General features: G+C 39.9%; 4 protein-coding genes across 5 annotated transcripts in view; all 4 read right to left on the bottom strand.

Moving 5' to 3' along the window:
* Nucleotides 1–6,352: 6,352 nt before the first annotated feature.
* On the bottom strand, nucleotides 6,353–20,710 carry zgc:92275 (cholesterol 7-desaturase nvd). Its single transcript, XM_020636051.3, has 7 exons — nucleotides 20,191–20,710; nucleotides 14,383–14,571; nucleotides 13,038–13,216; nucleotides 12,751–12,876; nucleotides 12,254–12,373; nucleotides 11,964–12,140; nucleotides 6,353–9,728 (listed from the first exon to the last, which is right to left on the bottom strand). Exons 1-7 carry the CDS (start codon nucleotides 20,603–20,605, stop codon nucleotides 9,567–9,569), a joined length of 1,368 nt encoding a protein of 455 aa, XP_020491707.2. The 5' UTR covers nucleotides 20,606–20,710; the 3' UTR covers nucleotides 6,353–9,566.
* Nucleotides 20,711–22,942: 2,232 nt separating this feature from the next.
* On the bottom strand, nucleotides 22,943–28,700 carry LOC109985683 (bile salt-activated lipase). The gene is made up of 11 exons (XM_020636076.3): nucleotides 28,544–28,700; nucleotides 27,867–28,014; nucleotides 27,652–27,771; nucleotides 27,373–27,570; nucleotides 27,177–27,307; nucleotides 26,810–26,917; nucleotides 26,027–26,141; nucleotides 25,601–25,787; nucleotides 25,286–25,489; nucleotides 23,779–23,988; nucleotides 22,943–23,262 (listed from the first exon to the last, which is right to left on the bottom strand). The coding sequence occupies exons 1-11, from the start codon at nucleotides 28,604–28,606 to the stop codon at nucleotides 23,070–23,072; spliced, it is 1,677 nt and encodes a 558-aa protein (XP_020491732.2). The 5' UTR covers nucleotides 28,607–28,700; the 3' UTR covers nucleotides 22,943–23,069.
* Nucleotides 28,701–34,050: 5,350 nt separating this feature from the next.
* LOC109985670 (bile salt-activated lipase) lies at nucleotides 34,051–45,728 on the bottom strand. The gene is made up of 11 exons (XM_020636062.3): nucleotides 45,572–45,728; nucleotides 45,044–45,191; nucleotides 37,955–38,074; nucleotides 37,676–37,873; nucleotides 37,171–37,301; nucleotides 36,563–36,670; nucleotides 36,328–36,442; nucleotides 35,100–35,286; nucleotides 34,761–34,964; nucleotides 34,458–34,655; nucleotides 34,051–34,318 (listed from the first exon to the last, which is right to left on the bottom strand). Exons 1-11 carry the CDS (start codon nucleotides 45,632–45,634, stop codon nucleotides 34,144–34,146), a joined length of 1,647 nt encoding a protein of 548 aa, XP_020491718.2. The 5' UTR covers nucleotides 45,635–45,728; the 3' UTR covers nucleotides 34,051–34,143.
* A 4,972-nt stretch (nucleotides 45,729–50,700) lies between these two features.
* The window catches only part of LOC109985671 (bile salt-activated lipase-like), a 12,531-nt gene continuing 2,283 nt past the window's right edge, over nucleotides 50,701–60,948 (bottom strand). Inside the window, exons 3-11 of one of the 2 annotated variants that reach the window (XM_065965883.1) lie at nucleotides 59,649–59,768; nucleotides 59,370–59,567; nucleotides 59,135–59,265; nucleotides 58,343–58,450; nucleotides 58,108–58,222; nucleotides 56,257–56,443; nucleotides 55,917–56,120; nucleotides 55,599–55,805; nucleotides 50,701–50,964 (exon numbers count right to left, since the gene is read on the bottom strand). In XM_065965883.1, coding sequence (XP_065821955.1) covers nucleotides 50,790–50,964; nucleotides 55,599–55,805; nucleotides 55,917–56,120; nucleotides 56,257–56,443; nucleotides 58,108–58,222; nucleotides 58,343–58,450; nucleotides 59,135–59,265; nucleotides 59,370–59,567; nucleotides 59,649–59,768 — 1,445 coding nt within the window. In that variant the 3' untranslated portion in view covers nucleotides 50,701–50,789. Of the gene's footprint in view, nucleotides 50,965–55,298; nucleotides 55,472–55,598; nucleotides 55,806–55,916; nucleotides 56,121–56,256; nucleotides 56,444–58,107; nucleotides 58,223–58,342; nucleotides 58,451–59,134; nucleotides 59,266–59,369; nucleotides 59,568–59,648; nucleotides 59,769–60,948 lie in introns of those variants that run through there. The other variant, XM_065965884.1, reaches the window with a different exon arrangement.

Below are 60,948 nucleotides of genomic sequence, written 5' to 3'. Positions count from 1 at the left end.
CATTACTAGGAAATTTATACAAAAGTCTTAAGAACAAGTGTGGAGGCATATTCAATGAAAAGTATCACAATATGGGGGGCTCAGCTTTTCTTAGATACAAGTGTAAGAGTGGGAACCGCTGGTATAAGGAATAAAGATGTTAAGTGTGCGCATATAGTCTGTCATGCATCAAGTGCCTTAGACCTGCCTTTTATGATTATTCACACGATACATCAGTGTAATCGAGGCACAATTTGCACATTTTCCATTTTACTATTCTGTTAAAAACAATCAAAATATGACTCAGGCTCAGCATGAGTTCAAGCAGGAAGACTGTTTCATATTCATCATACAATCATTCATTAGTCATCATTCATTCATGTCACACTCTCTCCTGCTCGCTCTCTCTCTCTCTCCCTCTTTCTTCCTGCTCAGGTGATCAGCTGATTAGGGGCATTTACTCTTTGACTACTAAACCAGTCGAGTCTGCCACAACCTCCATCGACCGATCATGCTGCTGCTGTCATGTTTTACAACCTGTTCTCATCTCTATTGTTGTCAGTTTGAACTTTAAGTTCGACAATGTCGTTTATGTTTCAGTTCAACGTGACTCTCCTCCACCCAAGTCACCTCCATCCCATCTCATCAGCTTCCAGGTCCAGCTCATCCTAAGCCCACCCTGCATCCCATCCTAAATACTCCCATCAGCACCACCACCATCAGTGTCTAGACTCTAACAGGGATGTATCCTATCCTGCTCTGCCTCACTTCCCCTTCTAGTACATGACTACTAACTAAACTAAACTGTTCACTCATAACTAAGTCTCTCCTGATTGACATATTCTTTTGTTTAATTTCTAACCTGTACATATAATTTGCTCATGGTTACTTATTACATTTATAGATATTTCTGAATCTGAGGCCAATTTGGAAGTGCCATTGTTCTGCATTCTCAGCGGGTTTAGGGAGACACCTTCACTGATTGCAAAAAAGAAGTTTGAATGTTTGAAACCATTCACACATCTCAGTTGATTATTTAACTGAGTTTGCATTTCTCTGGAGTGATCATGGTCTCGATTGTTCAGTTCTTGCAACCATAAAGCAGTGTGTGCTTTGGGACATACCTTTGATTCACAAGTTGCTATCACTGGCATCCAGGATAGAGATGTGGCAATGCTGATCCACCCTATATTTCAAATACAACAAGAATTCAGAATGTAAGCCTCACATACCAAATGCATTGAAGTAATACACAGCTGCCAGGAAACACAAGCCTACCTTTTGATGTCTTCATAAGGCTGGCCATCTGTTGTTTGGTTTAGGGTAAAGGCATCTATGCTTTTTTTCCTCTGTCCGTGTCCCTCGTTATTTTGGTGCTGATGTGCAACAGTGCAAGGTAACAGGTCAGAAAAGTTTTTTTTTTTTTTTTCTGTGGACCCTAACCAGGATGACTGCTTAGATCATCGGCAAAGCCAGAAGAAAGTAATAACCTACAAAACGATCTGTGACGCAAAAACTTGAACATTGCACTTTGGCTAGGAGGAAGTTTATTAAAGTCAAAGTCCAATGCGTGCTGAATTTGGCTGAATTGCCATTGGCTGAATTTTTCACATCATCTTTTTTTTTATTATTTAAAAATACTTAATTGTTTTTTTAAATGTCTTGATTAAAACTGTATAGGACTCACATGTAACTAAATTAGATTAAAAAAAGTCAAATTAACAGAAATTTCTTGGTGTTGCTTTTGCTATCCTCGGAGTAGCTTCAGCACCCACTAGCCTCTCCCTAACAGCTTTTTATGAGCATATAGCTTTGAATTAAATCTTATACTGAAAGAATTTGGCCTTTTGATTAGATAAGAAGAAGAACATGTTTGGGAATGAAATGCTGATTAGGTTAGATACTGCACCATCAGGACCAAGCAGCAACTGCCGGTGTTGAAAGATAAAGCCTAAAGTTTGGTTTGTCAATTGTCTGCTTGAGTTTGGCTGCAAAAGCCTCAGACTTTGACACAATGACATACATTGCAATACACAATTTGCATACATTGCAATGTATGCAAATCGCAAACTCAGAGGTAGCATTGAAAAGACAGTCCATTAATCAAGGCAGGGGTTCAGTACACAAGTTGACAAATAAATAACAAATCAAGAGGGCTAGGCAAAAGTCAGGGTCAAAAGGGAAGGTGAGAATCACACACAAGGAGCTAAATACAAATTGCTGGGAAGAAGGTACACTAAGAAAGACTACGAACTGGCAACAAAAGGGAGAATACACTGGGATTAAATACACAGACAATCAGGGAACAATAAGACACAGGTGAGGGAATCAGGGCGGGGCTGACACACAAGGCAGGAACATGAGGAGCAAGATCTAAAAGACAAGAGACAAGGGTAAATACAAAAACACAACAATAACCAGAAAATGAATAATAAAAAATAAAAAAAAACACAAAAACATGACCTAGTGCTGGTTGGAAACCTTTTCAGAATTTCTAATATAACCATTCAAAAAAGCCGTTTTTACAGCAGAAATAAACATGTTTACATCCTGGTACAAAAAAATGAAATTGGTCTGATGAGCTCATGTCTCAGTCAGCGCACGCTGTACAGGGGCTTCATTTTTAGATAACTCATCAGTTCTCATTTGATGAAGGATAATCTATTTTCACAATAAAGCGTGTAGCTGACATGACTGACTGGTGAGACAGGATTTCCAGCATGGCGACCGTCGTCATGGCCCCTGCAGAAACAGATGGGGGACTTCACTCAGGCTTTGTCCATTAATATTTACAACGTATGGTTGAAAGGCTGATGCAGAAATGCAAAAAATGTAAACTGATGGATTGAACATTCACTTCTGATAATGTTTCCAACATGGTAACCTAGCCACCATCATTGGGCTTCAAAATGCTACTGCTTAAACCAGTGATGTCTTAAACCAGTGATGTCTTAAACCAGTGGGTGATCTGTTCATGTTTTATACAGTCTATGATCAGGACCAATGCAACACAAAGCTTAATTGTAAAGAAAGTCAGTTATGTTCATCTCTTTGACTAAAATCTTAACTCAACCACAAACCAAGCAAAGAAAGAAAGACATGGGAGCTCCACTTTCATCATTGTCTATCTTCCTTTTGAATGAGTAACGTGGATATAAAGGATTAAATTGTAGGGCCAAGTCCGTAAGTGCTCTATGAAAGGAGATCAAGCCGGGTGTTTGTTACTAAGAATAAGCAGCGGTAACGTCAGAGAGCATCTGAGCCGTTAAGATGAGAAGTAGGTCAATACGACGCAAAGAAAGATATGACGAGTTCTGATCCAAAGTCAAACCTCCGTTAATCCGCGGCTCCGGAGCTGCGACACGCTTCACAGGGGGGAAAAACATCGGCTGTTTGGTGACTGATAAGAGACTGGATCCTTTCTGTTTAGACATATATCACAATGGTTGTAGGATTAATCTCTCTAAGGTGAATACTTTTCTCTCAATACGTGCACAGCATCAAAACCTTTAGTTTTAATGTGCTCCTGCAAAATGACACTATTTGTCAATTCTCACACAATTTATTTTCAAAATAAAAGAATGCTATTACAGGCTTAAGTGACTCACAACGTGACTGCAATAATCAGGTCATATGACATTAAGGGAAATATAATGAGGTTATAAAATAAGGAAAAAATAAATATGCTTTGACAAAATCATAAAACTGTTCAACTGGTGTTTGTAATGTCTTAACTTTACTTCATATGTCAAGTGTGTAAATGACCTATTTGAGCTGGATTTAGTCTCTCTCTGGGAGTGATTCATGTTGTTCTCTTTTGTGTCTGTAACCTGTGCTGTCTTGTCCAGGTCTCCAGAATAAAAGAGATTTCAAGCTCAAGGGACTTTTTGGTTAAAAACATTATAAGGACAAAAGTGGTTCATTTTAAAATAATTTTGCAGGATTCAGACAATGCAAATCAATGAATTGATCATCTTTAAGGTAAGCTACAGATTAGAAGTATGGACAGCATTATAACAGGGACAATCACTTAAACCAGCAGGAGAAGCAGCATGAAGAGCACATGCAGAAGCAGAGGGAGTGTAGACTCCTCTGACAATAAGGCAGGAGGAGTAGACGCAGCATCCACACATGTACAGTATCTGTGTGTGTGTGCGCCTCCAGCTGTCCCTGCAGAGCAGAGCAATGTATCGGTGATGCATGGATGGCCTGCACCAACGAAATGGTCTGAATTTAGCTGAATGATCAAATCTTGAAAAAAATTATTGTTCAAAGACAATTTCAGGATTCAGAAACTGAAAGGCTCATGCTGGCTGTTTGAGCGGTTTAGTTCAACGGATCATGTTTTTTGTTGTTTAACATGTTTGTTGCAGTCACTAAATATAGTTTGAGTTTGGCGTCTCAGCTACGATCTCATCACTCCAACAGGAATGTTTTACATCAGGGGTGACGAGAGAGTGTCTTAAAAAGGACTTGGACTTGTAACACTTTTACAGTCTTCAAGACCAGTGATTCTCAACTTGTGGGTCGGGGACCTCCAGTGGGTTGCAAATATGTGCCTGGAAAAAAAACTTGTTTCAAAAAGGCTATGAAGCACTTTTTAAATGTGTTTGTTTTGTTCAGTTTATTGCTTCCTATGTTTAATACTGCACATACTACTCTTTTAGAAATCAAAATAAATTAGATTGGTTGAAAAAATATCTGACATTTTTCTCATGGAGGAGTTTGTGGTGGGTCCTGAGGCTAGAGGAGTTTAGAACAACTACTCTAGTCTATCCAAGCTGTTTCTACTCTACATGTCAGATTCACCTATTCTCACCACATTCACACACGGATCGCAGAGGCTGCTACGTGAGGGGGCCCATCAGTGCTAACTTTTCTCATTCATACTGTACACATTCACATACTTGTTGGCTGCATGCCACTCGAACACTCTGACATGTGGCTAAAGGAGGTATGGATCCAACCCCTAACCCTCCAGTTGGGAGACGACGGACTCTAACACTCAGCCACAGACGCTCAAAGTCAGGGCCTGCAGGTGGATGCTGGGGAGGTAATGGGGTTAGAAGTAAGAGGGCAATCCTGGTGTGGAGCAGCGCTGGCAATGTCAAAGCGGAGGAAGTAACCATAAATAAACCTGACATCCAAAGAGGATGTCAGGTTTATTTATGGCAGGTGATTGTGAAGAATGATGCATGTCAAATGTGAAAGCTGTGCAGCACGAGTTGCCTTCCTGAAATAGCTTACAGGTGCCACTCTATTTTATTTTTAATATTCCCAGTAGCCTATACTGTGATATTCAGTTGCATTATATAGCATAGGTTCAATAGATAAGGCTATCTAGAAAAATGTGTATGCTATTGCAGGCTGATCAAATTCAATGTTACTTCTAAAAAACAACACTTTAGTGAGATGCATCAGCTAATGTTAAATAACAAAAAATGGATTTACAAATCTGGATGATCCATATCAAACTTTTATCAAAACATGGCCTTAAAGTTAAGGGCAAGGATTTATGTCAAGGATCGAGGCGCCTTATTGACGATACTGCACAACTCCTCCGACAGTCTTATGTGCTCTCATTGTGAATCAGGGCGGTCTGTCTTCAGAAGGGTCCCTGCAGTCCGGCCTGGCAACTGGGTGACATGGTGATCTATCCATGTGAGCGCAGGACAGCTCTCTGCAGATGGGGCACTCGTGTCGACTGCTGTTGCTGCACAAGCTCCTGACACTTCCACTGCAGCAGGCCTGATCCGTGCCAGCCAATTCCAGCTCTTGTGGAACAGATGTCATTCGGTCAGGCCCATCTGTCGCTGTTTGCGTGTCTGCTTTGTGAATCCCATCACGGCTGTCCTGATGTTTGAGCTGAAGCAGAGGCTGTGTGCCTGAGTCTCACATGTCTTCATGCTTCTCTGTTCCCTTGTTGAGTATAAAAACTCTGAGTCGTTTCTGTAACTAGCTGGTGCTTTTTTCTCGAATGTAAGAACATTTTCATCTTCTGCTCCCACTATCCTTTATGACAAAAAGGTTTGTTTGTTTGATACAACAGCTTGATGTATGCATGTTGCAGCACTTTCTTCCCACACAATCTGCTGATGTAATGCCTCTCTAAATAAAGGTGTACCAGACCTCTCCAACCATAGATAGGAAGAGCACATGAACAGATAAGGAGCCATAATCTGAGCCTCTGAGAAGTGCCACTGGCCATGTAGTATAGTGAACATTTCACTATTCCACTCAATTTAACACGCTTAACGTATTCAGTGCCAGGGAAAGCTTTTGCCAGTTCAGGAATGCATGAGCAGACTCATTACAGGCGAGCAGACACATTTATTCTGCACATTTAAAATAAACATGACATCTGTGCAATAGCCTCTTATAAAAATAGATTTTATTATTAAGCAGGAACAGAAGTAAAGGTGTTGATCTGATATATGAAAAGGCATTGAGCGTTATCGTTACCGTGTATACGTGTTTCTTCTCTCTTCTATGTTTGTCTGATGATCAAATGGAAAATGTATGTAATGCCAAGTAATCCCACATAACCGACCTCTTCACCACAGGCTGAACATCACTGCTTTTATGCTTTTTAGTCTTACATGATCAAAAATGTTCAGGCGTTTCAACATTGTGCACCAGGAATAAACAAACAAAATCAAAATGCATGTATAACTACTGGATGCTGTCTCATGAGCAAATCTAATAGAGCAGTGACATGAACACATTTTTTATTTTAATAAATGAGTATCAAAATTAACACTTTTCATTTTACAGCCACACAATTCTGAAATGTCCAAATATACATTTATTTATATATTTATACCTATACATATAGGTTTATTTTTAAATTGTCGCATAATTGCAAAAATTATGCAATTTATTATTCAAATGGTCATTTAGTGTTTTAATGCTATTCAATCTGTGTCAATCATTTCCTTTCATGTCGTATCAGAGGTATATGATCATAATCTTTTAATATTCAAACACTTTATTGTCGCCATGTTCCAGATTTAAAAAATGACAAATGACTGTGTGCTCCAGCATGGCTGAACAAAAAAAAAACACTATGGGAAAAAGGCAAATCTCCTCTTTTTTTAATGATGAGATAAGAAGATCCATATCCTGTCTGTGCTTTTAAGTAGCTGTGACCAATAATTGTATAATATCAGTGGTTATATAAGGATACTTGCATCTGAAAGAAGTTACATTCGTATCCCCCTTATGGTGTTTTTAGCAGACAAACTCTAAAATCTGACTTTATGTAGCCACTATCACCACAGCAGAGACAAAAAGAGTTCGACTACATTCACACTGCAAGCCTCAATGATAAATCTGGATTCATGACTCAGATCCATTTTCTTTTGCTTGGCTGTTCAGGTTATTTTTGTGGCCTGTATCAGAATCCTGTGGTTTACGATTTCATGCGGAAATGGATGTTCAGTGGAATCTATGAGCAGATGAGAACGGCTGCTACATCCACACTGTTCAAACTGTCATTAAAAAAAAACTGATCACATATGAGCATACAAAATTTGATTTGGGTCACCTTTGCCTGCAGTGCAAACATAGAGACTGTAACGTGTCTCTTTCCCTCGTTCTCTTCCTCCCTCTGCCTGCTGAACAGCACTCAGGGAGGACGGGGGGCACTTAGAGGAGCAGGAAGGGAAGCATGTGGTGAGCGGCTTTTGTATCCCCTTCCAACTTTTACTCCTTTTCCTCAAGGTATTTTTATTTTTTTCCACACAGAGCGACAACATGTTGGAATGGCTCAGCAACTTCCCATCTTTTGTTCTTGTTGGTCGGGGTCTCCAGTCACTTTTGTTTTATCTAGTTTATTCTTTATCTTTTAAATATTTTGGAAATGTATATAAATAAAGCTCTAGGTTCAAACTTTTCAATCTGCGTGACATCCCTCTTTATTTTGGGTCTCAATGTTTTGACCCTTGCTTTACTTAGTGAGACTTGCTGATAATGAACACAATGGAGAGTTTGGCAGCAAAGCAGCCAGTTCATTTTTCTCTTGAGTCGGCAGAGAGCGATTGGGAAAAGTGAATATCGACCTACATTAATGTGTTAGATAACTTTTGCCTTTACTCACTAACTAAAGTAAGTGCCTGTTTTAGAGAATTCACTTTATTTTTTGTTGGTTTCAGGATATTGCTTCTCTACTAGCTTAAAACAGTTTTCAACGTCACATGTGATTTCCCCCCCCCCACCAAGAGATAAACAGGATGGCCTTTTCTCATAATTGGGGGGTTTGTAGACAGACTAGGGACACATATTAGTGTTCAGAAACCATGGTAAAGTGTATTTAGCATAATATGTGATCTTTAAAGTAGGTCCTGACCAATACGAGATTTTGGGGACAATACCAATATCGACGTTGGGGAGGGAATGACATCCATTACCGATATATCAGCATATATAGATATCTATACCGATATTCACATTTAATGCATTAATTAAACCCCCCCCCTCAATGCAGTTATCAAACACTTGTGGAAAAGATATAAAGTATAACGTAGACGAGATGGTCACTCAACTGGAAGATAACTGCGCCTGTACGTACGTCACCGCTTGACACCTAGAGAGTGATGATGCTTGTTGTAATCCATATAGCACCCTCTGCTGGTGAAAAAGTTTAATACAATGAATCTCAAATGAAATGATTTTTGACCAGTGAATAAATCTAGTAATATCGGCGCATATTTGCGATCAAATTAGCCGATAGTCGCTTGATATGGGTCGGGCTCTACTTTAAAGGTAATAACTAAAAATCATGCCAATTCTAGTCATACTATGACAACATTTAGCAAAAAATAAACCTGAAAATAATGGTGATGCGGTCCTTTAAATTGTCACTGCACATTACCGTGGCTAGAAAATCACTGTCAGCTGGCTATTAATAAACCTGAGATGTCAAACTTAAAACAAAAACACACACACACGTAGAGTGACAAGCTCAGGGAGATCACAAAGTAAAGATTCAAACTTGTAATTTCAAAGATCAGGTTCATATTTTCTAATGTAGAAGAGAAAAAGTAGCCGACACCAGATTGCGGGACTGAGAGATGAAGCCTTTTGACTGAACTCAAAACTAGAGCCAGGTGATGAACCAAACATCAAACTGACAGAAAACAAAATCGGCTGGTTACTGGTGACTGGTTATATAAGAGTCACAGTGTACATATTTGATCACATTCTGCAGAGCTTTGATTTTCTTTTGCGTAGTTGGCGTTACAACAATGGAGTTGTAGCGCTCTAGTAAAGTTTGCTTTAAATTTTAGCTGGGTTTCCTTCAGCTCTCACATTTCTGAGCTGAATCAACACACATAGTTTCACAAATCCAATCGGCACTTGCATATATAGGGCTGTTAAGTAATATTGCTTATGGAACGAAGAATTAAAAAATGAAGGTAAGGCTTTCAGGAGAGCACCCTGCCCTATCTGACAACGAATCAGGTGTCCTCTCGTCCTTGAATTCATTATGCGCGAGGGATACAAATCTCCCCTCTGAGACTGATGATTAATGTCAGCCCTGACCTGACGTCGCTCCTGCTGATCTCTCCTCCTGTAGTTCAGTGAGGTCAAAAGTCCAAAGTGTCGCGCTGGTGCTGCAGCCGCGGGCTGTTCTCGCTGTAAAACTGACTGAACCAGCGCCTGTGCTTCTGGATGGCTGAGTCCTCCTTCACCAGGAGAGGCTTGGAGATGTACTTCTTATTGTTCCAGATCATCACGTCTCGCTCAAACTGCACACAAAAGAGATCAGGAGGAGGAGGTCACTGGATGGTAAATTATGAGACCATCATTGAGTAAATATGGTTTTGAAAGAAATGATCATATGTATTATAGCTTTGCTTTGTTATAAAACTTAGAATTCATTTCAATCTGAGCAAATCTTGTTTGTTTTCATGCTCAACAAAAATAGGAACATGTTTCTATTTAAATATGGCTAAAATAAAACAAAACCTATAAGAACAATCTGTACTTTCAACTGTCTTGTTGCATTACAGCATTAAAATGTATGAGCGGGGATCTCAAGTGCTGTTGATGAAATGTCACTGCACAGTTAGTCCATCAGCGGGTGAGATTTGGCATTTTAGTCCAATCTCAAACGCTCACCTTTTAAAAATGAGTTTCCTCTCGTGGCTCTCTGTGTTAATACCACATGGAGAAACAAAATGCCAAAGCAATTTAAAACCATTCACGCAGGATTAGAGAAAATGAGCAATGATGAGTGAATGGTATCTTAAAACTATAGTGCCGGATATTAAACATCTATCCCGTTTTAATAAATGTCTCTGGAATAAACACAAACGAAAGCAACAGCGCTTCACACATTGCGATTCAGTAACATCGCCGGACTGATGTTCTTACTCAGTTCAGCTCCTGCTACGTCAGCGGTGTATGAATGGGATTAGTTACGTCTGATGGTCACTTTACAGACATATAGTTTAGTTTAGTTTATTTGCATATTTTTTGAAAGAAGAGTCAAACAGAAAACTAAAACAAATAAAAAAACAAAACACATGTACAGATGAGGTAGAAACCCATGAGGGCTTATCTCAAAACCTCACTTTAAGAGATTAAACAAAGTTAAAATAAAATACAGTAAAAATAACAAAGTAAGAATATTTACTATCACAATTAAAATTTTCCCAATTGAAAATGACATACAAACATTGAAAACATAAAAATAGAGCAAAACAGGACATACAGTATGTAGACAACATAACAAAATCAGGACAATTCACTATTCACTACAAATCTTTCTGACATCAACGCATTTCTGAGTCTCAAGTTGTATCTAGAAAAAGACAAAAAATCATTAAGTAAATAAATATGCGTGATCCATAATTTGACTCCACGGTATCTTATTGAGTACTGTCCTCGAGATGTACGACACATTGGTAGGTGTAGGTTATTGGTTTGTCTAGTTGAGTAATAGTTCACTTAAGAATTAAAAATGAAAAATGCTTTAAAGCTTTCTGGCAAGTTTGCACTCATGTATTTAACTAAAATAAAGCTACTTATTTGAAGAATATTGATATCAAAGATTGTCAATATGTTACACTTCAGAAAAAGAGGGGAGATACGTCTGCCGTCAATGTGAGAATGGGTGTGAATGTGTAGGTGTGACCTGCGGTGTAAAAGAGCTTTGAGTAATCAGGAGACTAGAAATGTGCTATACAAGCTCAAGTCCATTTAACAATTACCATTACATACACATACACTCAGACATGAGTGTGACATTGCTGTTTGCCCCTCCTGGCTCCAAACGTTATACATCATCGCCGTCTCATTGCATTATGCATTACAGGCAAGGTGAACAGGATCATAAATATCCTGTCTTAAACTGACAATATGGGAAAGGGAATATGGAAATTGTGCAACAATCATTGGCTTTGCACCACAACAGATTTTTTTATTACTTTTTCTCTATTTAAGTTTTTCTTATCGAAATATCATTTTGTCAGTTTTAGATTGTTTCATATCGGTAAAGTTCGAGTGAGTCAGCGTGATTTTACAAAGCATTTAACATTTTGGCTAGTTGCACTGGATAGAATTAGTGTTTGGGTTAAGTCCTTATTAAGGCAATAACTATCCAACTATCTCTTGGTTCTTCTGTGTTGAGAGATAACTTTTCAGTTTCACTTTTTTGTTGAATCAGTGACAGTGTTTTTTTTCCCCACTTCAACACTCAGATCATTATCAAGTTTAACGAGGACTATTTGCACCCTCTCTGTGACTGTGTGGTGTTACTTCTGGTGGCAATGAGCAAGCAGGACTGAACCGAGGCAGAGTGGGAGGCAAATACACACAATGATATCCTCACATTAGAGCGATTCTGAAATTACAAACAGAGTGCAGATAGATAAAAGTAGTATTTACATTCATCATGCACTTCAGCTACTTTGTCATTTTTGATGTCTATTCAGGACGTATGTGTTTTACAGTGATAGTTGAAGCTTAGTTTGCCTCACCTGAGTGCACTCTGCTCTGAGGATGAACTTTGGCACTATAGCTGGGATGTTGGACTGGTAGAAGATGATGTGAGAGACACACTGAAGCAGAGGCTCCACTGGAGTCACACAGTGCAGGATGACACCCCGGCCCAGGAAATTGTGCTCAAACTGCAGAAACACCACTCCTGGACCCACCTGAAACATAAACATACGTATCATAAGTGTGAGTTAAATACTTATGTGACGTGCTTTATGCACTATTGATAAAATAAACAGTTACATGAAGTTAGGGTTGTTCAAGATTTTACCTGTCTGGCCACAACATTGACATCCAGCAGAGAGCAGTGGCGTCCAAACACAGTGATGGCATGTTTCAACAACATCTTAGAACAATGTTTGTTGGGCTCTGACTCTGTTTCCCATTGGGCCTTGAATAACAGCAACACCAACAAACACACATGCAAACACACAGAAAAAGCACAAAGAAATATTGAGTGGGTATTTATCTTTTAGCCAACATGAAACATGTGCAGCACCATCTTACACCTCATTGCCACTTAGTTATGCATAAACAGATTATGAGGCATTGAGCGCCTGGGCACGTGGACTCTATAGGTCAGTACTAGTCACATACGTAAGTGGAAACCAGGTGTTTAACTAAAGTACCATTAAATATATCTAAGCTATAATATGTATGTTTTAGATCATTATGTTTCTAAAAGCTTATGAGTCCCAATACAATCTGAATATGTTGCATTTGTTATATTCACTGTTTGATTATTGACAGTAAACTTAAATTCCGTACCTTCCAGTCATGCTGTAAAAACTCCCAGGTCTTACTTTTGGTGTAACGCAGATCTACTCCACTGACAATACCTGGCGTATGCAGGAAATTAAGGTGAGCGATGTCTGCTGCATTTTCAGGAATTTCCTGAATAGAAAAAAAATCACCACCAATGAGTGTGTTCAATGCATAGTGAGCCTGGAAGAGTTCCAAGGTGAATTTTACAGACTTTCTCTTGGTGTGTATTGAAACACATCCACACACACACTACAAATAAACTACAACTCCTACACATGTTATGCACCCACCTGTATGTGAGCATTGATGAGATGTTCAGTTCTCCCCCGATACACCCAGTCGCCCTGTGTGATTTCCTGCAGCTCGGGGACGGTCCACTGAGGTTCAACTCTGTCACAGTGAAACCAAACCAGGATCTGGCCGTTGACCTCACTGCTGGGCCAGCTGCGCACTTCGGCAAACTCTGGCACTAAATGACAAAATAAAACACCAATCTGAATCATCGCAGTCTTTTAAGACATCCATCATGGGGGCGGCTGTTGCTCAGTTGGTAGAGCTCCTGCATCAACATTTCCGATGGGCAAGACACTTAACCCTGCTTCCTCAGCTTCATGTGTGTGAATGGAATTAGTTACTTCTGACACTTTACATAGCAACCTCTGCTATCAGAGTGTGAATGTGTAGGTGAGACATGCGGTGAAAAAGTGCTTTAAGTAGTCAGAAGACTAGAAAAGCGCTATATAAGCTCAAGTCCATTTACCATTAAATGAACAGCTTTATTAATTTGTTAAAACACATAACCTACTTTACCACCGTCTGTTCACAACCGGACAACAAACGATGCCTGCTTCTTAACTTGTATTTATGGACATCTTAAAGCTCCTGTGTGGAGATTTTTGGTTGTGTAAATTTTGGCGCCCTCTGTGGACAAAGCTGGACAATTCTTCTATTTCCTGATTTTGTCCTGTACATGTGTAAGTGGTGTTTTCTGAAGAAAAAATCATCCTTTTTAAAAGTCTAAAATGCATCTCATCATGAATGTTTGGCATCTAAAATGTTGATATATATATGTAAAAAAATCCTCACAGCAGCTTTAAGCTTAACTAATGCTTGAGCACTATAGTAACATAACTTCAATGTTTATCATTGGCTGAACATATTAGTGCCCCCCAGAGGATGAACAATTTCCATTTAGGTCAGCTCCCTTGAAATGCCATTTTCAAAAAAACATGTTAACTTTCTACACAATATTATGTCATGATTTTCTGTGGCTATCTTGTCATGAAGGGTATGATTCTAAATATCTTTGCTGGCCCACAAAATCTTTCTGCAATAATCAATATTGGCCTGATGTTTAATATTGGCCTGATGCGGCGGATATGTCAGGAAAACATTTGTCATTTTTCCCCAAAAATGTAGTATCTTTTGTGAGGGGCACTTGCAAGATTATTTATTTGGAGCATCTGCAAACAAAAGTGTATGAGAGTAGAGTCTTTAAATGTGCACTTTGATGGACAGGTAATGTCAAAGAGTGGTCTAAATTACAATTTATTTGGACTCAATCAAGTTTCCATAGCTCTGAGGCATGGTTATATTGCCTGAAATTCTTGACATTGCAACTTCTTCATTTCATACCTTTTTCTGCATAGGGGATCTTCACACACTTTCCATTGTTCCCATCAAACTGCCATCCATGAAAGGGGCACTCTATGCAGCTTCCCACCACTCGTCCTCCCATGGCCAGGTTTGCACCCAGGTGAGGACAGTAGGCATCCAACACGTAGGCCTTCCCATCCTGGCCCCGAAACACTGCCACCTGCTCCCCTATGGTGATCAGTTATGAAGGGAACAAACAAGATTAGAGAATTTTAATAAAATCAAATAGAACAAAAATACTTAATGACTGTTGGAGTAACCCAAATCAATTTCAGTGACTCGGTGTACATAGTATCTCTAAAGAAAGGTGCATAGGGAAATAATAGCAAAATGTTGTTATACAGGGGATTAGTGTCAGTCTCTCATAGCAGTGGGATTTAAGTATCTTTGACTTTATTAAGTGTGGAATTGATTCTAAGGAAACCCAGACAGGAGAGGGAGGGGAAAAAAAACTTTCTTAATAATTTAAATTAAATAAAAAGGTAAAAAGGTTCCCAGGAACATTTTCTAAAATCTTCATCATTAAAACAGGTAAAAAAAAAAAAGTTTAATTAGTTTCAAAGTAAAACAGAAAACCTGATTTTTTTTTCATTACATTGAATAAGTGACTAATGCTGCACTCTAATGCTGACAAAATTGGTATTACAATGCATCGTTGCGATTAAAGATTCCCCATGACAACATTTTCGATTGCACTGACAAAAAAAAAAACCTAGGAAGAAATATTAATTAATTAAACATATTTCACCAGCTTCTTATTATTTTCACCTGTTTTCAGCAGAAAAGGAGTTTGTAAAGGAAGTTATTTCCTAATGTCTAAAAAAACTGGTTAGGGTTAGGGTCCATGTTCCAAAGGGAACTCGCCCTCAAAATCTCTAAAACTCATTAGAGAATATGATAAATTTAATAATTGAAGGAATCACCAAATATTAGTTTTCTTCTTTTCCTCTCAGTGTTTCCAGAGTGCTTTGCGGTTTTTTAGAATGGGTGAGTCTGACACCACATGTTGAGACCTCCAGCTACTGTATGAACTATATAAGCTTGACTTTTGGTTGACCTGCACTACTCAGATTGCTCCCAGATTAGCACAGGCTGGGCGAACATGGCTAAGAGTAACCCTGAGCCAGCTCTTGCCATGCCTAGTCTGAAAATTCAGAGAAATCTAAAATAAGGCTGAGCCTGGTGAGGGGTGACACAGCACTGTGCTGCTGCCCTGAGACTGTCGTTGAGCAGAAATGATCCGCAGTGCAAAGTTGCAAGAACAGCACAGGGGGGAAAGACATTTTAATATACGGTGTGAAATGGATGACCGCAGAGAAAAGGGCCAGATGAGCTGGCATTCACAGCAGGACGCAGATCCTGAAGGAGGCCAAGTTTTGAAATTGGCTCAGCAGAATTTAGGACAGTAATATGTCGGGTGCTCGAGGAATAATTTGGGCTCAAAGGGACAAGGGGGGATGTGAGCGAAACATATTCTATCATCGCACAGTCTGTACCATAATCACCATAGACAAAAGGGAGTCTTTTGCAAAAAGAAAAAAAGTAATTAGATTTATGTTAACCAACATGCATTAGTGTTCTAACTGCAAAGATCTCTGGACCAGTCTTAGGACATATTTTTTAAGGTGTCACTCATGTCTTGCCTTTTTTACCCAGTCCTATCTTTGAGAAAGACTACCCCATTATTATTTTTTAAGACTATTCAAGACAGATTTATAATTAATAGTAATTCATAATATTACTGTGATTGGATGCATGCCTTCCTGCTTCAAATGTAACATTTAATTCCCATGGAAACACAGGAATATTCCAAATCAGACAATGTTGCTCTGTAATTCCATTTGAAAAAGTCATCAACCTATAATTTAACAATAGGCCTCTATGAAAAGTAATGGATGTGGGTTACAGGGCTATCTATATAATAGCCCTGTAACAAACCTTCATTTCCTCATTGTTGGTCCATGCAGCTATCTTTTTACATACGTATGCCTACCACTCCACATCTAGTTTATTCATGCCCTCATAGTGTGCACCCCTTCTTATCAGCGCTCAGTCTTTAGTTTGCTCAGCGTCATCATTTCATCACCCTCAGCAGAAATCATCAGTCTCCATCTCCACCATCAGTATCAGCACTCTGAAGACACCCTTTGATTACAATACGTCTCTGCAGAGTCTAAGCACCAATAACTTCCTGAAACATAACTACAACATTATATCAGTTATAATTCACATCCCTTTTTAACGTCTTTCTGCTATCATTAAGCTCACATTAAGATAATTATTGTAATTAAGAAAACTGCATCTGCTAATGAAGACCAGGGATCAGAATTTAGAGATCTGGAAGGTAATAAGCAGACATTTAGTTGCTTAATCAAATAGTTACAGGTTATTTTTATTGATGTGATAAGAACATAAACTAATTAGTTGATAAATGAAAATGTATTTCCCAAGTTATGAATTTAATCTATCAATCACAATCAAATGCACAGATTCCCTGCACTAGGCTTCACCTTGACATCTTCATACCCATTTCGATGGGCATCTTTTTAAAGGTTAAATGACTCATCATTGAGTAGAAAATACATTGTAATTTGTGATTAAATTGTTTAAGTTATACTGTATGCTGACAAACTCCCAAAGAGCAGGTGTCTCTATTTACTGGTGTGCATTTTTCCAGGTAGAACATTTTTCATATTCTGTTTGCTTATTTCTGGCAGGTGATGTGACGGAAATATGAAAGCAGAACACGCTCTATGAAACCTTTTTGAACTCCAACTCAAAGAAACTCTGGGAAGAGATCAAACAGACCTGAAGCAAATCAACACGGCAATAAATCTAAAAGTGTGAAATCGGTTTGAACTACATGTGCCCATGGAAACATGCCAAAATAAAATCACAGATAAGCTGTGTAACAGAGCTGCAACAACATTAAGCAGAACAGAGACACAGATGTGACAAAAGCTTCAAAGCTTTAAATGATGACTTGTCATATGATTGATCATGGTGTTTTCACACAAGCAACAAAACTCTTGAATTTTTCCTGAATTTTTGGGGAAAAACTGCATGTGTGAACAAAGCAGCGACCTCCGGGGTTGAAAAATTAAGCCTATGCAGAAGTGCAAAATATTGCAGTTATTTGAGTGTCCACTCGAGGCTAGCTCCAGGAACCAAGGAAATCACATACACAACACAGCAATATGTTAGCAGCCTGGTACAAAAAAAAAATGATATAGGTCCAATTAGCTATTGTCATTATGGGCACACACTGTAGGGGGGGGTTTATATATATATATATTTATATAACAAATCTGTTGTGATTTTATGAGCAATACGTGTTATCCACAGTAAGGCACGAGGCTAGCCTGGCACAATGTAACGGTTTGTCAGGAGGCTTAAAAGCTGCCTCAGCTTCAGCTCTCAGCCTGTCGTTAGGTTGACTGAAAGTCAGACTGAGACAGGATTTCCAGCATGGCGGCTGCTGCCGATGAGCCTCCAGAGCTGCAGGAACAGATGGCTGATGTCACTGCAGGCTTCATCCATTATATTCTATGGTGTGAACACAAACAGAATAATTTTTGCTTGACCCCTGACAGACAGAAAAATGTTGTTGTAAAATTTTTGGTGAGCTACTTTTTGGACACAACAAAAAATATTCAAGAAATTCTCACCACGAGTAAGTGTGTGGTGTTCGATGACGTTTATATATTGCAACCAATCCTTCGCTGGTGCAATTTTTTGAAGAAGATGCTTCATACTGTTTTCTGCACTCCAGTTTTTTTGTTTTTTTTTAACTCTCTCATTGACATTGTTGAATATTTTCAATTAGCCAACACAAAGCATTGCTCTAAAGGTAAAAAACTGTCAACATATAGTTGACAATGATTTTCAGCTATAGAGCCATAATGCAGGGCTGTCAAATCACCATAATCACTGAGTCAATAATGTCTGTTACGAGCTAACACAACCCTGCTGCTAATGAAGATTACAGAGACAGAGCCACCACACCCCCCTCAGGTGTGTCATCAGTACTGACCCTGCTTCTCCTCCTACCAACCACGCCTACCGCTAAAGACACTGAAGTGAATCCTCCTAACGCCTTATCATAACAATGTCAAACTGCGCTTGTGTGAAGAGATGGGACTGATCTGATCTTATCTCGGTATCGGGTCCGATATTGACCTAATTTATGGATCGGATATCGGACTGACGGCACCGATCCACGTCACTGATTGAGAAGGATCGTTTGGCACTTACAACATTCTCAGCTGGAACAATTTTGCTTTGTGTCTACAAATCATCATCTTCAAGATGTTCAGAAAAGATGGAACCGCTCCTTCTATACGATCAAAAGTACAAGTCTTACACTTCAGTTTAAAATATCTAATTTGAAAACCTGACAGTTGTTGCTGCTTCTTGTTTGTATGTGAAGCCAGCACAATGAATTGCAATGCTGGGTTTACTCCAGCTTTGTGTAGCCTTACACATAATACCAACAACAACAATAACATTTTATGATGATAAAAATATCAGAATCAGAATTGGTACATGTATTGGAATCGATGGATTGGTGCATCTCTACTTGTGTGAATACAAATTGAAGTAAATTTTATTATTTGCTCAGACGTATTTGATTTGAATCAGATGCTGATATTCATGATTATTTTAAGACTTAACACCCTACATGAACTGTTTGACTGACAGTTTTCATGATCTATTTTGATTTGGATGAACAAAGTGATGACAGCTGAACTCTCAGACGAGGACTCCTTATTGCATCATAATTTATCTTTACAGTGAAACAGTGAAAGGGCTAACAACAACTACAAGATATAAGAAGACACCACCTTAGGCTTCCTTTGTGTTCATAAAAATAATACTTCCTTACATTTACTGTTATGTAATAATTCTGCTCATATTTTTATCCCAGTGTTCAACATGACACCTTTGAATCACACGAGCCTGATCGACCTGAAACAATAAAGCTTTGTCCAAAGAGGAAAGTGTTGATCAGCACCCTAACCCCTATACAATCGGCCAATTGTGTTTCAAACTTCAAAACATAGTAATTTGAGCTTGCATCTCTTATCATGGCAACCATATTGCCTAACTACTACCAGAAATAGGACAACAGAGACAGGTACACCAGGAAGTATCAGTGTTGCAGAACATCTGCTTCAGATCATGGCAGGGTTTTGCATTTCTTTAGTGAATGTTATGAATATAAAATAAAAGGCTTGTTTAAGTATTTATTTGAAAATGTAAAAGGAATCCATTCAACTTCTGTGCACCTGAACATGACCTCATAATGTTTAAGTTGTAGTCTACCTTCCTGACTTACTGGTTTGAGTGACATTGAACCTTTAGATGTTAAGTTATTGATCCTGTACACTCCACGCTTATTGGCATCACCTACAAGAAACCTGTTGGAAGAACTCAGGGTATAGTCCTGGAGATTCACCTCACCTGTGACAAAGCTCAGGTTAACAGGAGTGCAGTGTCAGCATCTTTTCACACCATCCAACACTGTTTGAGCGGTTTGACTTTACTTAGGCTAAATCTTCTAGGCTACAGGATGGCTACCCGAACTATGTTCTTAATTTAGCCTTAGGTGATAGGAAAAAAAATGTCTTTTGTGTCTGGAGTAAAAGCAAACGTTTTACATGCTAAATTATTTCAATAAGTGACTTAGGCTACCAAAGTTAGTGGACGGGTTTGTACAACAATGCCACTTTAATAGTTATAAATCCTTATTTTGAGCAGTGGTACGCTTACATAAACATATCATACCTACAACAGTGACGTTTTTGACCTCGCCCCTCTCCAACAGGTGTGAGTCCAGCACTCGGAACCAGCCGTTCGGATAAACCGGAGGCAGATCTCCGACTTTCCGCCTGCGGCGCACCTCGTTTGCAGCCCGGGCTCTGGAGCGACCGTCCTCGGCGATGTATCCCACCTCATCGGGAGCTTTCAGCAGCTCCAAGGGGCAGAAGAGAAGTTTGTAGAGCCAGCCCAAGGCGAAGAGGGAAACTCCGGCGGTGAGGCAGAGCACTGCCCGGTTTAGAAAATATCTTTCTCCCCATATCGGGGACTCGATGTCTGCTTGGTCAATCTGCTCTTTGCCTCCTCGGAAGAAAAGCGATGCACCTGCTCCAAGGGCAATAAGAGCAGCTGTCTTCCCAGTGCACATGTTCTGACTGACCATCTTCCCCCTTACTGAGGCTTTCTTCAGTCCCCGTCCAGGCTTTTAGTTCACCAGAGCACTTTTAATATGATGTGCCATCCGGAAGTTACAAAGCATTGACACGGGAGTCAAGGATCCGAGATGCGCCACACCCACGGCGGCCGGAGCACAAGTTTTATTTCACTTGTTTAGAGCACTATTTGACATCAAAATCACTGTTAGCAGCCAATATGTTTTACTGCCATAATTTGTAACAAGTGTCACATTCAAGTGAGAGTTGCCAGTTTAAAAAAAAGCTGCATAGGTTAATAATAATTTAATTATCAGTATTAGCCAATTGCCTATATGTTATTTGCATGGCACCATATGCAGCAAAAACTGCTTTAGGCCTACCTATTCTACTAAATTACACGATAATATGAAAAAATAGGATTGAAAATGTTTTTAGTTCACAAAAGAGCAAATAAGTTCTCAAAAATAATATCAATACATTATGTCTCAGCTATAAAAGCCATAAGCTGACATGCATAAATAGGCTACATTTTACAACATTTTTCAAGTATTTCTTTTCCCTTTTATTTGTAAGAATGATAAGTGCTAAGCAACATAAGATACAAAAGCCATATGCGCCTGTGATCCTATACCTACTCTTACTCTATCACATTTCAGCTAATGCTCCTGATCAAGTGATTTAGTGTGAGTGGAAAGTGTCCATATAAAAGTGAAAAGTCCAGTCAGAGTAGAGCAGCAGCAGTTATTACCTGAGGACATATTAAACAGCTTATAATCATTAAAACTGTTGACCTTTAGGGCGTCCTGCAGAGACAAGACAAAGTTCAAATCATCCAACTTCATACTCCTAACTGTGGGAATATGGTTCACTTTAAATTCTGGTGCTCACCAAAATCATAAAGGTAGATGCATTTTGAAAAAATGTGTTTTTTAACAAACTTCTAGGACTCTCTTCAATTGTCATCTTTGTGGGGTATGTTGGAGCAGGGGCAGAGCCAGACACCTTTCTTAAAGGCAGTGGTTCCCAATCTTTTTTCCTTGGAGCTCCCCATACTTGTATCTAAGAAAATTTTAGGGATAATATGTGGTCACCATTATTAAAGTTAAAGCAAAACTGAAAGGTAGGTGATTGAAGGATGCATGAAGTTTAAAGATCAAGGAAGAGAGGAGAGAAAGTATTTTGGAATGAAAGGGTAAATTCTCCTGAAGACAGTTGTACCAGGATGATTAGACCTCAGAGGGAGTATGTCTTGTATATTATTCTCTTTGGGCTAGAAACAGGGAGGTCCATGAGTAGGAGCACTGTAGAAAAGTGACTCCCCCCAAAATGTTGTAATGGTTGCAACAACAGTGTTTCATGTGGTGAAAATGGAGGATGTGAAGAAATCATACACAAGATGTCTGAGTGCAGAAAAAGACCACAAATATATGGTAACTGGCAAGGTCCTATTGCACTAGATTCCACTTCTGTAAAACAATGCCACAGTCCATCTATAATGTCATTATGATGCCTTTCACAATCCTGAGCAATAACAGCTTTCTCATCCTCTGCTACGAGCGTACATATAAAAAGCAGATTTGAAGCTCTAAAGAAAACATTAAATCGAAGAGGTTGATATAACCTGAAAATAGTAATATTAACCTGAATAAAGGCTTATAATCAGTGCCCTCATGAAGGGAAGTTTGGTGACTTCATATATGACAACCTAATCCAACAATGCATGAACAATTGCGGTTTTGGTAGAAATTTCTGGAGCATATTAAATTATGCTCTCTCTATACGTCTGCTACTCTGCAGACTTTGCTCAAGGAAGTCCACCATGCCTAGCATTTAATGGTTTTATACATGATGAATATAATCCGCAGACTTTACTGACTCCAGATATGACGGACCCCCGTTTGGACTCTCTACTCTCTTTCATTCAGTGTCAAAGCAAAAAGTGGCAGAGTAAATTAATCTGCATGTCTTTGTGAAGTAGGCATAGAGGAGGCTTGATGAAAACTACTCACATAGCCAGTTGGTGAACAACAGCATGCTGATTCCTAATGTAGCCTGCACAGTTCATGCCAGCACTAATCTGTCACTATAACTCTCTGACATTCTTTTCGTGTCAGAGTTCTTTCTGTGGATAATAAATCACTTTATCTGAAGGTACATGGTGAGGGAAAAGGCTCTCAAAGTTTTGTGCTTAGTGGTTATATTACATCATTACAAAAATTACAAGTGCCATTGGCTGGCATTAGTAATAAACCCATTGCACCCATTGACAGTTTGCTGATGCCAATGCCCAAATCCCACCAGTTTGACTTGATGTGAAAAATTCATAAACATTTAGGGACATCCAGTTAAATTGAAAAGAATTGGACTTCTTTTATTACTGATGGAGGAGTCAAAAGGTGGAATCGTTTACCCTCATTTTTTTGTATGCACTCTTTTATTTCAAAAGTGAAAAAAAAAAAAAAAAAAAAAACATCACTGAGCTTGTGTTACACCTTCTGATGGAAGGCTGGGAAGGATTGTGGTCCAAAGATGGACAAAACGAAGCCTCATTTCCTGTCCAAAGGAGCTGTCATTCATCTCAGCATTGAGGTTTAGGAATGGTTGTCCAGTGCTGGTAAATTCAGGCCAGATCACAGGCACCTTCAGGTTTCCACTGTTAGGGTCCCTGTTAAAAAAATACAACAAATTGTTGAAGAAATTACTTACACTTGACTCCATACAATAAGACTCAGTTGACTCAGATGGCTTACGTTGATGAAAGTTTATACATCAGATGAATACTCGAGGAGACATGATTCAACATCACACTTCTGTACTTGTGTCTTGCTCAATCACCTCTGCCGAACTTCTCAAAAGGCATCGCATATATCCTAAAAGACATTATCATTATCAGGGTCATGTCACATTGACCCACCTAGACTAAACTGTGACGTATATTACACTGGAGCAGACAACAAGTCTACCAAACATCTTTGCAGATATCAGGAAGAACAGTTGACACTCTCCAAGCTGTACTTGGTGTTCTAATAACAGCTGAACTCTGTCAGGTTGAATAAACCTAATGACATCTTTACATTATAATCTAAATAACTACAGAAATTCTACCACACAAGTGTTGTTAAATTTGTGGTTAAATAATGCTAATACATATTGTTACACCTGCATGCAGAGTCTGTTTTACCCAGTTCTTGCAAAGTTAGTCCAGTAGGCGATCATATAGCCAGACAAGTCTCTGTGCCTGTCCCCATAAGCCTTAGGTGTGGTGAAGGGTTTGCCAAACACATACTGCAGGTCATCAGCGTGGTCAGATCCCACCCAGTCATTGTAGGGTTTGCCTGGTCCAGCTAACAAACTGGGCTCAGACAGCATGTAGGAGAATGTACGGCCGGACCTGGGAGATAAAGAATTTATGAACTTATGGACAGAATGTGTTTTGTCTGATACTGTCCAGCATTGTGTTTGTCAACAATTCAAACTTTAACCTCCAAGGGCATAAAAGAAAACCGTTTGGCCACATAGAGTTATTTTGTGGCAACCAATTAGCTTTCATCTGGCTATGATGAAACCTCTAAACAACTTTGGGGCTTCTGGCCTAGCCAGAGGAGGTTTGTAATATTTTATGACCAGCTCAGGGACAATGTTGTAGTATAGCCAGAGGAGGGCGAAGATAATCATAAAAATAAATTTGCATTCTGGAAATGTTTTTATTTTTTTTATTTGAAGTGTATTACAGCCTGCTTTAAATTGCCTTAAAGTACGCCACAAATATGCAACCACAAATGTAATTCTAGGTGTTGAGCAGGCTCTGTGTGTCTTTCCCTTTTTGGGACAATAAATGGTGTCATGATTTGGTATTATTTAGTTTTGTATTTTCAGTGTTTATTGATTCTCTATGTTCTAGTGGGTTTTGTTCATTCTTGAGTTCTGTGTGTCTTCAGTGTTTCATGTATTTTATTTTGTAGTTATCCTCAGTGTTTCTTGTGTCCATTCCTTCCTCTGTGTGTTTCCCTCCATTGTGATTGCCCTCATTGTCTTCACCTGTGTTATTAGTCTTACCTGTGTTTGATTACCCCTTGTCTATTTAGTCTATGTGTTTCTTCCCTTTTGTGTCAGTTCATTGTATGTGTTTGTAGGTGTCATTTGTTGCATGTCAGTTTACCTGTGGCTTCTTCTCTTGTTGGATTTTTTGGAAGTAAGTTTTTGTTTGCCTTTTGTTTAAAGAATAAATTGTTTTTGTGAGTCCTCCTTTTCGTTTTCGCGATCCATGACAAATGGCCCCTATTAAAGTGTTCAAGAATCCATTACAATGAAGTATGTAGTTGTTTTGTGCACTCTGCATGTAGGGCTACCAAAGTCTTAATTGCAATTTTCTATCACAAAAACTTAAAGAAAATGTAAACTGAAGCATTTTATATGTTTAAAGAACGAGAGATCCATCACTGTGTACAGACTGAAGGCTGTTTCTGAATGATGAGAGCCGTCTTGGTCCATTGCTCTTCAAGACTGTGCGTTTCTTTAGAGTCTTAAAAGTCTGGAGTTGTATCTTTAGAATAAACAGGAGAACGGGATTGTTCTCTCTTGTCTTTTGTAATCTCGCTTTGTAAGGTTAACCTCTTAAGGCAAAACAAACATAATGCAGGAACTAAAATACAATTTCAAAGAAAAAGAAAGAAGCAGTTCAGTCTCACTTGGCGTTATCAGCATGCAGGTAGATTGCAATCTGTGCAGGAATCAGGAACAAGTAATCAGTCCCAATGTCCACAGCGGTCCTCTTGATGGTGTCCCGGCTGGGTGATGATTCCCAGTCGGATGCATATTCAGTGAAGGCAACTTCCAAACTTCCTTTTCCGAACTCTTTAGTGTAAGCAGCGAGGAGACTCTTTAAATCTTCTCTGCAGTTAAAAAAAAAAAAACTATTACATATCACCTCTTTGCTTTCGCTTTCAAAGTTGTAGGGGCCCACAAATCAAAACCACATCTCTCTGATGGTGAATCAGCCTTACACAGAAGTGTCTTCATTCTTGTTACCAATGGAAGGAATATCCTGTGAGGTGAAAAGATGTCCGTCCATGTTATTCACCCCTACAAGGTAGTCGATGTCAGCAGTGTTGTGGAGCAAGTTGGCGGGATCATCGGGGAGGAAGTCACCATCAACAACAGGAGACAGAAGCAGGTTCATCACACCGGGAGCTGAGATAAATGAACACAAGCAGGGTGTTACTTTATATCAAGGACAGTTTTAGATTGTATTCTTGGTTTTTACAAATTACACATCTTTGAGCTCTTTTTATATTTGATTTACTTTTTGTATGCCAATGTAGTAAAAAAGCACAACATCATTAGCAAACTCTCATTGCCATGTATAGATTTTATAAGAAAGTTGTTAAACCTTGAATGTTTTTTCGCGTATGACAGAAAACTATGCTCACTATCTGGGGTGCCTTGTACGATGCGGGGAGCAGCCATGGTGAGAGTCTTAGCATCAATGGATTTCAGACACGCGGCCATCCTGTCATCAGTGGGGCAGCCAACTTTCTCAGAAACCTGAGTCCATGATAATAAATCAGTATTTAAAGCTGGTTATTAAAAAAGACTGATATTCATACTGATGCCCCTTTATGAACCACAAAAGCATTCAAGACCATCAGTGACAAGAAAGATTATTTCTATTTAGTAATTTGATATGCCTGTCAGTCCTGGCACGGGGTAGGTGTCAGACAAAGTGAGATCCAATGCTGCCAAATACACTTATACTTCCAAAGATTCCCTGTGAATTGCACGTTAGACATTAAAAATAAAGACTGATGGGAACCACGGTAACAGCACAAAGAAGGCAGAAGAAAAGTGCAATCATGCAATCATTATATTATCACTTTACTGCTCAATAGCTCACAGAATCTATCTATGACAAATAGTCAACTCCTTTGGATGTTTCCATGTTTTTGTTTAACACCATATAACATAGATTGTATGTGGCTATTTTAAACTGATCAATAGAAAAATAATCTGAACATGAAAACTTACACAGGTTGGGAACACAATTATATTTGGTATCAATAGAGCTCTGAAAGTTTAGATTATGGCCTTAACTCTTTCATCATTTCACACAGTTGGTTTTATAATTTGATTCAAAAAGACAATGCAGCGTATCCTAGACATTTAAAATGAGGACTTCTTTCTTAGAGATTAAGGTCCAATACATGATGACATACCTCCACTGCAAGTTTGTGTGGGTTCTTGTTGATAGCCCATGGGCAGAAAGCAACACCGCTCTGGGAGATGGCTCTCTTGACCAGCCCTTTGTTGTGGGGGGACAGACTCTGTGTAGGGATACATTCATGGAATAAGATATTAGAGCTTTTAGTTGTGATTTCTGGAATATTTACCTGGCTTAGATGTTTTTTAAAGATATCAAAGTGACATTTTTCAGGGATTCAATTTTCCATTTAGATCACAAACAAAGAAGTGAGTATTATGCGTGTATGTCGTGATGCTCTGTGTTGTTATCAAAGTCTCTCTGCCATGTAGAACATATGGTGTAATAAGCGGTGGTGCTGTGTTTCTACTCAGGCCTCTCACCTGGAAGCTGACACTAGCTCCACCTGCAGACTCTCCAAAGAGGGTGATATTTTCAGGGTCTCCACCAAAGGAACGGATGTTCTTGTGCACCCAGGTGATGGCAGCATGCTGGTCCCACAAACCAAAGTTTCCTGTCATGGTAACAAAAGTTAATTCCAGAGCTCATTATCCTAAAAGTCCCAAGAATTGTCCTTACCAGGTAAAGCAGAGTCCCCCGTGCTGAGGAAGCCCAAAGTTCCCACACGGTATCCCACAGACACCACAATAACATTGCCTCTGTCTGCAATCTCCTGACCGCTGTACAGGTAGTTATTCAGGAAATTCGCCCCCATTGAACCGCCAACCATGAAGCCTCCTCCATAAAACCAGATCATGACTGGAAGGTTTGACGACACTGTGGTGAAAAAGAGAAGATAAGAAGAAAATCTACAGTATCCAAGACTCTATTGTTGATGTACAAACAAGAAAAATCTACCTTGACGGCCATGAGGAACCCAGATGTTGAGGTAGAGGCAGTCCTCGCTACCAAAACTGGAAGTCTGGAGCACGCTCATCTGCAGACATCTCTGAGCAAACTTTGTAGCCTTCAGTATACCTGGGAATCAAAACAATATTGACAATTTCTTCTCATTTAAAAAAAAAAAAGAAGAAGTAATTGCAGTGTTTTACTTCAAGGCAATATATACTCACCACTCCAGCCAGGATGAGGTTTGGGTTTCTCGAGGGTTTCAGGCTGGGCGGCAAAGGGGATTCCTTTGAAAACATCCACTGAGCGGAACAGACCGAGGGGGATGTTTCGTCCCTGAACACTGCCCCCTTCTATTTGTACCACACCAAGCTGGGGTCATAAAATGACAGAATAAAACAATGATATGTACTGTAACAAAAATAGTGATTAATACAACAAATAGTGACATTGTAGCCAGTGTAGTTCCACTTAAAAAGATGTCCTATTGAATATACTATGTATTTAAAGTATAATTATTGCTTAATGGTGGTCTTAACACTCTGTTTTTAACTTTAGCTTTTTGAGTCGCTCTTTCTGTAATTGGTGCTTTATAAATAAACTTGCCTTGGTTGAAATATAACGTTTACAGAAATATTTCTTAACAATTGTGCAAGTTGTCTTTTGTGCAAAACATCTGTGCCGATGTGTGTTTGAGTAATGTCATGATAAATCTAAGTGAAGGATGATCTTTTTTTAAATACAGTATATATCCCAAAAGAGATGGTTCACTACCACAAAATGACTCAAAGAACAAAAGAATTGAGGAAACAGGAAATGACAGAATTGTTACTCCATACTAAGCAAGTGCTTAGTTCAGACTTCTGCAAATTCTTGTAAGATAAAATTCCTGCAAACTTACAGTGGCTGCTGAAGCCGCCCCCAGAGACAAGACAACAGCAAACAGAATCTTAAGCTTGTCCATGGCTGCTGCCTAGAGCAAGCAACTGTCTCTCCAGGTGCTTATATACACCAGAGTCCAGTAACCCTAGTGACTAAACCAACAGTTAGAGCGAATAGTTGTTAAATATAGCTGTTCACCTGTGTTATATAACCTTTACTCCCGTACAGTTGCCCTGTGTTTTAACTGACCATGACCTCCAAACCTCTAATGGGAAACGACCTGGTGTAAACAGTGACAACTGGCTTGGGAGGTTTATTTTCACACATTTTCTTGTCATAAATGTTAACTTGACTTAGAGGATAAAGTCTGCAACTCCCAGTGACTCACACACAAAGTTTATATGTGCCAAAAGCTAAATTAGAGTTCACGAAAAAAAAAGGGTGACAAATTAAAGGTGCAAAGACCTTAAGATGTGATTCACATTATGCTTATACACATCGGACAAGTCGGTGACACCTCATGCCCGACGCAATTGGGGCATTTTTGTCCTGGAAGAGAACGCTCTGTGACACCGTAGGATAGAGCTGATGACTCAGAAGTCTGTTGTTTTGAGTACCAGTGACCCTTTACTCAAAGGGTAAGACTCAAACCATGTCAGGGAAATGCCCCCCCGGGCATCACAGCGGCACCACATCTCCTCACTGAAGGGGTCAAGCTTTCAGGCCTCTGCTTTTCTCTTTGTGTATGTTACACATGCGCTCACCCACTAGTAAACAAAGTGGTGAATGATGGCTTATGTGAACATAACACTTTTTAAAATCTCTCTGTAGAGTCAGTGTGTCTAGTATCTGCACCACTGACCTCTGTATTTGTCTTCATAATGAGGGAGGAAACTCTGTATTTAACCCGTTTGTTGTATAGCTTTCTCTATTATTCCCAGCAGGAAGAGCTGCTCTTCTGTTTTTTTTATCTTATATGAGATTATCAGCATTATTATAGATCCAAAGGAGTGTTATTGGATCTTATTGTATTTTCTTAACTTCATGGTTCAGATTTAGTTTGATGTTTTATTTTGTCTTGTTCTTCCCTTATGTATTTTTCTGTTTGTATTCCTGGTTAAGTTTTTACTGTTTCCTGTTTTATTTGGAAGTTTTTGCCCATGTGTATCATGTGTAGTGTTACTTCCTGCCTTTGTGTGTTTCACCTGTGTTTGATTACCCTGCATATTGCTTCCCCTCTCTGTCATTACATCTCACCTGTCAGGGCTGTCATTATGGATTTTTGTGTACCTTTTCATGTACCTTTTTTTAATCCCTCATTGTGACAATAAAACCAAAAGCATGTTTCTTAAAACCAAACTGATATTTCCAAATATACATGGCACCAAAGGACAAAATGTTAAAGTCGCTGTTGAACAGTTAGTTGAACAGTGTTTTGTTTTTTTTCAGATTGGAAATAGAAACTGTGATGATGCTACAGGTAAATAGAATTAAAAAAGTCACACACCAAAAAATCAGATGTCAATACTGCAGCCTTTAAAAAAGTGGAGTCCTTGTGATGTCAGTACTGAAGCGCATGCTGCTGTTGACTCACAGAAACATGTGCACTTATTCACAGAATACTAACAAGCATACAGTCAGAGATGTATAACCACAGAGATTACGTGTGTTGTAAGTTAGAATTGTGTTCATGCTGGGTGTATGAAGAGGTTATCTGTACCTAAGGTCTGCACATAATTAGGTAAGATGGCCTTTAGGTACTCAGCCCCCTCTTCTTGGAACACACTACAGGCTGACTTGCGTCTGAGTGATCTGGTCACTCTAGTGGAATTTAAAGGGATGCTGAAAGGGCACCAATTTAAATCACTTGGGATTTAAATTGCAACAGCCCCGAATTGGACACCTGACTTGACTTTTAATGTGTTTGTATGATGTTTTTGTGTGTATTGGCCATGCATCTACTTTGTGTTTCTGATGTCTGTTACAATGTTTTTATTATTTTATTTGCCACTGATGTACCCAGGTCTCTCTTGACACAGAGATTCCAAAATCTCAATGAGACTACCTGGTAAAATAAAGGTAAAATGAAATACAAGGCTTCCCTGCCATAGCAAAGCTACACAAACACTTTTCTGCTGACAGGTTCGCTGTAGGAAAATAATGCAGACTTTGAAAGGAGAGCAGAAAACACTGACTATTTAGTATCCAAACAGAGATGCCAATGTATTCTGCAACTTTGGAGTTTAAAAAAAAATGACTCTGGTCATGGATGAAAAGTAGTATTTGTTGACATATAATAGTTGATAGTTTTTGCAATAATTAAAAGATGTCTGAGGTCATTGTTAGAATGAATTTTCCTGAATTTATACATTTTGTTAACTTTGTGAAAGAACCATCTGTCTACCATCTAAGAGTAACTCTTCTCTTAGGTTGAAGCTGTAATCATATCTATGTAAAACATCTCATAGCAGCTGAGTTCTATTTGGTTTGGAGCCAACTGTCTGTTGTAAGCAAAGGTTTGCTAAGAATGTATATATTTACGAGTCAAGCTGACGTCTTCTTTCTAACCTTACAGAGATATATCCAAGTGGACAAGAATTTGTAGGCTGTACCTTCTAGCAGAATATAAGCAAGTCTGTCAACATAGAAACTTTGTCAGTACTTTGTTAACATTTTGTGTTCTGTTGTAACTTTCTGACCTCAGTCGATTAAACGGTAAAATAGTCCACAGTCTGTTCGCCATTTCATCATTGAATTTATACAGCAGAAACAACCCCCACCCAACAGTCATGAAATTCTTGTTAAAAATGTCTGATGTCCTGTAACTCTTGCTGTTATGTTACTGATTTTGTGAAATCATCAGTCATTTGGAAACTGAACCCTGTTACATTTGCATCTTTCCAACCATTCTGCTTGCTTCCTCTTTGTTCTGGGTTCAATAACAACAATAGACAAAAGTTTGTTTGGCATCCAAATATATACGGTATGTATAAGTTTCAGCATTTGAAATATCCTTCAGTGACTTTTAAAATCTTTGGGGGAATTAGGGACTATTATTATAAGGAAAAGTGATCAGCCAGTTGGCTGGCAAACAATTTATTTAGCTTGAGGAAGTACGGCTGTTAATAAGGGATCGAGTAAAACTAAAGCATTTTTTATTAGACTTATTAGACTAAAAAAACCTTTTTAAGCCATCCAAAAGCTTTTCAGTAGTCAGGAAACAAAAAGGAGCTCATGTTATGACTGAAAATCTAACCCTTTGCACCTCTTTCTCAGGAACCCTGATTGTGATTCGTTCCTTTCTGGAAATCAAAGTGACGAAACGCTGAGTCACACTTGTTGAATGAGCATCTTACTCAATGTTTATACAGCTCAGCTTTCTTGACCTCTTTGAGGGAAGCACTGCGGCCACATGCAGCTATATCTTCTGAAGATTTAGCTAAACACTGCCTTTTTGAGTCGATACATACCGAAAGTGGAGATTGGTATTTCTTCCCTTTGTAAATGAAGGAGCTAACTTTTGCTCAAACTCATCCAGCTTGTTGTTGATTGAGAATGTACAGCACTTATTTTCTACCTTTAGATTTTTCACACATCTCTCCCCTGTCAGACAGCACTTCCTTACAAGTTGAACAATAATGGCTACTTCAGTTGCTCTGCTTCCAGCAACAAAATTCCCAGGAAAATTTCCCATATTCATATTTTAAACAATTAGCACTTCCTCCCATAAACTCTCTCAGTTTTTGCTTGATCTTAACCTGTTTGATCTTCTCACTGCACACTGTGTGGTCTGATGATTACACAAAGGTCTGTCATAATGTGTTATTATGTTAATAATAATTATTACAAAAACAAATCTATGCATCATCACCATTGCAGGATCTTGGAGAAGCATCATCTTTTTGAGCTTTTAGCTTTTGAGAACTTTATTAACTTTGGCTCAGAGGAGTCCATTAAATCTACAAGATCTATCTTTGACAAGAGGTTGTTTTGTACCCTTCCATCGTTGGGCAGTCAGCTTTCTGTGTGAAAGCAACAACTCAGTGAACGCTCTGCCAGACGATATGAGGAACTGTAATTCTATCGGCAGCTTAAAAAACAAACGGCAAATCTGCTGAAAGGCGCTCAATTCTGTCACTGAATTTCAGTATTTAACACTTGAATAATATAGTGTGTGTGCGTGCGTGTGTGTGCGTGCGTGTGCGTGCGCGTGCGTGCGTGTGCGTGCGTGTGTGTGCGTGTGTGATGTGCTCTGGGATACTCTGCTGTTTGTTACATTTTCTTTTTTTATTGATGTTTTAATTTTGTCGAGGGACTCCAGATGTAAACTAGCTCTAAGCTAACTCTGGAACAATGGTACAATGGTACAATGCATCAAATAGCAACATGTGTTTAATATTAGACATGGTCCCTTTAGAAATACAATTAAATAAATACAAATAAATAACCTCTATCTAGGATGGACTGCAGTGGAGCCACATCTAGTTTTTTAAAAATGTTAAGGGGGAAGCATGAGGCACGATTTTATTAAAAAAATCTATGATTGAATATGTTTGACAATATTTGTCTTTAGATGGTTTAAGAGAAGATGAGATGTAATACTGCACATGTCAAGATCAATATAGAAACCTTGAATCTTTTTTCTCAGGAGTATGGAATAGTCATTGTATTGAACTATGACCAGAAGGCAAAGGAAAATCATCTGTTTAACTCTGTTTTGATTTATTTTGTACTGTATTGATTTGAATTTTTAAAACAGAAACAGCACCACCTGCTGATCATTTATGAGAATATTCATCTCTTTTGTCAGAAAACTTTACACATACTGGTATTTGGAGATACTTAATTTACTTTTTGTCAATAATTCTGTTTAACTTAAAACTCCCAAATATGTTATCTGTTATTTAATTTATTGAGTTCATTTTATGATGAAATGTTCAGTTCATGAAAAATAAGCTGTGTCTCTCTTTCAGTTGTTTTTTCTGTTAGGAGGACTTCCTCTGTTGAGTTTGGCTGGCTGGTAGCGGGTGGGGCTTATAAATTAACACAGTGGCCCAGGTGTGTAAAGTGTGAGGTGAGGTAACAGCATCCTGGGGATCTCCATGCTGAGTCACTGTGAATCACCTCTTGTGACCCGACATCTAAGCAACAGTGAATACGTACATCCACAAAAGTTTTTGTTCCTTTTTTGTTTTGACCAACCTGCACAACCACACAACTGGAGAAAGAGACTGTGTGCTTGTGGGAGAGCTGCCACCTGAGCTCGCCGCCGATTGCTGACTGAACATAAACCCACACCCTACACTGCCAGCCAGCCTTTGTTTTGTATGCATTTTTATGTTAAAGAATGAACATCTCCTAGACGCCATCCAATCCCATAACATCTCAAATTGAGATTGTCAGTGGACTGGAGCAGTCAGAAAACTATTGAATGGCTGCACAGTTTGCATTGCCAAAAGAAGGAAAAGCTAAATTAATACAAAATAAACTAAAAGGAAAACATGCAGCTAAATGAAACCAGGGAACTATCTTTGCCTTGTGATCCATTTATTTCTTCGGGAGATATTACTGATGATGTTGCTCAAGGTGTCTTGATGTGCAGGTGATTGCATTGATTATTTATTCTGAGATGAGAGGAAGGTTGGGAAGGATGCTGGCCCAGAATTTAACATGACTCATTCTCAACTGCTGTCTCACATAGCCTTCATCCATATCAGAATTGATCTCCAGGTAATGATGATTGATGGTAAACTCAGGCCAGTTAGTGGGCACGTTCTCTCCTTTGGTGGGGTCCCTGTAACCAGAGAAAGGGAACTGAACTTAGGCACATGTAGTTTTCTATTTCAGTATGTGGTTAAGTTTTTCATTCATTTATTATCACTGTTATTATTTTATTTCTGAGATGCTCATGTGGTGTGTCTGCAGAAGTATACCCCGTTTTTGCAAAGTTGGTCCAGTAGTTGATCATGTAGCTGGAGACGTTGCAGTGGCTTGGCCAGCAACCAAGGAGTGTGGTGAAAGGTTTTCCAAACACGTACTGCACATCATCAGTGTGGTCGGCTCCCATCCAAGACTGTCTAAAGGGGCCGACATTGGGCTGAGAGAACAGGTAGGAGTAAGTACGGCCGGTTCTTTGGTCGGACATGGAAGAGAAAGGGATGTAACAATGAATACACCAAGGAGCGTGACAAATAACAGAAGTCTTACTGGTAGAAATTTCTTCAGCAAGATCTCACGTGGCGTTGGCAGCATGAAGGTAGAGGGCAGCCTGAGTAGGAACCAGGAAGATGAAGTCTGTTCCAACATCCACAACAGTTTTCTTGATTGTCTCCTGGTTAGGATTTGGTCCCCAGTTTGAGGTATATGTGGAGTAAGCATTGTCTAGAGATTTAGGGTCAATATCCTTAACGTATGAAGCCAGTAGCCTCTTCAAATCCTCGCTGCAATCAGGAAGAAAAGGTTTAAAATTTACGTCTGACAAGAAACTTTATTTTGCCCTGTAAAATATGTTAATACAACCACAGAAAAAAATATATTTTACTGTTTCACACTTCTACCAAATGTCTTGAACTCACACAGATGTGTCCACCACGGCGAGGTTGATTGAAGGAACATCCAGATAAGTGAAGAAGAATCCATCCATGTCATTGACTCCAGCGATGTAGTCGATCTCAGCAGCATTGTGGAACAGCTTATGAGGCTCATCGGGCAGGAAGTCGCCGTCGACCACAGGAGATAGGAGCAGGTTGAACATAATGGGGTCTGATGGAAGAGTGCAACATCAGATGCTCACTACCTATGTTTTACATCTGACTTTCTAATCTGCCATTTGCTGAAGGACTTCTAAATTAACTGTTTCTAGTTTGAATGAAATCTATAGTGCCATTAAAAACTTACTGAAAATAGTTCAGTGGTTGAAATTCAAAATGATGTAGTTGGTCAGTCAGCCACTAGAAGATGGAGTCTTCATTGTGAGTTAAAGTCATAAGTCGCAGGCTTTAGTCTTTGCAATTCTGTAACTGCACCTTAATGAACTCCACCTTCATCACACATTTGTGATGAAAGTGATTTCCTTCTGATCTATCCCACATTACATTACATCACATCCAAAATGGCGTCCCAATATGTGACTTGCCATTGCTATGGCATTGCGGACGCATGAGACGCAGTATGTGCAAATGATAAATGGATTGCTAAAAAGATTGGTTGTACAGCGCCTTTCTAGTCTTCTGACTTTTAAAGCACTTACCTACTCAACACCATAGTGTTGAGTAGGTACTTGGCAATTCGGATACAGCCTCTGTGTTTCTTCCCTTCTGTGTCAGTTCATTGTCATATGTTGGTCCTTGTCAGATGTAAGTTTTGCTCGCGCTCCTGTGATTCCTTGTGGCTCCCTTTGTTACCGCTTGTTTTTTGTTGAGTAGTAAGTCTTGTTTTTGGCTTTTTGTTTAAATAAATATTTTTAGTTCTTCTGCACTTGGGTCCGACACACAGGTCACACCTACCCATTTACATCCATCCACACACTGATGGCAGAGGATGCTACATAAAGTGTCTGAGTATTAACTCATTTGTCTTGCCCAAGGACAAATCAACATATGGCTGCAGGAGCTGGGGTTTGAACCCCCGACTTTTGGGCTTAAAGACGACTGACTCTACCGCTGATCCACAGCCTGTGTAACACAGGCTGTGGATCAGCATACAAAGACTCAGAAATGCGAACATATACACAGCACAGCTTTTCTTGCTGGCCCCGTACTCTACTTTTCCTGTAGACTTGGTTGTATGAATTTCAGTTCTTACTATCAGGTGAACCAACCATACTGATATTGCCAGCCATGGTAAGATTCACAGGATCAGTCATCTTCAAACATTCAGCCATAGATTCATTGGTGGGGCAGTTGACCTTCAGGGCAATCTGAAGAGGAAGTTCAAATGACCTTTAATTGTTTACCAGATCTGAAATAGTATGTACATTTAAAAAAATATTCGAAGGTTTGTTAAAGAAATAAAAGAAGTCAGGGAGGCTATTATGTACCTCCTCAGCATATCTGCGGGGGTTTTTGGTGAAAGCCCAGGGGCAGGTAACAACCCCGCTCTGGGAGATGGCTCTCCTAATCATTCCTTTGTTGTGTGGAGTGAGAATCTGCAGACGGACACAAAACACAACAGATATTTTATTTGAACAACATAACATTAAGTTATTAGTCACTGTAAATGCTGATGGCTGATTCAGCATCTCTGGGACTTTTAAATGTGTATCATTTTCCTACAGGTGTTCTAGATACCAGAAATGAACTTTTAAATTACAGCAAATGGTCATCAATTTACTTCAACATCAGTAGGGCCACCAAGGCAACTGTGCACAAATTCTTATGACGCTGGTTGCATGAAAAATGGAACAACAGATGAATGTTTGTTATACAAAGTGTCTGGTTGGGGGTAACATGTAGACTTAAAAACTTGTTATGTTAGCCGATAAAATGTTGTGCTGTTATGGCATTTATCAGAAAAATATAGATATTCAATATAGATATCCACTTATCCACTGCTTAATGATTTTTTATTGAATAAAATTAATTTAGCAAAATTGTGAAGACTATTTCATCAATCATTGCTGGAAATCCAGAAAAAAGACTTTCTCACCTGGAAGCCGACACTAGCTCCCCCTGCAGACTCTCCAAAGATGGTGATGTTGTCGGGGTCTCCTCCAAAAGAACGGATGTTCCTGTGCACCCAGGCAATAGCAGCCTGCTGGTCCCAGAGACCAAAGTTTCCTGAAGGGGAATGATAAATTGTAAATGGTAAATGGACTTGAGCTTATATAGCTATGTAGTAGCTGTAGTATCATCCATCAGAAGTAACTGATCCCATTCATACACCGCCACCAAAGCAATTCGGGGTATCATCCATCAGAAGTAACTGATCCCATTCATACACCGCCACCAAAGCAATTCGGGGTTAAGTGTCTTGCCCAAGGACACATCATACATGTTGCCCAGCTGGGGATCGAACCCTCGACCTTCCGGTTTAGAGGCGACGACTCTACCAACTGAATCACAGCACCAATAACTGATCTCAATGAAAAATTGCAGGGAAGTCCACTTCTTCACGCTCTTTTTTTAAAAAAGGTGAAACAAAATAAACATACCAGGCAAATCAGAATCCCCAGTGCTCAGGAAGCCCAGAGTTCCCACACGGTATCCCAGTGTCACCACAATGACATTGCCTCTGTCTGCCATCTCCTGCCCATCGTACACATAGTCATGGAAGAAATTAGCACTCATGGAGCCTCCAACCAAGAAGCCTCCTCCGTAGATCCAAACCATGACGGCCATACCTGTGGACACTGAAGAGCAACAGTGATTGGAGCTGGTTGAAGTCAATATATAATAATACTGAGACTTTGTGGGCCTCTTGTTGTCTTTACCTGAGCTGCCATGAGGAACCCAGATGTTGAGGTACAGACAGTCCTCACTGCCTCTTGTGTGAGTCATGATACGGTTCACCTGAAGGCATCTGTCCCTGAACTCAGTGGTATTTAGAACACCTGCCAATAGACACACAAGGTTTAAAGTCAGGGCTGTGTATTCACAAGAACCTTAGTATATAGGATACAATACAATATATTGGAATATGTTGTTTTATTTCAAGTTAGGTTCAACATTTTCACTGACTCGCTGATATTTTGGAGTAGGAGAGCAAAATAATGGAATATAGATCACAATGTTGCTATCAGTCATTCAAGGGTTTAAACAGATGATCTCCCTTCCAACATGTTTATATGGCTGCTTGGTCAGTGGCCCTATGCTCCAAAATATGAAAGGGTCGACAATTCATCTCTCAGGAAGAACATAGCAATTTTTAAAATTGCTGTAATGTGTGCTCTGGTCTTTGTTAGCACTTGTGCCACTTCGTTCTGAATTAGTTCAATCACATTTAATGTATTCTTTGGTTGACCAGAAAGAAGAGCATTACAGTAGTTTAGCCTCCTAGTAATAAAAGTGTGCATTAGTCTCTCTGTTTGGCTCAGAGAGCGAAACACCCTTACTTTTTAAATGTTTTTTAAATGATAAAACACTGTTTTTGTGATGGGGAATACATGTGGCTATAATTAAAATCAGAATCAAATAAAATACCTAGATGTCTTGCTGCTTTGCTTGGGTTAAGTGTAAGTGCATTAAGTGGAGAGGCCAGTTTCTTTGAACCAACAGTAAGTACTGTTTTGTCCTGGATGAGCTTTAAAAAGTTGGGAGACATCCAAGCTCTAATATCTAAAATACAGTTAAAGAGTGAGTCAATTGGCCCAGTGTCATCAGGAGTCGCGGCCACATAGAGCTGAGTGTAATCAGCGTAGCTGTGGAAAGAGACGCCATGCCTCCTGGTGACCCTGCCTAAGGGTAACGTATACAAATTAAAAAGTAATGGTCCAAAAATTGATCCTTGCGGTACCCCACATTACCGCATAATGTTTGAAGAACTGGTCATTAATGGTTACAAAAAACTTTCTGTCACTAAGATGAGGAAAACCAGATTAAAACTTTTCCAGACAGGCCAACATGCTCATTTAATATATCTAAAAGAATTTGGTGATCAACAGAATCAAAGCAGAACTGAGGTCAAGTAACACCAGAACCGTAGGTTTGTTGTTGTCGAAGTTTGCTCATATGTCATTCACTTTCAGCAGGGCTGTCTCAGTGTTGTGATATGTTCTAAAACCAGATTGAAACATTTCTAGTTTGTTGTTTGAGTCTGAAAAAATACTTTACTGACTAAAAATAAGTTTCTCTAAAATTTTACTTAAAAAAGGAAGATTTGAAATTGGTCTATAATTGCTGGGTGATAAAAAAGTTCCCAATCTTTAAAAGAGGTTTAACCAAAGCCATTTTTAAATTAGTGGGGAAGACACCGAGCTGCAGAGAGTAATTTACTATGGCAAGAATGTCTTCAGATGCAGAATTAAAAAGTAGGCAGGTTGGAATAGGATCATGAGGAACATGTGGAGGGTTTCAGTTCTGGTACTACTTTGTTCAGTGTGTTAGCATCAACCAGGTCAAAACAGTCATACCCACCATCACATTGTACATGGGATACAGCTACAAAATGTTTTCATTTTGTGGTTAAAATCATTCACTAATTCTTCACAGGAGGATGGGCGAACATGATTATTGTAGGTTAAGATATGTATGTGTGAGAGTTGTGGCTACTTCAGGGGTGATATAATGTTTCCTAACAATGTGTTCTGTGGTATTTGGAGAGGAGTAAAGTGGCTGGGAGGTGTCAGGCGAATGCATTTACAAAAACGCTTTGCAAACTCCACAACACGAATGCAAAAGAGCCGCAACACGAATGCAAAAAGCCGCAACACGAATACAAAAGTGTGTGTAGGCAATGTGCTGGAGTTTGCCAATGTTGGGGTTGTATCAAGTCAACTTTGGTTATATTCTTTAATAATTATACTTAATTATTAATAATATAAATAAAATATCATTAAACTATGTTTAATCTCGTTTTGGGGCACCAACCTGTAATCAGGTAAATATAACCAAAATATCACTCAAATCAGTCTCAAATTGGTTATTTAATTACTAATATTATTAATAATGAATAACTATATTTAATAAATTGAAGGCGTGAAATCCGTACACATTGCCTTCGCACCCAGCTTATATCACAATGCAAATACACCAGTAACCAAAAACAACTGCTCTCTTAAATTATAACAGAATTTATTTAAACAAAGCAACATCAATCCAAAATCAATGAACTTAATTAAACAAATAACTATTATAAACTAATCTAAGCAACAAACATTATCAAGCAAAGGCTTGTGGAAGGGGTGTGAATGTAGGGGTGTGTGTGTGTGTGTGAGAGAGAGAGAGAGAGGGGGAAGAAGAAAGGGGGGGAGATGGCTTCGTACCCACGTGGTCGTTCACGATGGCGCAAACCTAACAAAGACCTGGGTGTGTGCGCGTGTGGATGAAAGGGAGAGAGAAGGGGGGGGAAGATTACTTCGTCCCACGTGGTCGCCCTTCCGATGGCACACACCTAACAAAGGCCTAAATGTGGCCTTAAGGTCTAAAAGAGACTGAGTTCGGCCCTACACGATCCCGACCCGCTGACGACCCGCTGGCAAGGGTCGTCCGATTCGTCTGACGAATCGTAAGCCCTGTGGTTGTCACGGTAGTAGGGTTGTAACCGTGGCGGGGTTTGTGTTCGGCTCAGACGTGGCCGTCTATCGTGGGACAGGTAGCGTTCGGTGCCCAATTGGGCCCGTGTCTCCTCCCTGTCTCTAGGGGGAGTAAAGCCTCTCCTCCTTCGGGGTGAGGGTTCTCTTCGCTCAAAGCATATTGCGGAACGCGGGGGCCCTTCATCTTTGATCATCCAGCTCTTTACCAGGTGGTCTGAGGACGTGGGCGCTTTTGTGCCTGGGTCGACCCGGCGGTGCCTTCCCCTCTCCTCCAGATCCTGCAACATGTCTGTCTCCCTCCTCCAGGGGCTTGTTTCAGTCTCCCATCCTTCGTCTGAGGTTTCCTCAGCTGATCTGGGGGCTGCAGTACTTATCTGCCTATCCTGAAATCTGGGTACCGTGTCACTTCGTTTCTTCTGTTCGGCCAGTTTGCTGCTTTCATGCAGTGTTTTATTCTCCTCCTGCAGGGCCTTGCAATTTTCCTGCAAGGTCTTTAGTTTATCCTGCATTCTTTCGAAGTCGTCCCACAGGATCTGTCCTTCTTCTAGTACCCGGGCTAGCTGTTCCCGGTGTATCTCATTCTGCACATTTGATTTGCGCTGATAAAGGAGGAGAATTTCGCCTAGAACATCTGAAATTGTGCGTGTTGGCTTCCCAGTTGGTTGATTTGCATATTCAACCAAGCCCTTTAGTTTCTCTTCACATGTGCTGAGGGTGTAGGAGTTCAGGCAGTCGAGCTGCTCTATAGGGAGGTGGATAAGATTAGCAACTACGTCTTGAAGGGGTGGATCATCTGATCCATAGTGAGCCTTGGCCCATGGTTGATGTATGTCTTCTGCATACATTCTGTCTTTATTAGGGGTGATCCTGGCTCGGTGATTGACAAGATCAACTAGCTCTTCTAACTTCTTATCACTAATGCTAATTGACTAGCTATGTAGGTTGGCACTCTCCTCTAAGGAGAGGTTCATCAGACCGGCAGCAGTTTCTTGCAGTGCTGCGTCGTCTGATCCAAAAGGAGTCTCAGCTCCCGACTCACCTAGGGTCTTGGTACACAACAGCAAATCTTATCTAAGTTTCCCAACTGATCACTGCAGTCTATCCTGGAAGATAGGAGAGGGGATTCACACCTCAAGTCCTCAAAGGAAGGGAGGAACTCACACCTCTCAGACAGCTGGCTATGCAACAATGATGAGGTTACACTCTCATCTGGCCAAATGGCTCTCAAACAACAAGGAGCTCCACAATCCTTTAGTAGAATACTTCAGGATCAAAATCTAGATTAATGCAACAAATCAAGTTCCTTGATAAAGTCACACTAGCTGCATCATTATGTCCAATTGTTGTATGGCCTGTATGTATTGTTGTAAGCCATAACTGTTGTCCCCAAAGGGGACAACAGTTATGGCTTTAACCATTAACTAATAACGTACAACACAACTAAGCCACAGCTTGATGTCTGCTTTGCTTAAACCACAAAAATTTAAAGAAAATATAATTTTCTTCCGAAGGATCCTTTTTAGGATTTTAAGTTTGGATTACTGTGCATTTACAGTGCAATAAAGCTGGTCTATTGAAGGCCTCACACGGGGCACCATTTGTTGGGGTTGTATCAAGTCAACTTTGGTTATATTCTTTAATAATTATACTTAATTATTAATAATATAAATAAAATATCATTAAACTATGTTTAATCTCGTTTTGGGGCACCAACCTGTAATCAGGTGAATATAACCAAAATATCACTCAGAGAGAGAGAGAGAGAGAGAGAGAGAGAGGGGGAAGAAGAAAGGGGGGGAGATGGCTTCGTACCCACGTGGTCGTTCACGATGGCGCAAACCTAACAAAGACCTGGGTGCGTGCGCGTGTGGATGAAAGGGAGAGTGAAGGGGGGGGAAGATTACTTCGTCCCACGTGGTCGCCCTTCCGATGGCACACACCTAACAAAGGCCTAAATGTGGCCTTAAGGTCTAAAAGAGATTGAGTTCGGCCCTACACGATCTGTGTCTCTGAGGCGTCTGGATAGCCGCGAGTGTATAGATCTCTGTTCGTAATGGCGCGGTGGTGGAGTTGGTCTCCAGATGTACGTTTACACAGGAATATGTGTGTATGTGTGATCGTAGAAGGGGAAATAAAAGAGAATAAAAGAGAAATGCGTGCCTGAAGAGGCCGGATCACAGTCCGACTCCCGCGCCACAACTCGGAGTAATTCCCTTCATTCACAGAAACAAACCAATAGCCGAATTCAGGTTAATACGGCTTACACTGGCCTTTCTGATCAGAGGAGTAATACCCGGTTATAACGCTGTTACACTAAACACATATAGGACGCAGCGGTCCGAAACAACAACAAGAGTTTTAAACAGTTAAAACTCAGGACGCAGGTCCAACGAAGATAAAAATTACAGTTTCTGCTTCGGTCAACAATTGTTAAAAACACTCTCTAAAGCTAATTCTGCCCAGACCTAATTAAGCCTCACTTGTGAATCGCTTTGTCCGCGATTGGTGAAAGGAAAAGAGTACGGCGATGGTGCAGATCTTCTGTCCGTCCTGGTGCAGAGGCGTCTGATGGCGGCGAGGGTCCCTTACGGCGAGAGCGGCTTCGTTGGTTCTCCGTCGAGTGGAAAGATGTCCTTTGATGTCCTTTCGTTGCAGGACGGAATTAGACCGTTATCTTTCTGATAATCTGTTATAGTCTGACGCTCTCCGAGAAACTGAGATGCGTTCACTGGACAATCCGAGCTCGGAATTTAGAACACTGATTACCTGCGCGCCAAAACTTAAAACAAAGGAAGATTGTTGCAGGAAACAGGAGATAAGCTTGGGTCTCCGAGCACCAGAAGTCAGCGCGTGAAAGAGGTCGAGCAATGGAAGTCTTGGAGTTTTGTAGCCTGGCCTGCTCCATGGGGGGGTCTACCTCAGGTCCCCTCCAATGAGGAAAGAGAGGTTCCGGTCCCCCCTTTACTTCACGCGTAGGTGTGAAGTACCGCAGGGGATTCTGGGATTAAGAGTCCTTTTAGGCCTCTTTGTGATCTCAGTGAATAACTCAAATGAGGCTTTTACAGAGGTGCAGGCCCAAGTCCATTGTTTGACTGTCCTAAGCCTGCGTGGCCCAACACCAACAATACCCAGTAATTAAAAACAAGAAACGACCTGATATTGGGACCTCTAGTTGTATTGCCATGGTATCGAAATAGTTAATATCGTTGTTTTTTTTTTCAATATCAAAGTTTAAAATTCTTCGACAATCCTGCCCCCTGTAGTCTAAAACTTTTGTACCGACTGCCATTAGCCTGTAAACAACTCAACGTGATATTAATTTATTATATTTTTTCATTGCCACTGCCCCTTTTAAATAATTAAGGGTGGGTTTTTTTGCCTTCTGATCTATCCCACATTTCTTTTCTACTTCTATAGATTTATTTGATGGTTTGTGTGGTAGTGCTGGCTGTAAAACAAACTGCCCCTCTGGGATAATAAAGAAATCCTTGATCCTTGAAATGTATGCTGTCATGACACAATATGTCTTACAGCTGAAGCTGTTAACTAAGATGTATTTCCCTTTTCACACAAAAATAAAACTTTTAATTCAAATCATTTAATTTATATGATTGCTTTAAAGGTCCCATATTATGCTTTTTCTGGTTTTATATGCTCTTTAGTGTGTTTTTCAAGTGTCCTGTGCATGTTTAGGCACATCTATGTGCAAAAATTTAAAGTCCTCCTACATCCTCCTGTTAGCTGTGGCATTAGCTGCATGTAACGCTCGGTTCTAGCCCCCCTTGATAAAAATTCGTCAGTCCGACGTCATTGTCAGTGTGAGATCACTGATCTAAGTCCATTGGCTCGTTGTGGCAAGCCCTGCAGCTCATGTTGCACGCCCGTTAACTTCTGTAGCACGCCCACAATATGCCGTAGCCTGCGGTAGCACAGTAGTGCTAAGGTGCTAATGTTTAAGCTCCCCTCTGACAAAGCCTGTGGCTGCATTCCCAATATGGTAAAAGAGACATTTCCGAGAACCGTGCTGAGCAACTGACCAATAACGACAGAGCGGATCGGCAGACCACAGCAGACTTGGCCCACGTGGGGCTCTGCAGTGTGGGCTCAGCAGAGTGTAGCTGACGGACTCAGAGCGTAGAGGGAGCAAGGAGGAGCAGTACATGAAAACAGACACTTTTTTCAAACTTTAGCTATTGTGAACGTACAAAAGTAGGTACATAGATTAAATATACAAACCCCAAAAAGGGCAGAATATGGGCTCTTTAAGGACTATGCATTTCTGTGGTGTCGATTATAGTTTTTTAGTCACTGGCCCATGAGTCTACCCACCGTCCCAGCCAGGGTGACGTTTTGGTTTCTGAAACCTTTGAGGGATGTCAGCAAAAGGAATCCCCTTGAAGACATCCATGCTTCTGTTGAGCCCAAGATGGATCTGCTCGCCCTGCACCATCCCTCCCTCAGTGTTCACCACTCCGAGCTTCAAAGTGGACAAAGACATGCACACAAAAAAAATGCATTTCAGGTAAAATCATTACAATGATTGAATAGATCAGTCATGTGAACTGTTATTGAATAAATCCTTCATACAAATGTAATGTTGTAATTAGTTATAACTACGAAGGTTAGAAATATGTTGTGACACAGATTTCTGAATCAATATACATCTATTAGCATTTTATAAATAAAATATTCTAATTCTTTCATAAGTAAGTATTGCAGCTTAATTACAAAAATGCTGTGGATGAGGAAATTGTAGACTTATTTAAATAATGAACACAATATTAAAGATAGTAAACAAAGACCCTTATTATCTGTGAATGTACAAACATATCTAAAAGTTTCTTGTGGGACACTTACGGAGACCGCAGAGACCGTCTTCAGAAACACAGCAACAGCTACCAATATTCCCAGCTTCATCATCGTGCCTGTGGAAACAAGTGTGATATTCGGCCAGACTTTTATAACGGAGACCCCTCCTGTAAACAGCTCCTGACTGGTGTGAAATCTGCTTCCCCCGCTTTAACATAACATTGAGTCACCCTGTGTCCTTAGCCGTACCCAGAATAAGAACAAAGTCCGGAGAGAGGGCCTTTAGTTACTGTGGTTCTTCTCTCTGGAACAAGCTCTGCTGACCTGAGGTCCATCTGTGTCTACATTTAAAGCAAAAAATGAAAACCTATCTGTTCTCCAAAGCATATGCATAGTTACTTGTGTGTGTGTGTGTGTGTGGTGTTCTTTTGTGGTAACTGATGTTTGCTTTGTGGTGTGTATGACTTCATTGATAAGATTTCTGTATCTTATTAATGACTGTGGAAACACTGTTCTTTTTTTGTATGCTGTGTTTTGATTTTGTTTTTAACCTCAATGTAAAACACATTGAGCTTATCTGTAATGAAATGTGCAATATAAATAAAATTGCTATTCTGTGGGCCTGCTTCTTCCACTGTTACAAAATATTTAGTCACCCTGTGTCCTTGATGATTTCGATTAATTTAGGGATATTTAAGTTATAATACTAATTGTGTTGAAATATGATTAGGATTCTCAGAGAAAAATACTAAAAAGGTTCAGGTTAAGGATACTAAAAAATGTACCCCAAAGCAGTTACATGAATGTACTTAGCCTACTGAGTCACCTTGGAACACATTTCACCTAGATTCATTGCCTCATGGCTTGTTTGAATTTGTCTTGCATGTAAAACGTGACCTGAGTCTCTTACTCATTGTAAATAAATGAGAACAGGGTCCGAAATTAAAGAGCCCATATTATGCCCTTTTTGGGTTATGCCCTTTTTTCGTTATTGGTCAGTTGCTCAGCACGGTTCTCGGAAATGTCCCGCCTCTTTTACCATATTGGGAATGCAGCCACTGGCTCCGTCCGAGGGGAGCATAAACATTAGCACCTTAGCACTACTGTGCTACCGCAGGCTACGGCATATAATTTTTTTATAACTCATCGGATTTTATTCTATTAAGGAAAATGACTATGCCCATATTAGGGTTGTGTCAGATTTGATTGACAGCTCTGCGCGCTGCATCTGTCTGTCAGGTCAGCAGGTCAGGAGGCTAACAGCTTGATCCGTCTGATTTCTCCTCTTTCTTACTTCGTTTGGAGAGTTTGTTTAACACATATCTGACAACATACATGGCTTGCTGTGCGGTTAACAGACCATCCAACAAGTTATATAGATATAGTAGTGTTATATTTACTGCTTACTCATGTGTCGGTATTTATATTTACGGACCTAGCTTGTTTAGCGTTAGCTTGTAAACCAGTCGGCTAACTGTACTCAGTGTAGCTCATTATTTACATTATTTACGGTCAATGGTTTAGAAATGTTTGTTGTTAAGATGTTGTTGTTGAAAATAATGAGTTTGTGTGATGTTAGAAGCTAAAGGTTCAGCTTGGTGGTTAACCACAGACTGTAAATATGGTTATCTGACGTTATGATGAATGTTATACTCCACGTAAATGTGGACATTAAAAAACAAACTTTGTGTAGTAATTATCCGTCAGTAACATAAACTGAACTGAACCTAATCTGCTGTGTAGGTTATAGAGGATGACATTAAAGTTACATGGTTGATGTAGTGTCTTAAGATTTGTGCAAACTGTTAACAAATAAAAAAAATGCACTTTGTAAGAGCATCTGTAACCATTAAGAACTATATTAATAACCATATTAATTTTCACTGAACTCATACACAGAATATAGCAGTAGAAATATCAATAACATATGAAATATGTATGAAAATAAGATTTAAAGCACATAGATATAAAGTATAAGAAATAGTTTGAAGAATACAGCCATGTACTGAGCTCATGTTAATAATAAATTAGTTACTGTATGTTCTGTACTAAAGCACAGAGAGTTGGGACCTGTTAATGATTTAAATAATTCAGGTTATATTTGTTTCATGTTAAGATGAAGTACTATCCACAATAAACTGCTTAATTTTTCCTCACCCAAAATCTGAGACAATTTGATGTGGAATATCATTGTGTGAGTGAGTGAGAGAGCTGAAAACAGCATGATTACAATCATGTTTATCTTCTTAACTTTAAATGTTGATTACCTGAATACTGCACCTTTGTTGTTGGTAGTACACTGTTGAATTTATAAATGTGCTCTTACACACACATGAATACAGAAAAATAGATGAGAACAAAAAAATGATTTAATGAATAACTGATATTTTCTCTCTTTCTTTGCCATCCTGAAGACCCCTCACTAAAAGTCCATGTTCTCCTGGATCCATGTCACATGCTCGAGCTTCTTCAGAATGACTTTTCAACAGTCGAAGTTCTGGTGAGAGAAGATAGCCAGCAGATAAGACAGCAGTACACGAAGAAGCTCCACAAGCTTCAGGAGGAGGAGGAGGAGGGTTTGCACCTTGGAAGACTGTATTCATGCTTCAGCTGTTCAAATAAAACTAGATCTCCTCCAAACAACTTGCAATCAAACTATTTTCTTCCCATTTAAAACCCTTTGTCCAGTTCAGATGGGAGAAGTTGATATTATGTGATATTGATCTGGGAAGACTACATTTCTAAATCATTTTTAACTGTGCTTTTATTCACAAGTTATTGATCTTATTTACTCTCGATGTATCTTGATTTAAGAATGGGGCTGTGTTTAAGGTCATCATTTTGCAATGACTCTGTTCCATCCCATTTTAAGAAATGAACTGCATTAGTATTTATCAAAAGAATAAAAGGTTGTGTAAAAGTAGACTTCCTTCCCTTAGCTATTGAGTTGAGCATTAATGCACATTTTAGTCTTGTCATTTCAAATCTGAAATGTATACATATAAGTAGACATAAAGGAGTGCATTTATATAGAAATATTTATTTAATCTGAAAAACAACATTAAAAAAAGTCTGTTTTTACAGCAGAGATTAACATGTTTACAGCTTGGTACAAAACAAACAAATAGGTGTGATTAGCTCATGTCTCGATGGACACACACTGTACGGGGGGGTGAATGTTTTGATGACTCATCAGTTTTGATTTGATGAAGGATAAGAGTTATTCACAATAAGGCATGTAGCTGACCAGCTTGACAGGCGGGTGCGGTGTAACGGTTTGTCAAGAGGCTTAAAACTCGTCTCAGCTCCAGCTCTCAGCCTGTGGGTGTCATCACTCAGGCCATCCGGGGGAGACCTCCCTCACAGCGAGTTGTTGAAGAGAAGCAACCGAAGTCCACCCCAGAAGAACCAACAAATACAGATGTTGTTGAGGCTCAGGTTTCTTCCTCTGTCTCTGCAGCTCTCTGGGCACCTCGACGGACAAGTCACCAATAATCCACACTGTGTCTATAAGCGAAATACAAAGGTGTTCAATTAATGCCTCAGACAAGACACAATGTACAGTTAACTACATGTGACAGCTCAGGGTGTTTTTTTGTTATTAGCCACATCTGCAGGAATAATATTGAACAAGGTAGCTGCAACTCCTAATAATAGATGCCAGTCTTAAAAACTATTTTTTCTAATACTTAAAGTTTTTGGTGTGAAGCTGACACTGTCCACAGACTCCATGACTTCACGGGGTTCAATAGAAAACAAATATCTTATAATAAATACTAAATAATTATTTTTCAATTGTCATGTTCACCGTCATCGCTGTTGAAATCAGTAATATTAAAACACAGACATTCCTCTTTTTGTCAGAACAGTAACATGAATTGTATGCTTTGTAATATTGATTCCTTCTGGATGTTTCATTTATTTACAGTTTATGGATAAAACTTTGTTAATGTATTTCTCTGCTAACACTGACAAAGTCTAACTGCTCTGACAAATATCTAATAACCATAGTTGTATATTTAAAAAAGTGTAGTTTTAAGACTTTAATTAAATATTTGTGTTGAATATAATTAGTTTTAACTGTGTTGTAGAAAAGTTAAATGTTAACTTACTGTTTATAGAGTTTTCTCAGGATGAGCAGGAATAGGGGATGATAGCAGCCTAGCTGTTAGCTATGCTGTGAAGTGGACTGCTAACGTCGAGCTGAATGGGCGGAGTTAAGTCCCGCCGGTCCCGCCTTACTGCTGTAGCTAGGTTGATCCGAAGTTAGGTTGAGACTGCAAATCCAATATGGATGCAGCCGTCGATTGGACTCATTTTCTGCCTATGTAACAGACGGGTCAGGGTTCGTCCAGTAATATTTACAGTCTATGGCCACAACGAGCCAATGGGCTTAGATCAGTGATCTCACACTGACAATGACGTCGGACTGACAAATTTCTATCGAGGGGGGCTAGAACCGAGCGTTACATGCAGACTTTGAATTTTAGCGCATAGATGTGCCTAAACATACACAGGACACTTGGAAAACACACTAAAGAGCATATAAAACCAGAAAACGCATAATATGGGACCTTTAACTTTTTGACTCACCAGGCCAAGCTTATTTTTTTACCAGTTGAAATAACATATTTTGTTTTTGTGTCACATACACATCTGTAACAGTACATTTATTTGAGTTAATAAGGTCTTAATTAGGCTATTGTTGAATCAAGAGACCTAAATCACAGATTTAATAATTTTATTGGATAAGGAGATTGAGAAATTAAAATAATCTATTTGCTCTCCTTTATTTAAAGGTAGCAGTGTCCAGAGTCGCCTCAGCATTAATTACAGACTAAAAACAAAAATCCATCAAAGAATAATGAATCTGCTTTAATCCACAAAAATAAGCTTTTCTCTCTGTTGACAATGTTAAACACTTAATATTAGTAGTCTGTATATAAGTATACCGCCAGCCAGCCTTTGTTTTGTATGCATTTTTATGTTAAAGAATGAACATCCCCTAGACGCCATCCAATCCCATAACATCTCAAATTGAGATTGTCAGTGGACTGGAGCAGTCAGAAAACTATTGAATGGCTGCACAGTTTGCATTGCCAAAAGAAAGAAAAGCAAAATTAATACAAAATAAACTAAAAGGAAAACATGCAGCTAAATGAAACCAGGGAACTATCTTTGCCTTGTGATCCATTTATTTCTTCAGGAGATATTACTGATGATGTTGCTCAAGGTGTCTTCATGTGCAGGTGACTGCACTGATTATTTATTCTGAGATGAGAGGAAGGTTGGGAAGGATGCTGGCCCAGAATTTAACATAACTGATTCTCAACTGCTGTCTCACATAGCCTTCATCCATATCAGAATTGATCTCCAGGTAATTCTGAGTGTTGTTAAACTCAAGCCAGTTAGTGGGCACATTCTCTCCTTTGGTGGGGTCCCTGTAACCAGAGAAAGGAAACTGAACTTAGGCACATGTAGTTTTTTATCTCAGTATGTTGTGACGGTCACTGCTCCCTGACATCCCGAGGTCCAATCAAATTTAGTTTTGTCTTTAACGAGTTCAGTAAGCGGAAACACAACAGTTGAAAAGTGTCTACAGAAACTCCTGTAGTAACCCACTAACCCCAAGAACCTCTGAAGCTCCTTCTTGGTAGTGGGTGGCGGATATTTAGCAACAGCCATGACATCACTGTGGCTCTGGCAAAGTCACATTTAGCCAAATTAACAGTGAGACACACTTCCAAATGGGAGTGCCAAGTATCACTGAAGATAACCAAATCATCAAGATAGACTGCACAACCTTTTAGACCCGGGACTACACAGTTCATCAGACGTTGAAACGTCGCAGGGGCATTCTTTAACCCAAAAGGCATCACCTTATAGGAGTAGAGACCAACTGGTGTGACAAAAGACAACATTTCTTGTGCATGTTTTGACAAAGGGACCTGCCAATACCCCTTTAGCAAATCAAACTTGCTAACAAATTTGATCAATGCAATCATCCATGCGTGGCAACGGAAATTAATCTGATTTTGTGACTTTATTCACTTTCCAAAAACCAGTACAAAACCTGGGAGTCCCATCCTGCTTGGGCACCAAAATACATAGAGAAGCCCAACTAGATGACGAGGGTTCGGCAATGTCATTTTGAAGCATGTAAGTAACTTCAGCATCCAGATACTCCCGTTTACTTGGTGACATAAGGTAAAACTGCTGTTTAATTGGCTTTGAGTCTCCCACATCAATATCGTGCTCAATACAATCTGTTCTGGAAGGAATTTCACAGAATAAACAAGGATACTTGCCTAACAACTCCACTAACTCCTTGCGCTTTGAGTCAGGGAAATGAGCAAACAAAAAATCCAAATTTTTCAACGAATCTGAATTCTTCAAGCGGCCATACAGCAGACTCTCATCAGGCTCTGGCACTCCATCTTGCTGCTGAATCACAATCCCCGAAGACACAGCCAGAACTGGGTGCACACTACTCTCCACAAACTCTCCTGGATCTGCTACAGCGTCACGCTTGTAGTATGGCTTCAGGAGGTTAACATGACAGACACGTTGGGTCTTCTTCCGACCGGGCGTTACCACAACATAATTCAAATCAGAATTTTTCTTCACCACAGTGTAAGGACCTGAGAAGTTGGCCTCAAAAAGAGAACCAACAATGGGCGTAAGAACCTGGTCACCTGGACTAAATTCATGTCTCTCCGCACGACGATCATACCACTTTTTCATTTTATTTTGGGACAAACCCAGCTTCTCATGCGCCATACAACCAGCAACAAATAATCAATGACGGAACCCATTTACAAAATCAATGAGGTTCCTCGGCGGCTCAGTATCAACACAGTCACCCTTCAGCACTGACAGAGGACCCTGAACAGTATGTCCAAAGACCAACTCATTTGGGCTAAAGCCAGTACTTTCTTGCACCGCTTTCCTAGCAGCTAAAATGAGCCATGGAAGTCCCTCCTCCCAGTCTCTATCAAGCTCTGTACAGTAAGCCCGAAGAAGAGACTTGAGAGTCTGATGGAACCTCTCAAGGGCACCTTGACTCTGGGCATGGTACGCTGATGACTGGTTCTGTTTGACATGCAATAATTTCAACACTTGAGCAAACATGTGAGATGTAAAATTCGACCCCTGGTCACTCTGAATCACCTTGGGAATGCCAAATATCGATACGAACTGTGACAATGCTTTAACCACAGCCCGTGTTGTAATAGATCTCAAAGGCTATGCAGCAGGATACCTGGTACTCTGACACATAACTGTTAACAAATATTTACATCCAGATTTAGCACAAGGCAAAGGTCCAACACAATCTATGATGAGATGTGAAAATGACTCACTTACAACCGGAATGGGCAGCAGTTTGATGTTCTGATTAAGTTTCCCCGTTAACTGGCACACATGACAAGACTTAATGTAAGCTGAAACATCCTTCCTGAGCTGCGGCCAAAAGAAATGTTTTAGGATGTTCAGATATGTTTTATGCACTCATCATGTGCCACTTTCATAACAAGAGGACGAAGTTTCACCGGCATCACCAACAGAAAAACATAATTTTTCACGCAATCCTCCCCAACTGGTACCCATTTACAGAACAGAAACTTGTTTTGCAAGTAAGTAGCCTGTCACAGTACTACTTATCTCAGACAAAGGTAAAACCTGATCCAGTATTTCTTTCAGAGAAGGATCACTTCTTTGCTCCTCCACTACATCTTTGTGTGACAGTGACAACAGAAGCTCAGACAAAGACGGGGCCTCCAAAACCACATCCACAACACCATCAGTTTTGGACATAGACCGTGTAATTGCACAGGATGAAAGAACCTCCGGCAGTACTTTAGAGCTTCCATCTGAGACAGGATCAACTGGACAAGTGACAACAGGTAATGGTGGAGTGTCACTCCAGACTCTGCCCCCTGCCAGGCCATTTCCCAAAATAAAGTGTACGCCTTCAATAGGCAACGCTGGATGCACACCAACGGCCACTTCCCTCTTAACCAGCTCACAGTCAAGCAGTACTTTGTGCAAAGGAACAGGAAGGATGTTCAACCCCATTCCACGACTAAGAACACAGTCTCCAGTGTCAGTCTCTTCAGAAAGAGGCAAAACAGAACCAACAATGAAGGAATCATAAGCCCCAGTGTCGCGCAGGATTTTTATGGGAACTTTTTCACCTGTTCCCATCAATGACACCAATCCATCCCTAATGAAAGGTGCATAAGCCTCCAAAACATCCATTTCACAAGATTGAGAGGTAAGCAGCTCCGACACACAACAATCTCCAACCGGGGCAGCAAACGCGACCGGTTTAACATGCATTTTTCCTCCCTTTGTTTTAGCCTTTAAGACAGGGCACTCTGACTTCCAATGGCCCTTGTCGCGACAATAGTTACACACATTACAATTATCAACATTAACACCAGCTTTAGAGTCAGATCTTAAAAATCCAAATTTCCTTAAACGAATCCCAGACAGCAACACAGAGATGTTACCACGGTAACCAGAAGCCTCTTGCGCAACAGGACGCTCCCGAAAACTGCTCTTATGCAGCAACAAATATTCATCCGAACAAACAGCGGCCTCCGCAGCAGTTGGCACTTAATGCCAACTGCTCGTTAATGTAAGTTGCAATGCGATCCGGAAGACAATTTTTAAACTGCTCCAAAATTATCAGTTCACACAACCCATCAAACAAATTAACATCAAGTGCAGTTAACCACCACTTAAAGTGAGTGGACAGATCCCTGGAAAACTCTACATATGTCTGACTGTTTTTCTTCTCCCACCCTCTAAAACGCTGTCGATATGCCTCAGGCACGAGTTCATATGCCTTAAGGACAGCTGACTTTATCTTAACGCAACCGGAGCTGTCTTCAAAACTCAAAGCAGAATATGCTTCTTGCGCCTTCCCTGTGAGAACAGACTGAAGCATCAGAGCGCAGTCAGCATCCGGCCAACATCTTGCTCCAGACACACGTTCAAACAACAAGAAAAAGATGTCTGGGTCTTTTTCATTAAAGTGTGGCAATAGACACAAGTTATTAACATCAAAGCGATGCACGGAAGAGCCACGGGCCTGTGCGCCCTGCTCCTCGCCAGACAACATGCTATCCCTCACCAAGGACAAACGAAACGCCTCCAAATCTATTTTAGCCTTCTCAGACTGTTAATGGATCCGTTCAAGCTCAGGCTGTTTCTTAATTTAGAATTCACGTTTATTTCTGTCATGTTCCATCTGCATTAACAAAATCTTGTGCGTCGGGAAAGACAAAGCAGTAGGATTAGGTGGCTTTTCTTTATCTTTCTTCAGTATTCCTTCCTCAGTTAATTTACATTTTATCGCTGATTTAATGTTGTCTTTCACACGTTTGTCTCCAACAACCGTCACAGAAAAATGCTCCGCAATCATGAGCAACTTTGGAACATTTATCCAGGTATTCCTGAGATGGATCAGCAATAAACAATTCGATTTCAGACATTTTAATTTATAATTTATGTGACAATGAACCGGAGAAAAACACAACAAAAACAATTGTCAGCTTTGCGCACACACGGAAACCAGCAGACACAGAGACACTAACCCGTGCGCACCAACAACCAAATTAACCGATCAACCAAGTACCAATTATCAAACAAATACAAATCAAACTTTCTTACCAAAGTCACGGCACAGAAGAGAAAAAGGCGGACGAGCCCCCAATTTGTCATAACCTGGCTCCATGGCCATGACAAATATGAGAAGGAACAACTTAAATTGAGGAAACAATGATTTATTTGCACAACGCACCCACAACCATAGCACAAACAAACAAATGTCAAAGTTTAGGCAAGAGAGATAAAGAGAGAATCCACCCTGGGGAAGGGCTTTTATGCCCTGCAAGCAACAGACCCAGGTGCTCTAGATTGGACCATCCAACTCCTCAAGAACTAGGGGGACAGAATCAATTAGTTACAGCCTGACTAAGGCAGTGACCGTCACAATGTGGTTAAGTTTTTCATTCATTTATTATCACTGTTATTATTTTATTTCTGAGATGCTCATATGGTGTGGTACCCCGTTTTAGCAAAGTTGGTCCAGTAGTTGATCATGTAGCTGGAGATGCTGTGGTGGCTTTGCGAGTAAAAGGGTCTGGTGAAAGGTTTTCCAAACACATACTGCACATCATCAGTGTGGTCGGCTCCCATCCAGCTTGGGTAGGGTTTAAAGTTGCCACCCAAACGGTTGGGCTGAGAGAACAGGTAGGAGTAAGTACGGCCGGTTCTTTGGTTGGACATGGAAGAGAAAGGGATGTAACAATGAATACACCAAGGAGTGTGACAAATAACAGAAGTCTTACTGGTAGAAATTTCTTCAGCAAGATCTTATTCTCACGTGGCGTTGGCAGCATGAAGGTAGAGGGCAGCCTGAGTAGGAACCAGGAAGATGAAGTCTGTTCCAACATCCACAACAGTTTTCTTGATTGTCTCCTGGTTAGGATTTGGTCCCCAGTTTGAGGTATATGTGGAGTAAGCATTGTCTATAGATTCAGGGTCAATATGCTTAACGTATGAAGCCAGTAGCCTCTTCAAATCCTCGCTGCAATCAGGAAGAAAAGGTTTAAAATTTAGATCTGACAAGAAACTTTTTTGTTGCCCTGGAAAATATGTTAATACAACCACAGAAAAAAATATATTTTACTGTTTCACACTTCTACCAAATGTCTTGAACTCACACAGGTGTGTCCACCACGGCGAGGTTGATTGAAGGAACATCCAAAGAAGTGAAGATGTGTCCGTCCATGTCATTGACTCCAGCGATGTAGTCGATCTCAGCAGCATTGTGGAACAGCTTATGAGGCTCATCAGGCAGGAAGTCGCCATCGACCACAGGAGATAGGAGCAGGTTGAACATAATGGGGTCTGATGGAAGAGTGCAACATCAGATGCTTGCTACCGACAGTGTTTACATCTGACTTCTAAATTAACTGTTTCTAGTTTGAATAAAATCTATAGTGCCATTAAAACTTACTGAAAATTGTTCAGCGGTTGAAATTTAAAATGATGTAGGTGGTCAGTGAAACACGAGGTGGAGTCTTTGTTGTGAGTTATAGTCATAAGTAGCAGGCTTCAGGACATATCAACATATGGCTGTAGGAGCTGGGGATTACACCCTTCACGTACACAGACTCAGAAATGCGAACATAAACACAGCACAACTTCGGCCATTAGTTTCTTTCTGTGAATGAAGGGAATTACTCCGAGTTGTGGCGCGGGATTCGAACTGTGATCCGGCCTCTTCAGGCACGCATTTCTCTCTTTCTTTTCTCCCCCTTTCACTAACGCACACAGACACACACACACATACACACATATTCCAGTGTAGACGCACATCTGGAGACTAACTCCACCACCGCGGCAGTACACACATAGGCTGCACACTCACACATAGAGATCTGTACACTCGCGGCCATTCAAACGCCTCAGAGACACAGATCGTGCAGGGCCGAACTCGGCCTCTTTAGACAATAGACCACGCCAGGTCTTTGTTAGGTGTGCGCCATCGGAAGGGCGACCACGTGGGTACGAAGCCATCTCCCCCCTCTCTTCCCCTCCTCTCTCTCTCTCATCCACACTCACACCCACACACACACAACTCCATTCTTTTTTTTCTTTTTTTTTTTAAAGATTTATTTTGGGCTTTTAGTGCCTTTAATGCAGAGAGAGGACAGTGGATAGAGTCGGAAACCAGGGAGAGAGAGCAGGGATTGACATGGGGAAAGGGGCCACGGGTGGAAGCGAACCCGGGCCTACCGCTCGAGACAACTCCATTCTTGCTCCTCTTCCACAAGCCTTGCTTGATAATGTCTCTTTGCTTAGATTAGTTTATAATAGTTATTTGTTTGATTAAGTTCATTGATTTTGGATTTGTAAGGCTTTGTTTAAATACATTCTGTTATAATTTAAGAGAGCAGTTGTTTATGATTACGGGTGTATTTGCATTGTGATATAAGCTGGGTGCGAGGGCTTTGTGTACAGATTTCACACCTTTAATTTATTAAATATAGTTATTAATTATTAGTAATATTAGTAATTAAGTAACTAATTTGAGACTGATTTGAGTGATGTTTTGGTTATATTTCCCTGATTCCAGGGTGGTGCCCCAAGAGTGATTAAACATAGTTTAATGATAGTGTTATTTATATTATTAATAATTAAGTATAATTATTAAAGAATATAACCAAAGTTGACTTTATAAAACCCCAAGACAGCACAAATTCTCTTGCTGTCTCCGACATTACATCTCCACCATCTTCCCCTCAGATACGTGTGAAATTGCACATACAAATTGACAACATGCAAATGTTTCTGTGTTTTTATCTTGCGCCCAAAGATACACTATACAAAGACACACATACTTTAGATATGGGTACTTAATTGCTTATGTAGTAAAACAAATTTTTTAATTCTAGTAGATGTTGAACAGAAAATACACTGCAAGTTGAATTGTTAAATTCTGGTAGAAAGCACCAAAAAGAAATATATACTTATCCTATAGACTTGGTTGTATGAATTTTAGTTCTTACTATCAGGTGAACTGACAATACTGATATTGCCAGCCATGGTAAGAGTTGCAGGATCAGTCATCTTCAAACATTCAGCCATAGATTCATTGGTGGGGCAGTTGACCTTCAGGGCAATCTGAAGAGGAAGTTCAAATGACCTTTAATTGTTTACCAGCTCTGTCATAGTATGTACATTTAAAAAAATATTCAAAGGTTTGTTAAAGAAATAAAATAAGTCAGGGAGGCTATTATGTACCTCCTCAGCATATCTGCGGGGGTTTTTGTTGATGGCCCAGGGGCAGAGTGCAACCCCACTCTGGGAGATGGCTCTCCTGATCATTCCTTTGTTGTGTGGAGTGAGAGTCTGCAGACACACACAAAACACAACAGATATTTTATTTTAACAACATTAAGTTATTAGTCACTGTAAATGCTGATGGAGAGTTCAGCATCTCTGGGACTTTTAAATGTGTATCATTTTCCTACAGGTGTTCTAAATACCAGAAATGAACTTTTAAATTACAGCAAATGGTCATCAATTTACTTGAACATCAGTAGGTCCACCAAGGCAACTGTGCACAAATTCTTATTACCTGCATGGTTACATGGCAAATGGAAAAACAGATGAATGTTTATCATACAAAGTGTCTGGTTGGGGGTAACATGTTTTTTACACAAAGTATAAAGTTGGGTTTTTTAAAGAAAAAAGTTGTGTTGCTTGGAAACAGATCAGTTCCAGTCCAGTTTCAGAACTAGTTATGTTAGCAGAGCCATACGAAGGATTTAATAAGCAAAATTGAAGAATCAAGTGTTGTTGTGAAATTTAACGTAATATAGGTCGCTTATAATGCTGTTGTATAAAGGCAATGCACACTCAAGAGTGCTGTTATGGCAGTTACCAGAAAAATATAGACATTTTATATCGATATTCCCTTGTTAAACTGCTTAATGATTTTTATTGATTAAAATAACTTCAGAAAAATTGTGGCGAAGACTTAATGTAATATATTTAATATATCATCAAGCATTGATGGAATTCAAGAAAAACCTGGAAGCCGACACTAGCTCCCCCTGCAGACTCTCCAAAGATGGTGATGTTGTCGGGGTCTCCTCCAAAAGAACGGATGTTCCTGTGCACCCAGGCAATAGCAGCCTGCTGGTCCCAGAGACCAAAGTTTCCTGAAGGGGAATCACAGCACAAATAACTGATCTCAATGAAAAATTGCAGGGAAGTCCACTTCTTCACGCTCTTGCTTCAAAAAGGTGAGACAAAATAAACGTACCAGGCAAATCAGAATCCCCAGTGCTCAGGAAGCCCAGAGTTCCCACACGGTATTCCAGTGTCACCACAATGACATTGCCTCTGTCTGCTATCTCCTGCCCATCGTACACATAGTCATGGAAGAAATTAGCATTCATGGAGCCTCCAACCATGAAGCCTCCTCCGTAGATCCAAACCATGACGGCCATACCTGTGGACACTGAAGAGCAACAGTGATTGCAACTGGTTGAATTCAATATATAATAATACTGAGACTTTGTGGGCCTCTTGTTGTCTTTACCTGAGCTGCCATGAGGAACCCAGATGTTGAGGTACAGACAGTCCTCACTGCCTCTTGTGTGAGTCATGATACGGTTCACCTGAAGGCATCTGTCCCTGAACTCAGTGGTATTTAGAACACCTGCCAATAGACACACAAGGTTAAAAGGCAAGGCTGTGTATTCACAAGAACCTTAGTATAGGGTATACAATACAATATATTGGAATATGTTGTTTAATTTCAAGTTAGGTTCAACATTTTCACTGACTCGCTGATACTTTGGAGTAGAAAATAATGGAAAATAATGGAAAATAGATTACAGTGTTGCTATCAGTCATTCAAGGGTTTAAACAGATGTTCTCCCTTCCAACATGTTTATGTGGCTGCTTGGCCCTATGCTCCAAAATATGAAAGGGTTGACAATTTGTTCCTGAAGGGCTCTCAGGAAGAACATAGCAATTGTAGCAGTTGTATGCACCAATGCTTACTGACCTATATCTACAATTTTCAGACATGCAACTTTCATAAATATTTGTTTAACATTGCAAAATGGCCACAGTTTGGTTCAATCAATCAAGCAATCAATCAAGCGCCTTGCAGCGTATGGGCTGAAAGCAGCGTCACCAAATGTCTTTGTTTTACTTTGTGGAACAACTAAAAGAAAAGAGTATCTGAGGGACCGCCCTGGTTTGTATACGAAAAGCATCTCTGAGATGTAGTCCGATGCAAGGCCATGTGGTGCTTTATAGACAATTCTAATAATTTTAAACTCACGGGCAGCCAGTGTAAAATTGGTGTAATGTGTGCTCTGGTCTTTGTTAGCACTCGTGCTGCTGAGTTTTTAATTAGTTGCAACACGTTAACTGTATTCTTTGGTAGACCAGAAAGAAGAGCATTACAGTAGTCTAGCCTCCTAGTTATAAAAGTGTGCATTAGTCTCTCTGTTTGGCTCAGAGAGAGAAACGTCCTCACTTTTGAACTGTTTTTTAAATGATAAAATACTGTTTTTGTGATGGAGCGTACATGTGGCTATAATTAAAATCAGAATCAAATAAAATACCTAGATTTCTTGCTGCTTGGCTTGGGTTAAGTGCAAGTGCATTGTAGAGGTGTGTAGAGGCCAGTTTCTTTGAACCAATGGTAAGTACTTCTGTTTTGTCCTGGACTAGCTGTAAAAAGTTGTGAGACATCCAAGCTCTAATATCTCAAATACAGTTAAGGAGTGAGTCAATTGGCCCAGTGTCATCAGGAGCCGTGGCCACATAGAGCTGAGTGTAATCAGCGTAGCTGTGGAAAGAGACACCATGCCTCCTGGTGAAAA

Source organism: Labrus bergylta, chromosome 17 (assembly GCF_963930695.1).
Source record: "Labrus bergylta chromosome 17, fLabBer1.1, whole genome shotgun sequence".
Classification (NCBI taxonomy): Eukaryota; Metazoa; Chordata; class Actinopteri; order Labriformes; family Labridae; genus Labrus; species Labrus bergylta.
This window is presented reverse-complemented; position numbering and strand designations above follow the sequence as displayed.

Coding starts and splice junctions, on each gene's coding strand:
- zgc:92275 (XM_020636051.3), bottom strand. CDS start 20,605: ATGGTCAGTCAGAACATGTGCACTGGGAAGACAGCTGCTCTTATTGCC. Junction 14,572..20,190: donor CAAAAACGTCACTGTTGTAG/GTATGATATGTT, acceptor TGATCACCATAG/GGGAGCAGGTGGCAGTGTTT. Junction 9,729..11,963: donor TCAGAGCAGAGTGCACTCAG/GTGAGGCAAACT, acceptor TTTTGTGTGCAG/TTTGAGCGAGACGTGATGAT.
- LOC109985683 (XM_020636076.3), bottom strand. CDS start 28,606: ATGGACAAGCTTAAGATTCTGTTTGCTGTTGTCTTGTCTCTGGGGGCG. Junction 23,989..25,285: donor CTGCATGCTGATAACGCCAA/GTGAGACTGAAC, acceptor TTTATCTCCCAG/GTCCGGCCGTACATTCTCCT. Junction 23,263..23,778: donor ACTAACTTTGCAAGAACTGG/GTAAAACAGACT, acceptor TTTTTTTAACAG/GGACCCTAACAGTGGAAACC.
- LOC109985670 (XM_020636062.3), bottom strand. CDS start 45,634: ATGATGAAGCTGGGAATATTGGTAGCTGTTGCTGTGTTTCTGAAGACG. Junction 37,874..37,954: donor GGTTCCTCATGGCAGCTCAG/GTAAAGACAACA, acceptor GTTGCTCTTCAG/TGTCCACAGGTATGGCCGTC. Junction 36,443..36,562: donor CCCGCAGATATGCTGAGGAG/GTACATAATAGC, acceptor CTTCCTCTTCAG/ATTGCCCTGAAGGTCAACTG.